Raw genomic sequence first — 72,089 nt, forward strand, 5'->3', positions numbered from 1 at the left:
ACTCAAGATCCGATTAAAATTTTATTGAGTCATATTTCACACATGAAAGAATGTCCAAGGAGGTGATTTAAAGAGACCTTTATGGGAATCTACGACATTTTTTACATGTAAGCATACGTGTAAGTTGATTACTACTGACGGAACACGAGCACGAGGTGTGGTATTTGTACATTTACGAAAACACGAGGGTTAAAAGATACCAATATATGGATGAGACATCTTGATAGATTTAAGTATTGATGTAAGCATCATATCTGTGATACACATGCTGGGTGGCTTTTCATTTGAATCAAAGCAATTACAGCATTTGCTGTATAGATTTAGGGCCAAATGTAATAGGGTGAGAGTTTAGAAAAAACATTCGGAAACTATAACAGAGATTTGAAACAAAGAAAAGGAGGGTAACAATAATACAACTTTGCAATGTATTTGAGAATTATTGAGATTTTCCAATAATTATCGGTGGAGCACAATTTTTTTTCCCCGGTCATTATGGTACATGTTGGGGTGCATCCGACCTACCAAAGTACACACTAAGCCATAAACTGCCTATAATTAGCCCGGTTCCCATCAAATTTTTCAGGTAATCGGTGGCTCAACATGGGTAACAACTGACTCTGGTCTTGCATATCCCTGAGGTTTCTGAGGAGATGCAGCCTGAATTTCATCCAGATGGGTTGGCATAGCTGCAAGCTGTGCTTGTAAGGCATGTACTGCCTGAACAGAGATCCTTAGTTCTGAACCTCTACAGTTTCCATGTTTTCTCTGGTCAGGTGATTCTGTCACAGAAATATGAGTTGATACTCAAATATAGTTTAGAAAGACCCCTGTGGTAGATGTTCAGAATTATATGATACCAATAATGAGCAACTAAAATGATAACTGAATGGAATGTTGCTCACCAGGAGATCCATAAGGTTTTGAAGCAGCAAGTAAAGGCAGAGATCAAAATCCAGTCCTAGTTCAAAGCACAGATATCCAACATGCGAAGGGTTAAAGGAGTAAACAAAGGCAGTAATCAAAGTCCAGTCTAGATTCAATGCACATGTATCTGACAGAAATTGTTTAAGAGAACAAACACAGGCAGTTGTCGAAGCCCTGTCCAAAAAGTGTCCATCAGGAGGTAATCCAAAGGGACAGGCAACGGCAAGGTCCAAAATCCAGTCCAAAAGTCAGATTAATGCAGCATCCAAGTTGAAGTAGCAAGTACTGTCAAGTGAGACACCCTTTTAAAGGAAAGGGGAGGGCACCTTCTACCGGCATTAGCTGAGCGCTTCTGAGCATGTGCCCAGCTAATGTTACATTCCTGCTACCCGGCATGGACCACACACCAAGCACCCATTGGCACCCTAGGGGGAGAGAGCGTAGCTGCAGGACTCTGAAGCAGCAATCTGGTTGTGGTGAGCAGGCTACATTATGTGACACAGGATCTGAAATCCCATTCTTTATTAAAACCTACCAGCTCTCATCCTAACTCACACCTCTGTGTAGCTCACATATTGACTCACCCCTCTGTATAACCCATATCCATCTGCCTCTCTCCTATATATTGTAAGCTTTCATGAGCAGAGCCCTCTTCCCTCATGTGCTCTTTCTTTCCTTACTTCTACCATTATCTCCTGCCCCTTGCCAACAGCAGCACTGAACTTTTTGGTTTGGCCGATGCTGCTGCCTTGTGGGTATGATAACTACTGTATATGAAGTAATGTTTATATGATTGGTATCTCCTATATTCTGCACAGTTTGGAACTGTAAGTTTTTGCACTTTATGGCTTGTTATGTTGCACTATATCACTACTGTATATGCACTTTGTAAGGCACTGCGGACCCCTTGTTATGCTCTAGAATATAATAATAATAATAATAATAATAATAATAATAATAATAATAACATTGCAGTGTATGTGGCAATTGTACATGTATACTGCAAGAGAGTGGGAACTGTACTTGCCACACATCCAAATGAAGATAATGACCAACGCCATGCCTCATATTACATATTTTTATTATCGGTGAAAAAATTTTATTCTGTAAAATATTAAGGTGCTTGCTATGTAACATAACATTTGTGACTTTTTTTGGTTAGACAAACCTAAAAACTATAAAACTTAATTCTGCTATTATAAGAAAACATAAAAAGCTAATAGTATTCAAAGTATTTATCCAAATGGAAACATTTTTACATACAGTACCTGCTTAAAAATGATACTGTAACTTACATTATCTCTATGGAATGTCATGTTCCTCTGTTTCTATGGTAACATTATTAGACTGAATTTGTCTCTGAAAAAGAAATGGGATTGGTGGCTTTTCTTATAACTTCTGGATGCAGGTTTTATAAAAGTCTTACATTTTATTATTGGGACAGATTCTGAATAGCTTCAAAAGCATATAGGTTAAAGCTTTGAAACACTTTTCTTGTGCATTTTCCTTCCAATTACCACTTTACCTTGAAACAGAATATCTTTAAATAGTTGCCTATCTATATGGAGTCATTTCCATTCAGGATAGAAGAGATGAGCTATATAATTGTTCAAATTTGTTGTCTTATTTTTTTAAATTGTAGCTTTTCCTAAACTGTCACCATTTGGAGGATTTTTTTTAATTAAATCAAATCAATTGCTGTACATAAGAATAGTAGGCTTGTCAAATGGAAGACTGTTTTTCCAAGTGTGGCAATCTAATTGTCTACAATCATAATATACAAGTTTTACAGTAAGCTACAGTGAGATGTCAATAAAATGTTATCTAGTTAACTGAACCATGTTATATTTCTGCATTATGAATAAAGAATGAGTGATATTGACATGCACTGTTCTTATTTACTGTGCTTAAGCATAATAATGGAAGACATGGATTTGGGAGTGGTACTAACTCCATCTCTGCAGAGCATGAGTCCAACTCATGCTCTACATGGACAAACTGTATACACAAATTACCTTCTCCCCACCATTCCTAAAGACTGTAGAGGGGTGCTGGTGGTTGAGGAGGTAAATGCTTTTAAATAGGAGAAGGACTTTAAATCTATATATCTCCCCACCAGGGATGAACTGGGGCTAGCAATTGGTCCCAGCATTCATTCCATGTATAAAAAAAGTGGTCGAGACTACAAGTCATGGGGCATGTCCTTGCATCACACCACATTTTTGAGCGGCTTTCTCAACATGTGGCACTCTGGAGGCAACGAACAGGTAAGTATAAAGACTAGGGCCCCCTGGACCAAGGGGCCCGTGTGCACCGCACACCCTATAGATACGCCTCTGGTTTAGTGAAACTGTTGGCAGTAGGGAGGAGAGAAGGAAAAGCATATACAAGGCAGGGGTGGCCAAAGCGTCAATCACGATTGACCGGTCAACAGTGGACACTCGCCCAGTCGATTGTGATGGAGACCCTGAAGCAGCCAATAAAAAGCATTCTGAATCTCATTGGCTACCTGTGCCAAACAGAAGCATTGGCAGTTTCTGTTGGCTGTCAATGTGACAGCAATAGCCAATAAGAATTAGGCTGATTCTTATTGGCTAACGCTATCACATGTAACAGCCTCCATTGCACTGGCTTCAGAGAGCCAGGCTAAGGGGAGGCATTGAAGCTGCTGCTGGCCTGCTAGTGCTGCCACAGCTGAGTGATGAGAGGGAGTGGAAGCTACTTTCTCTCAGATAGGTAAGGTCAGTCTTCTTTGGAGGGCTGGGGCAATTAATGTATGTTTTATTTTTTTCTGTTGGAGAGAGTGTTTTATTTTTCCCTTTGGGGGCCAATGTAAGATTTTTTTGGGCCAACCCCCACACCCATTGCAGTGTGACCACTCCCCCTTTGGCACACTCCCTTCTTTGGATGCACACAAATGTCCATGCTTTGTAGATCACAAAAGATTTCAACTTTTAGAATATATAACCATGTGCAAAATTCTGGCCAACCCTGCTGTAAGGGAATAGGGCCCTGCTTGAGAGAGCTTACAATCATTTCCCTGTTATTCCCTTCTGTATTGTAGTTCCTAAGCTCTTCACTGTAGGATAAAAATACAACCTTTATTTGCAATGTATTGGTCCATCCTGCAGACAACATATGTCCTCTAGTGATAATTGTCTAGGTGGAAAAATCAATAGGTTGAAGATGTGGTTTCTTATGAGGCTAACAATGAAATTACACAGCTAGGAAATGGAGGGAAAAGCCATCTTGTGTATGTGTAAGCTACAGAGAAAGGGAGGGAAGAGCTGGTGCCAGGTCTTTGCTGTGAGCAAACTTAAACCCACAGACCTTGCAGAGGAACATTTCCTTGAGAAAACTCCATTTCACAGGCACGGAGCAGGAGGAAAGGGGCAGCTAAAATGCAGACTACCATGCTATTGAAGTGCCTGCTCTAGTTGCTAACACCATCTGTTACCCATTGTAGTGTATGGGCTATACTTCACAAAATTTACCAGGAGAGGGATCCTTAGGACCCCTCCTCAAAAATGGCCATTGGCATATACATGGTCTAATGACTGAGCATGTGCAGTGGGATGGAAGGGTTCCGAACCCGGAAGTAAAGTGATCATATTAGTGATCACTTTACTTTTATACATCGCAGACATGGGTTCCTATGGTAGCCCTTGTCCGTGGATGTGAAGATTAGCAACTGCTGGGAATCTTTCAGTTCTTGTTGCCGCCATAAGAATTATAATTATTGGGACCAATACCCGATAATTGATAAATTTGCCCCTTAGTCTTTGTACCAACAATAGTTTTACTAAAGCAACTAATAGGTAACCTGTGCAAAGTAATTTAAAAGAGTTTTATATAATGTGATAACTTTGGGTAATTAGCTCGGTAGATTGGTGGATTGGTGCAGTGTTTAGGTGCTGAGTCACAACTCATAAAGTTCATAGCACGACTGAACACCAATGACAACAACCTCATTTTCACAGCCGATTATAGCAGAACTAAGATCAATTTCCTGGATCTTGAGATCTATATTGAAAACAATACTATACAAACTAGAACATTCAGGAAGAAGGTAGATGTCAACAGCTTCATCCTACACAATAGTTGGCATCATCCTAATTCGTTGAGAGCAGTACCCAAAAGTCAATATATTAGACTGAGAAGGAACTGCTCTAAGAAGGAAGAATTCATTAAACAAGGACAAGAACTAACAACTCAGTTCATCGAAAAAAAGTATGACAACACCACATTAGGAGAAATTTTCAGGGAAATTGAACATATAGAGAGAGACACTCTTTTGCAATACAAGGACAAGGGGGGAGCCCAATCAGACAATAAGATCCTTTTTATAACAAATTTTTCCAAACAATATAAGGATATACAGAAAATTGTCAAAAAACATTGGCCACTACTGTTAGAGGATGAAACACTAGCAGACCAATTACCGCCATATCCAACCATTATATACAGGAAAGCACCAGATCTAAGATCAAAACTGGTGCGAAATCACATTGCCCCCACCACCAAACGGCAAACTTTTATAAACAATGATAAACCTAAGAACGGATTCTTCTACTGTGGCAATTGCCCAGGATGTATGAATGGCCATAAACGGAGCACCAAACCCATAACTACTTTCAAATCACAACACACGAACACCGCATATGAAATAAAAGACAGAATCACATGCGATAGCAAGAGAGTGATATACTTACTCGAGTGTGGATGTAGGAAACAGTATATAGACCGGACTATAAGACCATTGAGAATACGTATCAGTGAACACATACGTAACATTAAAAAAGGCCTAGATGACCACAACATATCAAAACACTTTAAAGACTTCCACAACAGTGATCACAGTTCACTATCATTCATAGGAATACAGGAAATTAAACCGAATTGGAGAGGAGGTAATTTCATAAACAAAATCAATAAACAGGAACTCAAATGGATGCACGAGTTGAGGACATTTACACCAAGGGGTCTCAATAAGGATAATGAAGTCATGTCAATCATATGTAACTAGTATTGATATTATCACCTGGGTCATTGGTACTTTATCCTTGAAGCTCAGTTTAGCTACACTTATCCACTCTGGTCATTTATAATGTAACAAACAGCTTCTAACATAAATTTATCCTGCTAGGTCTGTACTATTTCATACTGATTATTGATCAACTCCTTTAGACATATAGGGGATTATCATTTCGATGGTAATCACAATGGTATTAGCTACACTTCCAAAAGGCTACATCTATGGTTAACTACCAATATACACTGTCACTGTGTCAGAATACATGATGGACAGCAGCTCACACCAACCCAGAGGGTCTATCAGTTAAACCAATCATCACAGCCGTAATTGCATACGTGAAGACCGCCCCATGACTACTTATGGAGACTTCTGCACTACAAGTATTACCTCCTTGAAAAAGGCCTAAAGGCTGAAACGCGTTGGAGATTACCCCACCACAAGTCATCTTCATTCTTTTTAACTTATTTTTTGCGACTACCCAAGATCCCAGATCAACGTGCACTTTGCAAAGACTTAAACAACTGCTATCAAATTTTCATACTGCCTGGCAATACACCATCGCTCGGAATCCTCCAGTCACGTGACCAACCCTGGAAGCAACCCCGGAAGCAAGCACCGTCGACTACTGGACGTGAGCCGGCAGGACAGGAGCGGTGCCCGCTTGGGTAGAGAGGTAAGTCCGCCAACTGCAGTGGAGAGCACCCGACACACTGCTCTTACAAGCGGTGTAGCCGTGCTGCTCCCCCCGCAGACTCCTGTGCACATCCCGGTGCGGTCCGCCGGAGGTAGCCTGTTCATTCAGGCACCATCTGGCGCCTGAACTGCTGGGAATACTTGCGCTGAAGTCAGGCAGCCTCTCCCCATCAGCACTCACCGTACTCACTGTCCAAAGAAGACTATCCCGGGCATCTACAACTTTATCCCCTCGTTCTTCACAGCCACTGACTTAGAGGGACGCCGCTCACGGAAACCAAACCCCCCCCCCCCCGCTGCATCTTGATTTTTGAAACAACATTTATTTGAACATTTATTTTTCTACTGATAACGGAAATCAGTTCCTACATTATTCATCAATACAACCTTTATCCATTTGACTTTTATACTTTGCATGTGCATGTTTTCTGGCCTACTGTGGTTTAGAGCTTAAACCAATAAATTATCCTTATTTTATTCCCTATTGTCTTTTTGACCTATTGTGATATATTCATATTCAGGACATTTTATCTATATTTACCTCCATGTTTATATATGATCAGGTTTAGGCAATTCCTGTTTATGTTTAGTGTCGACATCTATGCACTTTTGTCATTAGGGACTTATGTGATTCATTTGGCATTGTACACCACAGGGAACGAGTGATTAAGAACATTATTCCTTTTCTACTATTACAAGTAAAGGTTGAGCGCTACAACAGCCTTCTTTGATCTGGTTGGTTAATAGCCTGGCAGCTGCGTTTTGTACCATCTGCAAATAGTGCAATTCTTTTGCTGGGAGTCCATGGTAGAGGGCGTTGCAGTAGTCTAGGCGTGATTATATAAATGCATGTATGGCTTTAGGCAGATCTTCTGAGGGAATTAAGTGCTTGATTCTGGCAATGTTCCTCAGATGAAAGAATAAGGATTTGATTGTGGCTGATACCTGATGTTTAAGTGTCAAGCCACTATCCAGGATAACACCCAAGATTCCGCACATGTTCATTGTTTTGTGAAGGGGTCAAAACCCACAACATGTGTGCCAGATTGGCTTGCATCCCACTTTTAAGTGGCAAGGCATCACTCTTGCTGGGTTCTGGCTGGGACTGGGAGCAGAAGACCAGTTAGGACTAGGCACAGAGTGGTCACTGTGCTATTGTACTGCTGGCTGGGGGGAGGATCTGCAAGTGTGTCACATGACCTCCTCCCTGCACAATGAGGGGAGGTCACAGTTTTCTCAGAGTCATTGCTGCTCTACATTGAGGGGCAGCCAAGAGGAGGATAGTGTACTGTTCCACCTCTCTGCATGGGCTCCAGTTTCAAATTAAATTTTTGCATATATGGACTATGAGTGTATCTGGAGGGGTATAATGGCATGCCAGGGGCATGTGGAGAAGTGTGATGGCATATAGCGGGTATGAAGAGTATGATAGCAAATAAGAACCATGCCATTCCACTCCCTCAGCCTCATGCCCTCATGCCCTGGGTGTAAGCAGTGATTGCACTGCCCTTGATACAGGCCTGGTATTTAACGATCCATATGGCAGGATCAACCTACAGATAGATTTTTTTTCCACATCATTAGAATTGTAGTATTTATTGATATTTTAATTAATACATTTTTCCTGCCGCTGAGCATGCAAACATGCTTTTATATATTTATTATATTTCCAATATTTTGCACTCCACCCATCAGTAACTGACTAAGAGGATTTAACTGTAATTATCTCTCTAGCTAGGACATTGTGGTGCCTTCAAGTGGGGAACTACTGTCATATTGTCACAAGATTTTGCTAAATAAATAAATTGTAATTTACAGGTGTAGGCACTTCATTTATATTACTATTAATAAATTCAGCGCTGGCAAGTAAAAGCTTCCAGGTGCTTTCTAGAAGAGAAGAATCTATTGAAATGATAATGTGCTGTGCTTATATTCACTGCATATTTTATTCAAAACTTCCATAAAACATGAAAGGCATAAGTAATTCTGTACATTTGTAACATTACCTTAACAGGTGATATTTTATCTTCTTTTAGTAGCAAGAAAATAGTATTAGTGACAAATTTGTATGGAACAGATTCATTCATAAAGAAAGACTGCTCAGATATTATGAATGACTAATAGGAAGTGCGTGGGATAAAAACTAAGGGGTCTATTTACTAAGCAGTGTTAGGAGACAGAGTGAAAAGTGATACGGTGCCAGCCAATCAGCTCCCAACTGTCATTTTTCAAACACAGCCTGTGAGATGGCAGTTGGGAGCTGATTGGCTGGTACCTTATCACTTTCTTATCACTTTTCACTCTAAGGGGGGTATTTATCAAAGCTCAGAGATAAAACATTGTGATAGATTAGGGGGAATATGTACTAAGCCTTGGAGAAAGGTAAAGGGGATGGAGATAAAGTACAAACCAATCAGCTTCTAACTGTCACTCTACAAGCTGTATTTGAAAAATTACAGTTAGGAGCTGATTGGTTGGTACTTTATCTCCAACCACCAACCAATCAAGTTCTAATTTACATTTTACAGACTATGTTTAAAAAAATACAATTAAGAACTGATTGGTTAATACTTTATCTCTCACAATGTTATCTCTCTCCAAGCTTTGATAAATACCCCCTAAGGACGTACTGTACTAAAGGGGCCTATTTACCAATTAATATTTGCAGGATTTCTGGTAACAGAAACTGAGCCATATATGGTAACTAATATACAGATGTTGAACTATATATTGTGGCATCTACTCATTGACCTCCATTGCAGGTTGGTACAATCATTCATGGTTCAGTGAATATCAGAAAATACTATAACTTTAGGTCTTGACATGTGCAGGGCTGCCAAGAAAAATCTTGGGCCCCGGTACAGCAATTTCCTGGGGCCCCCACTGGAGGGGGTGTATCCACAGCATGTTGGGGGCAATGCTGATCCACATTCGGGGGAGGGGGGGGTGTCTCGCACGTGAAGCAACCACTCACAGGAGCATGATAATAATGAAATGTTGAAATCTTGACCGTATATTGATCTAAACTCGAGATTAACATTTCATATATTCTTTTCTTCTTAGAGGCCCAGTTGTCTGCAGCTTTTTCATAATAAAAGTCTGTAGGATCTGGTCCTAGTGACATCAGCATCAGTTTATTTAAGGTGTTCTGCTTCATGCGATTCCTTACACAGGTTTTAATTAGTTTTAGAGTAGAAAATCTTTAGAACGACCCAGATACTGCCAGCTTGCTTTTTGGACACAAGTACATTTTTTTTAAGAGCTGACCAGATACTGCCCCACTTGCTTTTTGCACACAGATACCCATCCACACTTGCTAACCGGACAGAGATGGTAGCACTGCCCAGATACTACCCCATTTTCTGGCTGGAATGATAGCCAGCTCAAATACTGCCCCACTTGCTCGCTACACAGAAGGCCAAGAAACACACAACACGCAGCTGCAGAAATGCAGAGTGGATGCAGGCAGTCCACTCTCTTTACTATTCACCTGTGAGTTAGTGTAGAGCGACTTTCAGCAATGGCGACTTTCAAGTGACTTTTCAGGGGGATTTAGCTGGGCGAATCGCTTCAGAAATTATGCATGTGGAGAACATGCATATACAGTACATACAGTATATCTAGAGTGGTGCACTAGGAACCCACAGTAAACTGCTGGCTGATAATGACTAACAAATTGTAATGTTCTTGTAATGTTATCATATAGTTTATATAATCACAACAAATAATGATTTCACAAAGAAATCATGACAAAAAACGATGTATGGCTAATCAGCATGTTTAATAAGGATAAATTCATAGTTTACCTATTACCAGGGGCAGATCCAGAAAATAATGATGGGGGGCACCATGGTTATGGGGAACGTGATTGCAGGGGTGTGGCCAGGCATGGGATTGGGGATGTGGCCCCAAACGTCCGCTGTGAAAACATAGGGGCATATCCAAGTAGCCGCGGGAGTTCACCCCCTTTGAGCAATTGTCGGCCAAAAGTCCAGCGACACAGGGTTAAGCTACTCAATGAAATAGCTTTGTCCCCGTGCCGTTAATTCGGGTCACGTGCGCGTGAACACACTGATGCCGCCAGACCTGCGGAATCAGTGTGTTTTTAATTCTCGTGCGAGTCAGAATAGGCCATTTTTCCACGGATATTACCTCGCTCCTCCATGAGGTGCGAGGTAAAGTCTGACAGCGGGGACTCGCATGCAGGGTCTTGGGGACTCCTGCGCGAGGAATCCCCACTAATTGAATCCCGATCAGCGTGAGAATTAGCCGCAGGACTGGATATGCCCCATAGTGTTCACCTTTGTTGTGCTAATTGTTATAGCAAATGAACATCCCACTTATATTTTGAGTAGCTCTAGAGATTGATGTTAGTAAATGGAAGTGCTGGGATGTAAATTTAAAGTAGATGGCCGCAACCATCACCCCAGCAGCAACCAGATAAAATACCCCTGCTTAACACCCCAACTGGACCTAGAGACACCGTTATCAGCCCTACCAACACTCCAGCAGCACCCAAAGTTACACTCCCACCCCTATGACCAACCCCAGCAGCACCCAGAGACACACTTATGCCCTCTACCAAGACCCCAACAGCACCCAGTTGCCCTCCCCCCATCACCAACACCCCAACACCAGCAGCAGTTACACCCCCCCCACCTAACACAAGCAGCAGTAACACACTCCCACCCCTTTACCAACACCATTTACCCCCCTCTTACCAACACCCCAGCACCAGTTACATACTGCCCCCCTTACCAAAACCCCAACACCAGCAGCACTTACAAACCTCCCCCTTACCAACACCAGCAGTACACTAGTAAAAAAAACAAACCTGATGCTGGTCTTCCAGTCCGGGTTGGCTCTGTAGGGCTAGGCCGTACTGCTCTCAGCCTCCCGCACACGTGTCACAACAAGCAGCCATGCCCAGGAACAGGAAGCTCCCATAGCAGAGCTTAAGGAAGCTGAGCTTCTCAGGCTCAGGACCTGAACATTGCTGCTGCTGCTGCTATTTATCCGGATAATCCGGCTATCTGTAACCACAGCTGCCCGGCTTCAATTCCAATTAAACAAAAAAATATGCCAGAAAATGACAGCCAGAAACCCCCCCCTCGTGTGATGATGATGATGTAATCATCTCGCGCTCACGCAGGCAATTCAGGTCCGCAGCAGCGCGGCTACAGGCTGCATTGCAAGTGAGTGGCACACACTGTGACAGACAGACTGTCACAAACAGTGTGTGTCACTCACTTGCAATGCAGGCAGTGTGGTTATAACACCCCCAACTGCCACATGCGGAGGCAAATAAAAAGAAAAAAATAGGTTGGGGGAAAAAAAACGGTGATGTGTTACAGGTGGCCCGGGCCCCCTGCCAGGTCTAGGCCCGGGTAATATATACCTGCTCCCCCCCCTCTCGGTGCCCCTGGACATGTGATATGTGTACAGTACCAAAAGTACTATATCAGATAGATTGAAGGGTAGTGCAGTCTGTTTCGGTATAATTAAACATAACATTTCATTTATTGTCAAAGTTATAAAAAAAACATTTACAGAAATAACCATCAGGGTTTTTTTAAAAAAACATTTGTATCATGAGTGGCTTGCAATACATCATGAGCAGAGTTGTAACTAGACATTTTGGTGCCCTGTTCCAGAATGAGCATTGGCGCCCCCCCTATTTTATAAATAATGAGATAACACACCCGAAAAAGGGCCATGGCCATGGGTAAGGGTCAGGGAAGAGATGGGGGAGGCCAGGATATGCTGGGGATAAAATAAGAGGAAACTATAAGTGAAAATAATAATAAACAGAAAATTGACAGGCCCAAACAGTGCCCACTGCCCTGCAGTGCCCTGTGCCATGACAGAGGTCGCACTACCCTAGTTACGGTCCTGATCATGAGTGGCTTGCAATGCCTTTACTGTGATCAGAGGGAGCTTTAAATATATTCATAAAGTTAATATTAACAAACTTTATAAGGTGCATGTTAAAAAAACGGATGAGAATCCATTTTCTATAATCCCTTCTCTATAATTCAGGCTGAAAGCAGCTCCATGACCCAGCATGTGCAATTACTTGTATTACTATTGGCTGCAAACGTGATAGGCTGCACAGCTAGAAGAAAGCAAATGCAGCATGGAAAAGGGCCATCAAGACTCTCATAAGTGCCTGTATCATAGAAAGGATCTATAATCTAAAGTCAGTCAGTATAACCCCTCCTAATACCTAATGTGTGATAACGAGTCAGATATCTTTATCCGAATAATTCCTAAGGGGGTGCAACCACGGAAATATACGTCAAACACACCATTTCCAAAGAAGGTGTAAAAAAGAAGTCTGTATTGGTGCACATACACACTGACTGAAATTAATTTAAAATAAAATCTTTATTCAAATCTGTTAAAACATGTATATGCTCAAGTAAGTGAAATAAAGTTAAAATAAAAAAAAGTGAAGAAAAACTTTAAATGAAAATTGTGAATTAAAATAAGAACCAAAGAGTCTCCTCAATTATTTGTCTGTTTATTATTTATTGTTATTTTCTTATGATTATCGTTATAAAAGAATGCTGTTTAAATCTCCACCTTATTGGTCATCCCAGTCCTGTGACTTTATTCTTTTTACTATCAAGACTATTCAACAAGTCTGAAAAAAGGCTGCTGGGATATTTAACAGCAATCCCTGTTGAAATAACAATTACAACTATGTAATAAAGTTAAAACATTGTTGCCAAATATATTGTTTTGCTGCAACAGTTATTTTTTCCTGCAGCAATTCTGTCTACAGATCACCTCACACACTGGGAGAAATGCATATGTGTCTAATATCTTGAGATCTATTCGTGTGTTTTTTTTTTTAAATATAGGTAGAAAGTTTGCAGAAAATAGATGTATACCTATTCAGCTAAAGACAATTGTTATTCTCATCTTCTCATACAAGTTTACATACCTAAAGTGTAGACACAATAAATCAAAATTCTAATTCTTAGCGCTAATATAATGTTAAAAAACAATTGGAACAAATATGGATAGATAATGGGTGACTTTTATATAGAGAGCGTCAAAAAAAATCTTTCTATTATAAGCAGCAGATTGAATCAATGTGCCTGTGGCAGCACACTAAAATACACCTGGAGACCAGGTGTACCAAACATGTACAAAATGAGCTCAATACCCGCGCTATGAAATGGTATAAATAATATGTAGAATATGAAGAATAGAGATTCCAAAAGAGATGATATGAGCAGAACACCATACAAACAAAAAATTGTAATATAAAAAATAATTTTACTATGATAAATTCGTTATGACCGGTCAAAAATAAGAAAACAAAATAGAAATGAAAATAAAAAATATATATACACATACAAAATAAGCAATTGCAATGTTAAAAGTTAATTGGCTGTTAAGTTACTATATTATCCCAAAATAACTCACAAAAATAATAATAGTAATAATCAGAAAAATCACTGGAGGAGGTGGATCCAAAAAATATTTTTAAAAACATAAATAGTAATCCATACTGTTCGCATCTATGTTAAATAGTCCTCAGTCTCACCGGAGATAATGCACTATTTGTTACAAAGTCACAGCAGCCTATGGGCCTGATTCAGAGCCACTCGCTAGCGGCAGTACGCTCGTTCCGAGCGATGTTCGCACATCTGCGCATGCGTACGGTTTTTAGTACGCATGAGCGAACCAGTCAGTGCGGCCGAAAATCGTTTGTACGCTATATAGCGAGTGCCTGCTATTTTGAGTGACAGAATGAGGCGTATGTGGGTGGTAACAGGGGAAGGTGCTTGAAAACGGGGGAGTGGAATTCGAACGCAGGCGTGCTTAAAGGTCAAAACGGGCATTTTAAGGGAGTGCATAATTAATACAGCAGCGTCATTGACCACGTCACTTGGTTTTTTTTAACTCAGAACTGCTCGCAAAATAGCGGTTGAAAAAACCAACCACAAGAATAGCGAGCAGTTCATACGCTGTACGCTGTACGATGTACTCGATTAATCTAATAAATAGCGGACATGACGTATGGTGCGAGCGGCCAGGGGGCGTTTTTAAGAAATAAAAGAGCGTATGTTTTGCTCGCTCGTTCAGACATAGAGGCGTGAACAGACCGCAAACAGCGAATGGTTCATTTGAATAGCCACCCCTTGTTTTAGAACGAACGACCGCAAATAGCGAGTGGCTCTGAATGAGGGCCTATGTCCTTACTCGTAGCATAGCAAGCTTGTCACATGTATAACTCAAAGAGTCATTGAAAAAGTCCCAGATTTGTGGAGTGAAACATGTGAGAGGACTCACTCTTTGGACCCATTTGAACTTCCTATTTGCACCTATTATCAAATACATAATTTTCTCATCGGTACATGAGACTTGCGGTCTCGCTGGACAAACAGCCAACAGCTAGGAGTCGAGGCAGGATCGAGACGCGGCCGGACAGACACTAACAGCATCTGACTTGTATGGAGCCGCTTATGACCTGTCTCTCTGGAGCCTCCTCCGCCGCTTACAGCATCATACTCGTATTTAACACGGATCAAAGGATTTGTAAGTTATACATGTGACAAGCTTGCTAAGAGTAAGGACATAGGCCCTCATTCAGAGCCGTACGCTCTGAGCAGAGCGCACGCTCTGAATGAGGGCCGCCCTCCATGAAAATGGAGCGTCCTCCTGGACGCTCGTATAGCTGTGGGTCACCACCCACAGCCTATATGAGCGTGCATTTTGATGGCCGCGATGGTCGTGACCATCGTGACCATCGAAACTGCGAGCCGGAGCCTGCGGTTGAGGTTTTCAACCGCAAGCTCCGGAGTGATTTTGGCTCTATCAGAGCCAAAATCACTCCCACTGACATCACTAGTGATGTCAGTGGGCCGGCTTCTGACGGGAGGCATTCCCGTGGGAATGCCCCCGTCAGGGAGGCACGCCCCCGACACGCCCACCAAAGGGGGCGTGCTGTCAATCAACATCGACAGCATGCCCCCTTTGATCAGACACAACGAGCGAAGGACTTTCCTTCGCTCGTCGCGTCTGGCGCATGCGCACGACGGAGCTCCCTCCGTCGTGCGCATGCTCAGTGCATAACATCGACCCACTTGCGAGCGGACAGCCGCTCGCGAGTGGGTCTGAATCAGGCCCATAGGCTGCTATGACTTTGTAACAAATAGTGCATTATCTCCGGTGAGACTGAGGACTATTTAACATAGATGCGAACAGTATGGATTACTGTTTATGTTTTTACAAATATTTTTTGGATCCACCTCCTCCAGTGATTTTTCAGATTATTACTATTATTATTTTTGTGAGTTATTTTGGGATAATATAGTAACTTAACAGCCAATTAACTTTTAACATTGCAATTGCTTATTTTGTATGTGTATATATATTTTTTATTTTCATTTCTATTTTGTTTTCTTATTTTTGACCGGTCTAACGAATTTATCATAGTAAAATTATTTTTTATATTACAATTTTTTGTTTGTATGGTGTTCTGCTCATATCATCTCTTTTGAAATCTCTATTTTTCATATTCTACATATTATTTATAGCATTTCATAGCACAGGTATTGAGCTAATTTTGTACATACATACCTAAAGTGCATTTCATCCATATTCATGATCTTATATTACAAAAGTGTTAATTAATTAATTCCAAATTTTATTGATCAGTAATAGTGATATACTGTATGGCTTATACTTAAAGTCATCCATTATAACTAAGTCACTGCCGTGGCTCAGTTTTTATGGATGCAGCAATTTTTTCTGCTACTCAATTACATCCAGGTCCAGACCCGTAACGCAATATCATAACTGTCTAATATCTGGTGTGTTTCTCATAAGTGCCTGTCAAGGTTAATGCTTATAGGAGGGGTCTCCAGTCCTGCAGTTTGCCATTTCCAACCTGTTACATTGTGCTAGATTTCAAATATTTATAAATATTCAATCACAGAAATTCTATGGCAGGAAAAGCCTACTGGTCCACCCAGACTGACCTTTTTTGTACCTTTTTCCCATTGTTCTCTATATGTCTTATGTATGTCAATCAGCCAATGATCTAGCCAATTATTATGCAGTGCATGGCTGAGCAGCAATTATCAGTCTGTTTGACATGAGAAGTTTTCCAGCATGCCCAACAGATGTGATTTTTGCTTGGATCTGACAGTGGATATATTCATCATCAGACAGACACACCACTTATCTGACAGTCAGAGGGTGACTTTGATTTCACAGAGTATAGCCAGCTTTAGTAATAGCTCTTCCAAAGATTTCTTTTACGGCATGATTCCCTTCCCTTCCATTAGATCATTGGCTGATTGACATATATAAGGCATATAGAGAACAATGGGAAAAAGGTACAAAAAAGGTCAGTCTGGGTCGACCAGTAGGCTTTTTCCTGCCATAGAATTTCTGTGATTGAATTACAGAAGCAAATTACTTTTGATATGTAGATATAAATATTTGAAATCTAGCACAATGTAACAGGTTAGAAATGGCAAACTGCAGGACTGGAGACCCCTCCTGTAAGCACTAACCATGACAGACACTTATGAGAAACACACCAGATATTAGACATCTTGAATGGACTGACCCCGCCTCTCTTCCTAACCAACAGGTAATTATTTACTGAATCTGACTACAGAGTATCCTACCTCCTGTGCCTGGCTTATTAATTATTCTAATAGGTAATTATTTACTGAATCTGACTGCAGAGTATCCTACCTCATGTGTCTGGCTTATTAATTATTCTAATAGGTAATTATTTACTGAATCTGACTGCAGAGTATCCTACCTCATGTGTCTGGCTTATTAATTATTCTAATAGGTAATTATTTACTGAATCTGACTGCAGAGTATCCTACCTCATGTGTCTGGCTTATTAATTATTCTAATAGGTAATTATTTACTGAATCTGACTGCAGAGTATCCTACCTCATGTGTCTGGCTTATTAATTATTCTAATAGGTAATTATTTACTGAAGCCATATGCTATTGTTCTAATGCCTTATTTGTAATAGTAGTTATTTTGTTATAAGGATTATGTCCAGTCTATTGACTGAAGTGAAGGCATGAATATATCTACTGCTAGAAGTTTGGTATGTGCTAACTGTTTACTTAAGCCATTTATTACTTGCATTCCCTTGGATGGCCAATGTTTTTTTTTTACTAATTAGTGCCCACACTTGCCCACATCTCTGTATAAGTATCATTATATCGGCTGGACGCCTTGGCTGGAGGGTGCAGTTTTTAAAGTGCAGGCTTTTTTAAGTGCAACACTGTAGCGTTAGACCTGCGCTAAACCGAAGATAAATAGAAGGAGGATAAATTCCATCAATCAACAAACCACTGCTATCTACATATTCAGGACTGTTACACTTGGACTCCCTGTGCAGTCATGTCAAGAAATCAACACTGCTACTGCTACTAATATTGCTGGCCTTCTGAGGTTTATATACCTCTCAATGCATACTTGTGCCCATGTCAGATTGCCTATTTCCACTTGGAAATACTGTCTTTTATCTTTTTATCTTCCTACTTCTTCCTTGACTCATTTCATTCTGGCTTCCGTTCTCTCCACTCCACTGAAACTGCTCTCACAAAAGTCAGCAATGACCTCCTTGCTGCCAAATCCAAGGGCCACTACTCTCTGCTCATTCTCCTTGACCTCTCTGCTGCATTTGACACTGTAGACCCTTTCTCACCCAGGATGCCACTAAAACCCTCATCTCACTGGTCATCTCCATATTGGACTACTGTAACCTTCTCCTAGCTGGCCTCCCAGCCTCCCACATCTCTCCACTACAATCAGTCCTTAATGCTGCTGCTTGGCTCATCTTCCTCTCCAGATGTTCTACATCTGCTTCCCCTCTCCTTCAAGCCCTACACTGACTCCTCTTCCCCATCAGATGCCAATTCAATTTTCTTACACTCGCCTACAAAGCCCTCACTAAATCCTCCCCATATACATTTCTGACCTTCTCTCTCTTCACACTCCCGCCTGTCCACTTCGCTCAACAAATGCATGCCGCCTCTCTTGCCAACTGATTACTTCCTCCCACTCCCGCCTCCAAGATTGTGCCCATGCTGCTCCCTACCTTTGGAACTCTCTCCCTCTCCCTATCAGACTCTCCACCTCACTGCATATCTTCAAACGGGCTCTCAAGACCCACTATTTCATCAAGGCCTTCCAGCTCTCATCCTAACCCACATAATACTCTTTCCTCCCTATCTTCCCCTTCTGTGTAATGCCTGTCTGTCTACCCCTCCCCTGAATGTAAGCTCTCATGAGCAGGGACCTCTTCCCTCATGTGCTTCTCCTTACACTTTCTTTTACTCCTAATCCTCATAAGGGTACCTAACACGTCTCTGCCAACTCCCTGCTGCTTATTGTGAGTGTTTAATCACTGTTGCAGCAATGTCCTTCACTGTACTGTAAGTTACTTGTTTTTTTTGTTCACTTATTAGTTCTATGTACTATGTAAGCGCTGCGGAACACTTGTGGCGCCATATAAATAAAGGATAATAATAATAATAATAATAATTATTAGATGAATTGGAATTCCTTCAGTACTTCATTGAAAACAGTTTCTTGGTGTTAACCAGATTAGCAAGATACTGTAGTAGTAGTCTGTTCCACTATTATCTTAGGTGACATATTGTATGGCTATGCAAAGCATTTGAGAAAGAACTATTCTAGATTCTAAGGGGTCTATTTACTAAGCCTTGAAAGGACATAAAATTAACTGAGATAAAGGACCTGATTCAGAGCCGGACACTCTTTGAGAGCGCTCGCTCTGAAACAGGGCGTCCCCGTTCTTTTTTAAAGACGGCCTCCTGGCCGCTCGCTAAGCTGTGGGTGACAGCTTTAGCGAGTGGCCAGGTGAGCGGTCAGGTGATGGTCGCGATGGTCATGACCATCGCGACCATCGGGGCTTGTGACGAGACCCTTGTGGTAGGTTCTCGTTCCCGCAAGCCCCAGAAAGCTTTAGGCTCTAATAGAGCCGGAAGCTCATCACTGACATCAATCGTGATGTCAGTGGGTCCGCCCCCAAATGGCAGGCGTTCCTTCAGGAACACCTCCAGTTGGCCAGCCACCCCCCCTGCCCGCCTCCAAAAAGGGGCAAGCTGTCAAACACAATCGACAGCTTCCCCGTTTTGGTGCGAGACCCGTAGCGACGGAGCGACCGTTGCTGGCCGGGTCTTGCGCATGCGCACCCCAGAACCGGCATGTGCATGCATAGTGGGGGTCCATTGACCCGTTTGAGAGCACTGTGCTCTCGCGAGTGGGTCTGAATCAGGCCCAAAGTACCAACCAATTAGCTTCTAACTGTCATTTGTTAAACACTAGTTTAAGTTAGGAGCAGTTAGGAGCTCATTGGCTGGTACTTATCTCCATTCACTTTATCTCCATCCAAGGCTTAATCACTTAAAACACAGCCCTTCTCTTATCTATTGTGTATGCTGAAATTATGTTTTCTAAGATGCATTTGACAGCCTTAATGCTTTCCATCTATACAGTATCTCCTACTTGTCCAAAATGTACTGTACCATTTGTTAGCCAGTCAGATCATTGGAAAGTTCACAGCAGCAGGAGGATTGTGTACAGATGTCGTGGGAGTCAATGACGTACCCACTGGTGTAATTGTGTCACTGATAAAAGGATTGAATATTAAATGTCACACAGAAGATGGTAAATTAGCAATTCTCCTTTAGGAGTGGTTTATTCCAAGACACCTGAGCTACAAACATAGCATGCTGGTGGTCCCTTTCTCATGCTGACAATGGGGCCATGTTCTGAAATTTTGTTTGTATCCCATGGTATAAACTACTCCTAAGACAATTAATTATGTACCTGTTTGTGTGGGATTCTTCAATTGATTATTTACAACATGGTTTCAGGATTTCTATCTGTGGAAGCAGGTTGGATAATTAATGACCCAATAAAGTAGATTAACATGTGTGCATGATTAAAGAAATCCACAAAACATGACCTGTTGGGTTATTATAGGACTGGAGTTGAGAACCACAGATCTATAGTCCTGGTCAACATTACTTTTTAAATAGGCCAAGCAAGTGAGGCTTTGGTGCTTATGTAATAGGTTGTGACTTGCAGCAGCTGCGGGAACTCATGTGAGTCTTCCTGTATCTTTAAAGAGGCAATTGTTTTAAAGGCAAAACAAAGCTGGTTTTGCCTTTAAAATGCTTGCTGTTTGAAACATACAGGAAGACTCGCAGGAGTTCCCACAGTGGCTGCAAGTCGCAACCTATTATTAAGCCCCTTTGTCTCATAGTGAGGCCACTTATTATCTTGGTGATGGAGGCCTCAACTTACATTATAAACACAGAGAAGCAGCAAAAAAGTGTTTAACCATTCAACATAGTAGATTAACATGTATTTGGCTATTGAAGCTAGAGAAAAGGTTCATGATCAAATCTATCCTGCTACATCTCAGGATGCCTAAATCTTTTGACTTCAGTGGACGTGAGTTGATAAGTGGTCCTTTCCATATACACCCCCATCTACAGCCACAATCTACACAGTTCTGCACAATTCAGGGAAACACACAAACATATAAAACTGAATGACTAGTATAAATTCTATCAGACACTTAAGGATTCCTAATTTAAACCTCTATACGCTCCTGCCTATACCTTCTAAAAACCTGCCTATACCTTCTAAAATTGACGCTATTTGCGTATGCAGTCATACAGTAAATAAATACCTTCAGACTTTGAGAAAATGTGTTCCAACGCACAAAGGTTATTATTCAAGCAAAGTACAGATAGTTACATGCTGTGATCTAAATACAATTTAGTGCAAAGAAATTATACAGACCCAAGGTACAGTTATACATACACACGCGCTCTGGGAACAAGAAACCTTCATCAACATCATCAGCATGAAGACTCCAGATTGGTGTCAGAACACACATATATATACCCTTACAGAAATAGACTATACAATAGAAAAGTTTGGCATGGTTTCATTGGTTCCCAGTGTGGGTGCATCTGTTACAGGATATTTAACAGGTTGATTCAAATGGACACAGGTCAGCCTCCGACAGCCTATTGTCTCCTCTATTCCCCCTGCATGCCAATCTAAGCTGTTAATTTTACAAAGTACATTTTAGTGTTTTAACTCTCTACTGTTCATAAGTTGAGAATGCAGGTTGCGATCTTCTCACCGATGATACTGGAAAGCTGTTGAGAAAGAGTCGATCAGTACAACATCAAACACTGTTTGCTTATCATGTACTAAACCTTAGATACCAAATAATCTTTTATTTCACAGCATTAGTAATAAATGGATAAAATTTGAATCTATACTTTGAAGCTATGGAACCCTTTTTTTTTTTTTTAAATATAGTTTTTTATTCATTTTTCTAAATATTATGTCGTACATCTTACATATGTAGAAGAAACATTACTAAAACAGTAATATGAAATAGAAAGCATTACAAGGAATAATCTTCATATTCGTACGCCAGTAACGATAATCATAATAATGCCATCTAGGGATTTAGATATCCAATAAGCAGTCATTATATCGTGACATACCTGACTAACAGCCTTAATACAGGTGTTTCTTAACATATATAAATTGTACATATAAAATATTACAAAAAAGAAGAAGAGAAAAAATACAAAAAAGAATGAAACAATATATAGTATGTACTACAATGTGGCAATGAGGGGAGGGGAATAGGGGAATGACAAGGAAGGAAAACACATAGGGGGTAAAGGGGGGGATGATCAGTAGTTTTGCGAGTAAGGTTTGAATTCATACACCATCTGAGGTGATTAGGAGTCAATACAGTATGAGATATTTCTACCTATTAGAAAATTGCGACCATGGGTATCTGTCAATCCGTAGTCAGACGTTTTATTGTTAACCAATCCGTATCTTCAAATATTTTAGAGATGTGGTTCTGAGTTGAGGTGTCTAAAGTGTTTATATATCTTTCCCATTTGTATAAAAATTTCTGCCATTTTTGTTAACATCCGGGAGTGTGGAACGCCTGTCAAAATAAGTCAACTGTAACATTTTCTGTTTGAGTTCGCACAAGGATGGGGTAGATTTTGATGTCCAATGGATCAGTATTAATTTTTTTGCTAGGGTGACCATAATTGTGAGGAGGTGTAAGATATCTTTCCCATGTGTTCCTAAATTCCAGTTTCTAAAGTTTGAACATAAGCATGCTAAAGAATCAAGATGCATGTTGAATGAAAATATGGAATTAATGAAGTTAACAACCTTGTTCCAAAATTTTTTGATTTTACCACAGTGCCACATACAATGCATAAAATTAGCTGAAAGCACTTTACACTTTAAACAGGTACCGTTTTTTTCCGGTGACATATGTGCAGGGGATATATATGCTCTGTGGATAGTGCATATGTGTACTTCCTGTAAATATGCAGATTGTAGTCTTCTAAGAGTACTATCATAGTGTGAGGTCAAATCTGAAATTGAGGTTAATTGAGGGATATCATCCTTCCATCTATCTCCCAGATGATCCCATTGTTTATGGGGTGGATGTGTTAAAAGGTGGGGATATAAGTACTTAGTTCTATAGGAATTACTTCTGAGAAATTGCAATAGGGATATTAGAAGATCTCTGTTGGTCAAGGAGGGGAGGGGCAATAGAAAGGGAGGAGATATAATGCCTAGTTTGCAAATACATATAGAAGTGTTGATTTGGGATGTGATATAATTGTTGAAGTTCGCTGAAGGAGATCAGATTGCCTCCAGGATCAAAAACCTTGAAGGCACATGTGAGACCCCTGTTTCTCCAAAGCAGAAAGTTAGAATTGGATAAGGAGGGAGTGAATGCAAGATTGCCCCAAAGCGGGACATATGGAGAGGAGAGATAATGTCTGTTAAGCTTTTTGTTAATAGATATCCAGGCTAAATAGGTGTCTTGAAATATAATGTGTTGTAGAATATGGGATGGTATGTCTGATTTTTTGGTGTGCGATTTTTTGTCCCTTGGTGAAAAAGGGACAAAAATATTTCTGTCCAAATGGCGATCTGTATATGTATTTTTTTCCAGTAGCCAGTCACCGATATACCTGAAGAAAACTGATAGTGAATAGGATGTTAGCTCTGGGGCACCTAGACCACCATTAGAACGAGTTGCTGTTAGTTTTTTCCATGCAATTCTGGGACGTTTGTTTTGCCAAACAAAGCGGGAAATAAGATTATGGAGTTTGGAAATGTCAAATTTTGTTAGTGAGATAGGCAACATTTGTATAATGTAGAAAATTTTGGGAAATATTATACTTTTGACAACCGCTAAGCAGCCCAGGAGTGATAATGTGAGGGAGCTCCAGCTATCCATCAGGTCAGATAGTTTGGTCATTAAAGGGGTAAAATTTGCCTTGTAAAGGATTGATAAATTTGAGGTTATGTTAACACCTAAATATCGGAATTGTGATTGAGTGATTTTAAAAGGGAGCATATTTAAGATAGAAGTGGAAAGATTATGAGGTCCATTTATAAAGAGGATTTCAGATTTGGTGACATTAATCCTGTATCCGGATATACAGCCAAATGATTCAATAATGTCCATGACTGCCATAAGAGAGTGCTCGGGATTAGTCAGAAACAGGAGCATATCGTCTGCAAAGAGGGATATGCGAAGATCACTATCACCAATTGAAATTCCCCTGATATTTTCTGAGGAGCGGATTGCAATTGATAATGGCTCTATCGCTATGTCAAATAAGAGAGGGGATAAGGGGCATCCCTGTCTAGTACCTCTGTATATCTGGAAAGGGGAGGAAATATATCCATTAAATGAGACTTGGGAGTGAGAGGAGGAATATAGAGTACGGAGAAGGTCAATGAAGAGAAGTGGGAATCCAAATTTTTGCAATGTTGTGAAGAGATGAGGCCATAGTATGAGATCAAAAGCCTTTTCGGTGTCTAGGGATATTATAGCACTAGGTTCAGATTCGGGGTGAGAATTTATATGTTGGATAGCCGATATTACTCTCCTGACATTTACCACTGAATGCCTACCCCGTATGAATCCTGTCTGATCAGGGTGGATAATATGTGGTAGGATAATCTTCAATCTCTCAGACAGGATTTTTGTAAATAATTTGTAATCAACGTTCAGGAGAGATATGGGTCTGTATGAGCTGGGTGTAGAGAGGTCTCTCCCTGGCTTGGGGAGAACTTTTTATTGCAGAGTTAAAATATAAAGGTAAAGTATTAGACTGCATAATATTATTGAATAAGGAAGTTAAAGGGAGGACTATTTTAGGTGCTAATAATTTGTAAAATTCTCCTCATAGGCCATCTGGGCCTGGAGCTTTAGTTGGTTTAAATTGTTGGATTGCTTTCGTGACCTCTTCTTCAGTGATTGGCATTAGCAGGAGATTTTCCAAATCAGAAGGGATTTTTGGAAGGGATATATCACTCCATGGGAAGCCTGTGTGGTGCAGTAGGGGTGTAGGGGAGCAATCTTCCTCAGTGGGAGGAGGTGGGTTAGGGGAGGGGGTGGAAGGGGTGAAAATGGAAGTATTGCTACTGGGTGAAAGTGAGTCTGTAGAGTATAGAGATTGGTAAAATGATTTCATGACATCCATGATCTGACTACTGGATTGTGTGAGAGTGTCATCTGGGAGTTTTAGGGGGTGGACCACCATTGGAGGGCGGGTACCAGTGAGAAGATTAGTGAGTATTTTGCCAGTTTTGTTACTGAATTTATGAAATTTGTAATTTATATTGTAGACATATCTATCACCTTTTGTTTTGAGAAATTAATCGAAATGAAGCTTAGCAGTTTGGTAATCGTATTTCGTAGAAGTGTTAGGGTGCATCTTAAATTGTTGTTGTAAGCTCTTGCTGGAGCTTCAGGTAGGTGTCTGAGTAGTGTTTATGTAGGGATGAGACATAAGAAATTATATTACCCCGAAGGACAGCTTTGGAAGTTTGCCAGTAGAGTGCAGAGTTAGATTCGGCAAAAGATATATTATTCATCCTGTATTCTTCCCACGAAGCCTCTAATGCTTTGCAGAATTTTAACAATTGAGCTAAGTGTGAGGGAAAGCAACATGACTTATAAGTACTCTTGTCTACTGATAAATGCAATAGAAACCAGACCAGTGCATGGTCTGAGAGGAATACAGGTTCTATATTAGAGGAGAGAACTCTAGGGAAAAGAACTTCTGAAATGAATGTGTAATCTATCCTAGATAGAGTGTGATGCGCCGCTCAGAGGCATGTATACTCTCTTCCAATTGGATTAAGTGTTCTCCATATGTCTAAAATATGAAGTTTCTTGGAGAAAAGAGAGACTCGATGTAGTTTGTGATTTATCTAGATATTGAGAAGAAATGAGATTAAGGTCCCCACAGACTATTAAAGAGGCAGGATTAAAGAGCATTAGTTTGACCAACAGAGATCTAAAAAAGCACCTTTGGTATATGTTGGGGGCATACACATTGCATAGAGTAAATTTAGTGGTTTGTAGTTTCACCTCAGCTATTACATATCTGCCGCCTAGATCTGCATCAATGGATAGGATTTCTATTTGCATGTGTTTTCTTGCCAGAATCACTACACCTCTGGATTTGTAGTTATAGGGGGCGGCCGCCACCAGAGACCAATTTAACATTTGTAATTTCTTAATCTCATCTTGGACAAGATGGGTTTCTTGTAAAAAGGCTAAATCTATACCTTGTTTGTTTAGGTACATGAGGACTTTACGTCTTATGACCTGTGAATTAATACCTCCGACATTAAACGTGCCTATTTAACCTTATCCATAAACTAAAGAGCTGTTAGACATAAAGCCTGCAATTACTGAATCTAGATTCAAAGAAATAGTGTTGGGATAGAACAAAGGGGAAGAGACAAAACAAGACAAGATTCTAAGGGGGGGACATGAGCAGAGAGCGCCAAGAATTGGCGCAACAAATAGAAGTAATATAGACTTCAGGTAAGTCAACTGAATACCTATGTGGTAAACCATAACTGTCGGTATGAGCTGATCTATCAACTGCATTCCGGCCACAAATGTTGAATTTAACTGAGAGATACCATTGGTGATGTCAAATGAAAAATCATGACCAGAGTATAGGGTAGTCTTGGCAATTCCAAGCGTGTTAACAATAGAATATAAAATACAAAAAGTAAAAAATATTTTTACATTTCTCTTTTCAAGAGAAATTATAGCATGTAACATTAACATTGGATGGGTAATACAAAACAGAACCCCATGGGTCAAACCTAAGCAGCAGGACCTATACAGGGAGGTTTTGCAGAATAGTTGTGCAGGATGAGGGCGTGAGGAGACTCTCAGGTGGTCTGATCCTGATGATCAGATATGTCATGATTTAATTCATGAAATTTCTCTTTCAAGTATGTATCTGCGGCAGCAGGATTCGTGAAATCTTGAAATGCACCATCTTCAAAAATACGGAGTTTTGCTGGGTATATAAGGGCGAACTTGAATTTGTTCTGAGATAACACTTTGCACGCTGGAGCAAATGCCTTCCGGGCTTTAGATAGTTCAGCTGAAAAGTCTTGAAAAATATAAATGCGATATCCTTCCCATATGAGAAGAATCTTATTGCGAGAAACTGACCAAATGATAGATTTGTGTATATAGTTTAAGAATATAAACAAAGTGACCCTTGGACGAGAGGATGGGTTAGAAGGTGCCTGTCCCACCCTATGCACTCTCTCTATGACCAGATCTGCGCATTCTCTTTCTATTTCCAGTAATGCAGGCAGAGTATTGCGTACAAAGTGTGCAAGGGATGAGTTTTTAACAGATTCCGGAATGCCGACAACCCTTATGTTATTGTGGCGGGACCTGTTTTCTAGGTCTTCAATTTTATTCCATAACTGGAAGTTTTCCTTTTGCTGTTTATGCACAGAGTGTTTAAGGAGAGAAATATCATGGGAATTTGCCTCAATTTTTTCCTCAGCCTCTGTTACTTTAACAGAGAGATGCTGAAGTTGGGCTGTGATGTCAGTCACTGCTTGATGTAAGAGCGGGGCCATAGCTGTTTTAATGGCCTCCACGAGGTCACCATATGTAATGGGGGAATCCAAAGCCCTTCGTACCTGAGGGGTGTCAGCGTGATCCACCAGAGAAGCTGCCGACTTCTTAGCTGCTGGGGACACAGCCGTTGTCTCAGCGTCCGGCGCCATGTTGGGATCGGCGCGTCGCTTCTCCTGTCTCTGGTGTAGCGGCACCGGGGGTTGTTTCGGGAGCTGCTGCTGTGCCAGGTACTTATCCATGCCTGTCACAAGAGGCAATGATCAATTGCCAAGTTGGTAGTGAGGCTTGGGGTGCAGCCGAGAGAAGGAATAAGCCGGTTTATCAGCAGAGATCAGCTACAGAGCTGCTCACACTGTCATACCGGAACCGGAAGTCAGCTATGGAACCTTTTACGTGAATCTGTAGTGTGTAAGTATTAGGGGTTTTGGAAAAGACACTAGTTAACTTGGGGCAGATGCGTACGTACAAAGCTAATAAACAGCATTCGCATGCGGGGTATTATACATTCGCTAATGTGCGACATGTTAACAGCGCAACTGTGCTTAATGTGCGGTTTTTATGCATGTGAGTCTATTTATGATGGATTTAATATTTATATATATACATATACACATATATATATATCATTCCTTACTAACATTTTTAAACCGCAATGCAATGTGTTATGGGCAGTGATCTTCACTCTCAAACAGGGTGGAGACCCCATGCCGATTGCTGGTGCCATCCTGTCTGACAGTGAGTTTAAAAGCTTTCTTCTTCCTAATTAGGATACCTGTGTCAGTTCCTTTCAAGCGGATATCTTACCATTGTTCATTCAGTCAAATTCAAGTGTCTGGGCCATATTACAATTGCCACAGCTACACCTGTCCACATGTGGGGTCTCTCCATCTACATGCAAAAACACCCACAGTTCCTGGTGTATTGTCTTTTCTAATTACTTTTCTCAGGAGGCTGTTTTTCTAGTTGTTTTGGTATTTTTCTATGCAAGGTTGTCCCCAGAATGGGCCTGTCATGGCTTCTAAAAGGATTACCAAAAACATTGCCATCTGTACTTAGCTCGTGAGTTGTAACTTAAAATGGCACTGGACGGCCATTCGCAAAATGGCGTCGTGCAGATTATTATTTTTAAGATGGAGTCTGGTTTCCATTGGCAAGATGGCGTCGCTCCAAGCTAATTTTACACTGATTCTGTCTCAGCCACTAAACCAGCTTCGACTCACTGACAAATCATAATTATTTATTTCATTTTTGCTAGAGTTACCTTTTTACCAGCACAAAGTAAAAGTTAACACAAATAATGTTGATTAAATTTGTAATGTAGGTGCAGGAGCTGTTCTTCATGTTCCTTTTCACATTACTTGGAACTGTACAAATACCTCAGAATTTCAGTTTATTTATATATATATTATATCTATAGATCTATAAGTTTTATTGATTGTACTGAAGATAAAGCACATGTTTTACTGATTTTATATTTTCCTGATTTCCAATCATTTGCATATCTCTCACAGTTTGAGAAACTATAACTGGATTACTAAGCTTTGTTATCAGGGATCTCTTCCAATTGCTATGTTTCAAGTTACTGTTCTGTATTGTTTATCTAAATGTAAGGGAAAGCTATCATCCTGCAGAAGCAAAGATCCATCTATTCTGCATATGTAAATGACTGTGTTTTGGCTTTCTGCATTGCATTTCTCAGCTGTAAGTTATTTTCAAGAAAGAAAATGTATTTTAGCTGCTTGTTTGGGAGAATTATTCTTGGCTTTTGTATTACTTTATGTAGTTTTGTGAACAATTACAATATCTATGATTAATGAGTGAATGCTAGTGATCCGATTGGTAGTGCTGTCACAAATACTTTGGAACTCCATGCACGTAACTGCTTGCATTGTATGTCATTTGTGTTAACATAGCAAAGGTAGTCAAAATAGACACTACATTTACCTGTTTATCCCTGATCTGAGAAGCTCACACTAACCAAAGTAGATGGATGGTAAATATAGGTGTGGCACCTGCAGTACAATGAGATTGTATAACAATTATGCTGTCTATTGGTTGAGGATTTTCATCAATTGCAATAATATCTTACACTTATAACAATAACCACTTAACTAGGGATTGCGCCGACCCCGTGTTTTGGTTTTGGATCTGTATCTCCTCATGTTTTGGATCTGGATTTGGTTTAATCAAAACTGCCCCTTGTGTGTTTTGGTTTTGGTTCTGTCTTTTTTCTAAAATAATCATAAAAAAAGCTAAAATCACATAATTTGGGCTTTTCCTTTTTCCTACAGTATTATTAACCTCAATAACCTTAATTTAGACTAATTTCCAGTCAATTTTGACGATATCACAGCTCACAATATTGTTTTCATCCGGTTTAACCACTTAATTTACAGTTTTTTTTTCCAAAACCGCACACCAAAATTGTCGTTTTTTTTTTGAGTGAATTAGGTGAGGAACATCCATTTTATCTTATCCAAAATGTTCATAAAAAAAGGGGGTCCTGCTTTGCTGACCGATCAGCAGCACAGCAGACAGAGGGGGAAAGGGTGCTGGCAAGCAGAGGGACCGGAAGGTCCCTCTGAGTGCAGCAGCTGTGGGAAGATTCTCTTCCTGCAGCCGCCCTCATGTTTATCTGTCTGGACGAAATTTTACGTCCAGTACTGATAAAGAACTGCCTGGTGTGGATAGAAAATTATGTCCATACCAGGCAAGTGGTTAAGCTCAGAATTTGCACTCAGCTATCTGGCTGACTAAGCTAAGTGGCAGCAGTGGCGGCACAAACACGTGGCAGTTTAACTTCCAACATTGCACATAAGCAAACATATGTTTTCTTTAGTCAAGAGGCCTGAGGGAGTTGGAGTATGTATGTAATTGAAGGCAGGAACAGGAAGGGTTGATTGGTAGTAAATTTAATAAAATTTTTTGATTCTGAAGCAAATTTATGAAGAAGGAGGGGAGAGCATGGGTGAACAATATGTCCCATGATTTGCCCACAAAATAAACTTGGTGGTTCAGAATATTTTTAAAATTGAATGGGCATGCAGGAGATGCTGTCTGTGGCCATAAACATTTCTGGACCATTTTGGCATTCAGCAACCGCATGTCAAAGATTTCACCAGCTGTGGCAGTTCAACTTCCAACATGGCACATCAGGAAACAGGAGTATGTATGTAGTTGAAGGCAGGGAAAAAAAGATTTGATTAGTAGTAAATTTAATTAAATTTTTTGATTCTGAAGCAAATTTATGAGGGAGGAGGGGAGGCATTTGCAAAAAATATTTAAATTATTCACATCAGTCCTCGCCCAAAAAGAATCATTGAGTGCTACAGTATGTCTGCTGCTGGGAGTGGATTTTCATCCCAGAAGGGGACCAAGAAGACTACTAGTAGTACTTTAAAAAACAATTGACTGTTAAACAATACTTTGCAAGGGGGAGCAAATATGACACCCAGTTGCATAGCGGATAACTGATACCATAACATGTATGCTGGTATTAGATGTGTGCCCAATATCCGCCACTAATGCAGTGGACTTTAGACAGTTAATTGAGGTCCTGTGTCCCTGCTACCAAATCCCATCAAGATTCCTCTTCACTACAAAAGCAATTCCCAAGCAATTTTTTTTAATGTACAGGGACATTAAAAAAACTTAATTAGTGGCCTCCAAAATGCCATTGTAACCACTGTCCACTTAACCACACATATGTGGACAAGCTGAACAGAGCAAATGCAAGATTTAAGGTTTAAGTCATACGTTGTGTCTTTCTTCCCATCGGACACAGATCTGAAGAGATGCAAAGATCTGCTGCTAAGCAAATTGTCAGCTCAAGTGGCATGTGATGCATTGATGGCTTCTCCTTCAGTTTATCCAGCAAGTGCATCTGCTGAGAAAAAACTAAACTTACCCAAAAGACAAACTTGTGATGCAGATGAGTCAACACAACTTAATGAGACCTCTACCATGACTCCATTTGATACGGTCACCATTCAAAGAATGGTTGAGGACTATTTTAAAGATAGCGTCCAATGGCAAATAGGCATATCAGACAGTCCATTTGACTACTGGCAGGAAAAAAAGGCAATTTTGAGGCCCTTGCACAAACTGGCTTTGCTTTACTTGAGCTGCCCACCCTCCAGCACAGTCAGGAACCTTGTCAGTGATCGGCGTAGGAGGCTACTTCCTCAAAGTGTGGAAAAGGATGATGTCTATAAAAAGGAACTACAAATTCTATGCCAATTACATCCAAAAATTACAGAGGCACCTGTAATGGTAGATTCCAGCAGGGACAAATTAATATTGTGTGAAGATGATGTACACATTGTTGAGGGTGAGGAATTGGATGATGATGATGATGACAACATCTTGCCTCTGTAAAGCCAGTTTGTGAATATAGAGATCATTGCCAGCAATGTCAGCTGCCAATTAGTAGCTTGTTTTTTGGGGGCCCAAACAATCCAAACCAATCGCTTCATGATTAATATTGTTGATGAAGGTGTTTGTGGTGAAGATGGCAGGTGCTTGGATCTAGTAGAGAGAAGGGAGCTAGCTGATGCTGGACTGCTTGTTGGTACTTTTTTAGCCAAAGTTTCTAAATTTTGAAAAAACTTTTTGGGTGGATGCGCTGCAGATGAAGTAACAGGGAGGAGATTCCTAGATGGTTAAGGTTCCTAATTCTACTTACTCTGGCTTTACAAAGGGTACAGATGGCTTGACAATTGTCTGGATTTGGGTAGAAATAATTCCACACATAAGAAGTGGATTTATTTGTCTTGTGCCCAGGCATAACAATGGGCTTTTCCTTATCATGAGCAACAACTGTTTCTTCTACTGATGCCTGATTTACACAAACAACATTCTCATCAACAACATCCTTATTAGCGTCAGCTACACAAATATCCTGCTCATCCTGGAGCGCTTCCACAGAAGCATTCTCAATTTCTATGTCAGCATGTTCACTTGTGCTTACATCATCATAAGAGGCAGAACCACCAGTCATAAATAAAGGCCACTTCGTGTAGTGAAAGGCATATTGCCAATTTTATTTCTTTCTGGAACTAACTTTCCCTTTGATGTTTTATCTTTACCACTGTAAAAAAAAGATTGGCGCTTGATTTTAGATGCCCTGACTTTAGTCCTGTATGCCCTTTGGCATTGGCTTTATCAGGTGATGTAGATGGACTAGTATCGTGCTGACTGGTGGCACTGGCAGCTGCTCCAGCACTGGTATGTGGTTCCTGCTCTTCTCTCAACTGATTGTTCTCCATAACAACAAACACAAATGAAGCAGGGTACAGCACACCCATAAATTTGTACCAATTTTAAATATTACTCTGTGGTATCAATGACCTACAGTGTCACAAGATTTTGTATGAATAAGAAAAGATTAACACACTACGCTACCACTTACAGTGTCACAAGATTTATTTATGAATAAGAAAATAATAACACACTGTGCTACCACTTACAGCAGTGGTCACCTGTAGCTCGCAATCTTAATTTTTGTAGCTCACCTAACTGCAATACTGCAGAGTAAACTAGGAGGAAGTGACCTCTCACGCGTGCTCCCCCATGGTGTTGACGCCATGGGTGGAGGCACAGGGAAGCACGTCAGGTGATTGCTGCAGCCTCTACAGCAATCACCTGACATGCTTCCCAGTGGTTCCACCCACAGCATCTACACTACAGCAGAGCGAGTGACTCCCCCCCCAGCCCTACTGGAAAATCACACAGCAGCCCTGCCTATACAGTATCTTTTGCTCCTCTGCTGCACGTACCTCCTTGGTGCCGGTAATTAACAAAGAAATGTGCCTGTGCTTAAATTGTAATTACAAACTACAACGATATCACTGTAATAATTAAATGCATTGTTGTTTTCTATAAAAAAAATTTTTTTTACATTTTTATTAAATAACCGTCAATTGTTCGGTTATTAGTCAGATTTTTTTTCTACAATTTTAGTATCTCTTCATGAGGTTTCATTTTACTAAAGTAGCTCACACTTCAATTAAGGTTGTCAGCAGCCACTTCATTGATAGGACAAGTGACACAGCAGCTGCAGCACCCACTGAAGACCCCCCTTATATACTGCAGCTCCAGCCCCTTTATGGACAACACAGCAGCAGCCTTCAGCCCCAGACCCTGACAGGACACATTGGACAACACACTGACACAGACAGCGACAGCAACATGTCTGTTCAGTTCACCATCCAGATCCGGAGTGAAAATGGCGCTGATCACCGGGACCTATACAGAATCCAAAACCTGCAAGAATCCGGCAGCGGGAAGATAATGTTTTACCTCACTGTAATATCCGAGTCAGATGGGAAAAGCCGAGCTAGTCTTGTATCCAACTCGGAAATTGCAATGTTCGCGTGGGTCTGGTTCTCTGAGAACTGGACCCGCTCATCTCTACACTTAACCTACAAATAAACACTGGAGACTTGTATTTGGCATACATTTTGTCACAATTTATTTAACATAAATTGGAAAAGGGGCAGAATAGTGAAAAGTTGCATCAAAAGCATCCATCCCTGCAGTAAGTGACCAACAGACACATGCTGCAGTCACAGTTAACCCCAGTACCACTACCACTTGCTAGGTACCCTTCTTGGGTTATGACACCAGCCTACCCAAGTCAGTGCTATGCAAACAATTCCTGCACCACATTTATCCACTGATAAATATGCTTTTCTACCAATGCAATTATACCACAGGCAGCCACCAAACACAAATCCACCTGGCACAAAAAGGTAGGAAAAAGTGGTACCTTAAAAAAAATGGTGGCAACCAAAGCAGACATTCGACAGCTGCATTGATAAGTGAACACAAGACACATGCCACAGCCAAAGCTAGCCCCAGTACCACTACCACTTGATAGGTCCCTCATTTTGGGTGTGACACCTGCCCATACCATTCAGTACTAAACAACCACTTCCTGCATCACATGTATCTGCTGACAATGATGCATTACTGCCCACACCTGGAACACACAAACAAACATGGACAAATTGCAAATACCAAAGAGAAGAGAAAACACATAACTACTGTACATGGACAAAATCCCACACCAGGAGAAAGAAAAACATATCTTCCATACGGATTCCACCATAGTGCCCCACTGGAAAAAAATCTCCATACCCATTTAGGCAAAATCTTCAACTAAACAAACAAAAGTAACCATATAAGTGCAAAGAACAAACCTAATGTCAAACCATTAATCCTGAAATCTACCAGCCAAAGCAGAGCCAAAGAAAAGGCATCAGATTACCCTCAATACAATGTATCACTGCCAAATAGTCCCAAAAGGTGCAGAAAAGAAAACAGACAGCCCAAGAAATACAGATCACAGAGGAAGAATCAAAATCTGGAGGAAATTACCCAGGGCCAACGAAGCACACATTATATCAAAGGGCACCATCAGAATACCAGATCATGGTAAAACCAGAAAAAAAGAGTATATGTCAATGTATCAGTAAAATAAATTTATATGGCAATGGGTAAAATATTCTGTTTTGTGGAGTAATGTGATAAAGGTTTAAACAGGTAATCATTCAATATCATACATTATAGCATCCCCATATTTAACACACAGAATCTAGCACATCACAGAGAAGATTTCAATCAATTCCTCCACCCCAGTGGGGCCTCCACCAATCTAAGAAGCCCAAGCACATAGACACACAGGCCACAATAGCCGACGCATTGAAGTCAATAAACTAACCAGTATGTGGTGGGACAGGAAGGAAACAGGACCATGCTGAGGAAAGAACAGAACAGGACTTTAGAACAGGACTTACAAACTCCACACACACAGATGTCAAGCAGAAACCTCAAGTAATCTGACACCACAGAGGCCAGGACAAGCAAATAACTAATTGAGAGTTAACCATGATCCCCACAGTGAAATTTAAGGAAGGGGAGGAAGCAAATAAGAAACAAAACCAACCTAACCCTGGAGTGGGGCTAGGGACAGCCCGGCAGTCATACCCTATGACAGGGGGGAAAAGACTGAGGAACAAAGCAGCACAGGAGGTAGAAAGGGGCTGTGCAGAGGGAGGCAAGCCATAGCTGCCACAAACAAGAGGAAGGCACAGCCACCACAGCCAGTAAAAAAATTTGATAGAGAAGTAAGAGACAAAATACATTCAGAAATATGGAACAGAAACAGAAAAAGATGGTCAAAATAAATATCACAGACCCATCCACAGCACACAGCAGTGGGGACTGAGGACAGCCAGATAATATAACATGAATAGAAGAAGAGCATGGGCAAGGATACAGACAATAAACAGACACAAAACAAGGAGAAACAAGCTGACCTTGGAACATAACCAGCACCTAGAGGTAGGGAAAGGCATCAGAAAAAGGAGGGTGTAGAGATGGCACAAAAAGCCATGAAAGGTGGAAGGGGAGGGGACAATATCCAGAAAAACGGTGGTGCAGATCTGTGGGGTGTCGCAAAGGACAAAGAACAGGGAAGATGGTGGGAGTACACATACATAAAAATGTAAGTCGCCCATACTACGAGGTGGAGGCAGAAGTTGACAAAGTAAATGGAGAGAAATAGAGCAAAATGGATAAAAAAAAGGAAAATTGGGAAAGGGTAGTAGAGGGGGAGTAGCATAAAATGGCAGACAGCCAGTGCAAGTGGGCAGGAAAAGGGAGATCTTCAGAGTGCAGCCACTGCACAGTAGGAGGAGGGTGGTTGAACACAGCAGGCAGTGTGCATGGAAGAGTAGCTAAAAAGGGAGGGGAGAAACACAAAATTAAATTCAGCCAGTGTGAGTAGTCCAAATGGGGAAGAACCTCTATACCCTGCTGCAGTATAAGATGAAGGGGAGGGGGGTAGCACCTGGCAGTTGGGAAAGGAGAACTGAGAGGTGAGGTGAGTAACACAAAATGGTGATCAGCCACTGCAAATGAACCAGGATAGAGGCAACCTTCCATTGCTGGAAGAGGGACGGAGCACCACATGGCAGGTGAGAAAGGGATGATGAATGGGGAGGGGTGAAACACAAAGTGGAGAGCATCCAGTGCAAGTGGTCTGGGAGGGACTAGAACCACTCAGTAGCAACAGTGCACATATAGAGAAGGGAAGGGAGAGATGGCACATCGCAGGCATGGGAGAAATCTCCTCAATGGAGCCACAGATGGGGACAGAAAGTGTGCAAGGAAAGTAAACCAAGCCTGGAAAGGCAAAAAGTGCAGCATGCTGGCAGGGGAGCTCAGGCAAAACCCCCTGTAGTAAAGTAACCAGAACAAGGTTGCTTGACCTTTAGTTGGCAATTGCCAGGTCTGAGACTGTAGATGTCCATATGAGTGTTAGAATATTAGTGTTACTTTTTGTCTTTCTTGAGCACCATGCATGCTGCTGGGAGTGTATTTTCATCCCAGAAGGGAAGAAGACATTGTTTCTTCTTCCCAATGGACACAGATCTGAAGAGATGTAAAGAGCTGTTGATAAGGAAATTGTCAACTCAAGTGGCACTTGGTCAGCTATGGCTTCTCCTTCAGTTTCTCCAGCAAGTGCATCTGCTGAGAAAAAACTAAACTTTCAACACAACCAAGTTTTGACATCTGGTTGGGTCAGAATTGCCAACAATTAATGACACCTCTACCGTGACTCCATCTGTTATGCTCACCATTCAAAGAATGGTTGAGGGCTGTCACGACCAGGGCTGTGTGTGCTCGGGGGCAGTGGACCTTACCTGTCCGGACGCTATGGTGGGGTCTCGCTGGTGGAAGTGCGGGCACTTGGAGATCTGCACTGCATGCCAGGGGGTTCCGGACACATACTGTCCTGAATGCTTGTGGTGAGTCTGGGTCAGGTTTGGCAGTGCTGCAGTGTGACATGGGGGCTGCCATCTTAGATTTCAGCATGTGACACATTCCAGCCAATCCAAGCAGAGCATTCAGGGAGTCCCAGCAACCAATCCTGCACTTCCTCCGGGTATTTAAGGTCTGATCTGCAGTCCTCTCATTACCAATGCAACGTTATTCCCAGCTCTTACTGGGTGCTAGTTCTCTGTGCTCTGTGCTCCTTTGCTGTGTTTCCAGTCCAGTTTGCCATTACAACTCTGCTTGCTTCAGGATCCAGCTACCATTTTTTACCTCCGTGTGCAGCAGTGCTTCTCCTGGCTCTCGCTCCCAGTTGGGATCCGTGCTAAAGTCCATGACATCAACGTCCCCTCCAGCTATCCAGTTACCTACAGTTGGTACCCACGTGCCTTTCTGGGTAAACGGCCGTCTGAGACACTCACTATCTAGCGGGTCACTCATGAGCAGTACTCCTCTCAAGCCAGCATCCTTCCAGTATCAGAAGACTGTTCTTAAACACACTCCTGATTCCACTCCGGGTCCAAGTCCACAGCCATCCATGACAAGGTCTATTTAAAAAAATTATTGATAGCATCCAAATTGGCATTTCTCAGACAGGCCGTTTCATTACTGGCAGGAAAAAAAGGTAATTTGGAGGCCCTTGCACAAACTGGCTTTGCTTTACTTGAGCTGCCCACCCTCCAGTGTGTACTTTCAGTTTTCAGTACAGCCGGCAACCTTGTCAGTGATCGGCCTATGAGACTACTTCCCCAAAATGTGGAAAAGATGATGTCCATGAAAATGAACTACAAATTCTACGAGAAAGACCTTTACCGTCAACTACATGCAAAAATTACAGAGGCATCTATAATGGTGGATTCCAGTTGGGGCAAATTAATATTGTGCGAAGAAGATGATGTATACATCACTCCAGATTATACCAGCACCCAACCCTATATTATCATCCCAACCTGTGTTGTGTATAAATTACAGCTGCGCTCCCTGTTAGATTGGGGATTCATTGTCCACTTTAGTGGATGTGAGCTCCATTTTGGTCCATATAACCACACCCCCTACACATCTTCTGACATGGGCTACAGGAGGAGCAGCTGCACTCTAGAATACGGTTGCAAAGAGTTACCCCTCTGACTTGCTGCAATTCAGGTATAGGGGCCATAGGTAGGGAGTAGGGAAAGTATAATCAGAGAATGCAGTTTTAGCTGCTTTATTCCATTTTTTAAACCATATGCTCTTTTTTCACTTTTTGAAAATATGTTTATGTGAATCTCAGCTGAGGCGTTTGTGATGTCATTATGTTTAATATATTATGCACATTATTTAGCACTTTGTTGTGGTCTTGTAGTCGGAGTGTAGACTAATCATTTATTCATGATTGAGGAAAGAAGTGAAAAGTTGCATTTTTTATTGCTAACTTTGTGTTATTAAATTGTAAAATTGTTAAGTTTCCACTTACAGTGTCACAAGATTTTTTTATGAATAAGAAAAGAATAATCCACTGCGCTACCACTAACAGTGTCACATATTTTTTATGAATACACTGCGTTTTCCACTTACAGTGTGACAATATTTTTTACGAATACACTGTGTTTTCCACTTACAGTTTGACAATATTTTTTTTACTAATGCACTGTTTCCACTAACAGTATCACAATATTTTTTACAAATACGCTGCGTTTTCCACTTTTAGGGGTATATTCAATTGGACGCGAGGTTTTGCGAGGAAAAAACCTCGCGCCCCTCGCGGCCAATTTCGAAATCCCACTGGTATGCGCGCTCCCGATACCCCCTGGATTCAATTAAAAAACAGTGAACGCAGGGTTTTCATTACTGAAAACCCTGCGCCGCGTAAATTTAAAAAAAAGAAAAGAAAAGTCACTTACCTGCCTGGGTCCCCGCGGCACCCGGCGGCCTCCTCTCTCTCTTCTTACTGGAGAGGGGGCTGCTGGGAGTCCCAGGGGCTGATGGGACGAGCAAGGGCTGCTGGGATATGTAGTTCTCCCAGCGCCAATTCCGGGGGCCACACAAGCACTGTGGGGGCACACACAAACACACACTCTCAAACACACTTACATACAACACACACACTGACATACTCACCACTGCTGCAGAAGAGCCGGCTCCCGATGCAGGATGAAGAAGAAGATGAGAAGACAGCGCTGCAGAAGGTAAGTAATTAAGGACTAATTAAGCTAAATGGTTACTTCCAATTGCTTAATTAGTCCTCAGGGGGGGGGCGCCGCGGGGGTGTCAGAGCAAGTCCCGGTGATTTCTCCTGAAATCATCGATTTCAGGAAAAATCACGCTTGCTCAGGAGGTGCGCAAAAAAAACCTCCCGGCGAGTGTTTTAAAACAAAACACGCAGCTAATAGAATAGCAAAAAACCTGCACCTGCAGGAAAAACCTCGCAGGTGCTGGTTTTTTGCTTTTCACGCAGCCTATTGAATATGCCCCATAGTGTGATAATATTTTTTACGAATACACTGCGTTTTCCACTTGTAAAAAAATATTGTGACACTGTAAGTGGAAAATGCTATGTACTCGTAAAAAATATTGTGACACTGTGTTTTCCACTTACAGTGTGACAATATTTTTTACGAATACACTGCATTTTCCACTTACAGTGTGACAGTATTTGTTATACACTGTGCTACCACTAACTTATACTATGGTCTGCCAGGCAACACCACAGTAAAAAAAAAATTATAAATATAGTACACTGGGGTACAGCACAAAAAAATATATAATATATACATTTTTCTTAATTATATTATCTATTAGCTTTTATGTTTTTATACACTGGGCACCCTTGGATGGACAGAGCACCCCTGGTTGGACACAGCTGCCCCTGCCCCTGTATGGACACAGAAGCCCCTGGATGGACACAGCAGCCCCTGCCCTAGATGAACACAACAACTCCTGAATGGACACAGCAACCTGGAATGGACACAGCAGACCCACCCTGGATAGACACAGAAGCCCCTGCCCTTGATGGACACAACAAACTCTAGATGGACACAGCAGACCCACAGCAGCCCTTGGATGGACACAACAGCCCTGGCCTGGATGGACACAGCAGCCCCTCTTGGATGAAGCACAGTCCTTACAGCCCGGTACTCAGCAAGTAAATGGTGTCAATAACCATGGGGGAGGAACTGTTATACAATCTAAAACCCGCGAGAATCAGACACAGCGGGATGATGATGTTTTGCCTTGCTCTGAGATCCGAGTCAGGCGGGAAAACCCGAGCCGGACACGGATGTCGCCTCTGATCTGCAAGTTCAGATGGCTTCGGTTCTTCTCAGGGAGATGGACCCGCTCATCTCTACATATCTCCCATTATCTTGGAAATTCCTTGGCTCCGTTAACATTCTCCAGTTACTGACCTGCAAACAGCCTATGGGGGAGATGTACTAAGTTTAGGAACGTGATACATTGGAGAGTGATAAACTACCAGCCACTGAGCTCCTAACTGTCATATTACAAGCCATGTTTGAAAAATGACAGTTAGGAGCTGATTATTTGGTAGTTTATCACTCTACAATTTATCACTTTCCAGAGCTTAGTACATTATATGTTATTGTGGAGCCCTTGATGTCATTCTAAGATCTAAATTAAGTTAGAACAGTAAATTTGCTCACTCTTGCTACTACCTGCAATAATCCCTCCATTCCAGAGCACAAAAGTTGTCAATGAAATATTTTGAGGCCTACTCCATCAATTTGTAATATTTTACTTAGACCACATGCTTATTTTTCTCTAAAGATTTGCCTTCTCATAAAAAACATATAGCTGAAGTTCTCTCCCATTTACAAGTCAACAATCTATTTTGTAAACTCGAGAAATGTGTTTTTGAACAGGGCCAGTTAGCTTTCCTTGGGTATATTGTACCAGGATCTGTCCTACACATGGATCCCGGCCCACTTGCCTGCGAAAATCACAGCTTCCGGGACCGAGATAGGTGTCAGTTCTTCTGCGTGGCGCCTATACCACTGATCTGGAATCCCCTCTACAGGAGGTGGTAATACTTATAAACACCTTACGTGGTGTAATACTTGTGCCTACTAGTTTGTGTCCTTTCTGTGGTTTCAGCGTGCTGACTCTGTGTGGCACCATATACTTCCTCTATAGTGGCTGAACCAGCTTGCTGATATCTCTTAATGATTGCTACCACCTCTTACAAACTTCCTTACAGGAAACCTAGTTAATTCTGTTGGAAGGAGTGTGCTCCTGTGCTGCCTCCCTCCAGCACTATCAATAGGATCCGCCGGGAGTCAATTATGAGAGGTTTGTCCTCTGATATGTGCTACTGTGCATGCATGGCATTTCCCCAGGTCCATAAAGACAGGTCGGACTAAAGGACTCTCACCACCAAAGAGACCTACAGTGCCTTGCTGTATGCCAGCAAGTACACTATACCATCACTGTTGTATACTAGAACACCAGTGCTAGTATCTACCAGTGTCAGAATCGCAATCATGCCCAGTGCGCTATAACACCCAGCAGTACCCTGAGCTCCAGGCTTCCACAAACAGTGTATTACATCTACCACTGTTACACCTGTGTAATTTTGTGTCACCTACTAGCTGTTGTTCTACTTTATATATAATAAATCTAAGAACTGGTTAAGCATACTACATGTGGAGTGGACTAACCGTCACTAGCACCAACTACTGCAATTACTACATTTAATCAACATCGTTCACACTCTAGCCAGTTATATTATACTCTGGCGTATCAATGAATCTGGAAAACAACTAATCCCAGGAAATGCTGCATACGCATCATTGTGACAGTTTTACACTATCACCTGATGTCACCACTATCTCTGCTAATAAAAACCACTGGTTCGCTAGCATCTGCATCCTTGATACTTGTAATGTAAATAGAGTGTGTAAGGTCAAATATAAGTGACTATAGGCCTTATTCAGCATGGATCGCAATTGCAACCATTTACCCAGATCAGCCGATCGTTGTGTATTGCACATGCATATGCACCATGCAATTACGTACGCACTGTGGAATCCATCGCAGAGTGAGTGACAGGCTGTGTTCGTTTGGGTGCCTGTCCGTTTGAACGCTGTTGCATGGGCGTGCATAAATAAGGCACTGCGATTGCCTACACAGAGTACTCACTGCGTGCATGAGAATTCTGAGACAGGTTAGAGCTGCTGTAACTGTGCGTGACGGGTGATGTTTTCCGATGATACGATGTATATACAGGACTGCAAGGTATTACGGATTTGAGAAGACAGTAGTGGGCGTCTCTATGCTGCCTGAGCGGTGGCAGACTTTAGCATATTTTCGCAGATTCATTGCGTGCAATTACGTAGCTGCGATCCATGCTGAATTAGGCCCTATGTTAATTAATCCCATATTAGTTTACAGATATTTGTAAAGGTTTGTTCCAAAAATGAAGAAAACTCAGTAATCCTATTGAAGTATTTTGTGCTTGTAGCATCACAAGGACAGTATTATACATAAATCCCTGTTTCTTAAATATGTGTCCTTTTCCTGCTAATCTCCAGTCTGGATCTGCTCCATTTTCATCAATTTCTCTTTTTGAATAAAATATATTTTCTCATTTCCTTGTTGTAGGAGGAAAGTTAGTGCTTTGATCTGATTTCATTACTAAATGTCCTTCAACATTTCTGACGAAAGGATTGCACTCTATTATGCTTCTGAGAAATCCTAAACTCTTATCACTTGTCATAATGGGAAAAATATTGAAATTCAAACTATTGTGAAGAGCAAAGTTTCAAAATACACTTTATTCAAACTAAAACCAATGAAACTAAGCAGGAGCATTTGATTAGCTACTGTATCTATAAAAGTGTTATGTGATTAAAGTGGGCCTGTCGGCTACATAAAGTTATGTATTACCAGGAACTGTGGCTGATGGCCTGATCTAGAAATTGGCACAATGCCGATGTTTATGCAGTTGCGAGATAATCGCTGATCTGAGCATGGGTCTGAGTTACACTGCGCATGCTTCAAGTTTCATTACCGTTGTCTCTCACATTGCGGACTTATTTGCAAAGTTATTGACAGTGTTTGTGGAAGGCAACATGAGGTTGGTGACCCAAACGCACACAGGCATGTGGTTACTATTTTGAGGGCATGTTTCAGCCTGCGACTGCGATCCCATATGCAGCAAAAATGGCACCAGGTTTCTCAGTTCTGAGTATCCATAGTGTTATTCAGAACTGTGTTAACCATACTTGCCTACTTTTGAAAAGTAGTTTCAGGGAGACCATATATGATAGTAGAAAGCGCCACACCGTTGAGGGGCGTGGCCAGCAACGCCCAAAAGGCATGTCTAGATCCACCTATGGGCGTATCTATTGCCAATTGGGTGTGTGATACCCCACTAGAGTAAATCCCTAAAGAAGCAGGTGAAATAGGGTTGAGGAGAACTCTAGATGCATGTAGGCAGCCTTGAATTGATGAATTTCATTGGTGTCAGTGGGCACAGAAGCAGTGGATGCAGTAGGCAGCACGTGAGTGAGAGTACTAGAACACCGTGCGCCCAGCTGCACAGCGTCCCGCGGCCCCAGCGGTAAACATCCGGGCACAGGAGCACCAGAGTTAAATAATGTGGACTGACCGTTAGTGTGGTCCGTTGGGGAGAGCCTCTGCAAGTGACTGTGCTGCCGGGGTGCTGAAAACGGAGCTGCTGGAGGGTACCGAGCAGTGTTACAGACTGAACACCGGCGGCCATTAGGTGGGTGGAGCAATGCCTGTCGACCCGCCTTCCCATCTAAGAATAACAGCCAGAGATGGAAGTAGGTGGAGCCACAGTTGTGCATCAGTGACCGGGGCGGACCGAGGGGCGTTGCCCGGTAAGAGGAGGCGGACTCCGGACTCCAGTAGAGGCGGAGGGGAGTATCTGGCTTCCAGTGAGTGACAACAGGAGCTGTCACTGCTTCTACACTGAATCCCTGCTGACTGAAAGGGAGACAATAGGCTCTGTTCTGTTAGTACTACTGGACAACTTACCTTACCCTCCTTCTGCAGCATTTGCTAGGATATACAGTATATGTCACTCAGAGACTGAGGAATAGCTACTTAGGGAAAAGCAGGCTAAAAGTTCTTAGGTAGTAATACAGACTGCTTATAATTACTTCTCTGCATACATTAACCCTGCAGTTCACAGAAAGCTTCTCCATTGAACAAAGCGACGATACTTGTGCTCAATTAGCCTCTTGTTAGCCAGAAGGCTGAAAATACTGTGAAACCTCTTCATTGCAGGAGAGAACTGTTTAGTAGCCACCCACATACAGTAATCAAAATAAATTAATTGTTTTGACTGTATCTATACAGCTTGTTAGATAGTAACTGTTAAAAGTCCAGATTCAGGGAACTGAAGGATAGAAACAGTAAATTCCCATTAATACTTCAGCCTCATTTCGTTGGAAGGATTTAGTAACATAAGTTGAGCTCAGGATTGCTAGAAACGAAATAACTTGACATTATTACTAAGCATGACATAAGTTGTCAGGAAGCTCAAGATTCAGTTAATGCTCTTCAGTTTGTCAAACTGTCCATTAACTCGAACGTGCACCACCAACAGTAATTTGGCCAATAAAGTGTAGACTTTAAGGGAAAACTAATTTAAATTTAGTCCGGACTAAGGTTTACAGTGAATGATAGGTTGAGTTAGAAATATTCATTGTTATCTCTAGTAGTAGATAGTTAGCAAGGAAAAATTGAAAGTTTGAAAATATTTATTCAGTAAGCAATGTTATTTGGAAATGAAATGTATTGTTATTATTAATTCTGTCAGATAATAACCATTCCACTCATAGCTCCAGTTCCAGAGTTCCTGTCTAATAAATCTGAATATTGTTAAGTGTTACCTTACTTGTGTGTATATTGTTCAAAATATATTCATTGTTGGTAGTGTAAATTGACATTTACTGTGTTAGGAAATTATATCCATTTAATCAAAATGCCCAGTAATCAAAAGTTACTTCTACGGAAGAGACCAGTACGATCCTCGATAGGTGACAGGTGTGTTCTGGGCCAAATTGAATTTACAATGACTTTATGAAAACACTTGGCACGTGACACTGTAAGTCACCAAAATATTCTGTATTGCTGACATGGAGGCAAATTTATGTCAGTACATTTCCATATGAGAAAGGGGCATAAGGGGGCCTTGCAAAAGGAAATGTGGACAGAGTAAGAATATGCTCCTCCACAACCATTCTAATTAAAATGTTTCAACCTTCAACTTATGATGTAATATATAGATGATCACATAGCATTTCAGATGACATTTGTTGTGATCACTGGCACAAATGATCATATAATAACACATCTTACTATACTAAAGCGAACAGATATAGGAACTGCACCAAAGCACCTAATTAACAGATAAATAAATACTTATCTTAATAGACCATATTTCTTTCAATCACTACGTGATAGATTATGGTCTAGTTCCCTCTGGATAGGTCCTTTCCAGAGGCTGATGTGGAAGGGATTCCAGATGGTTTACTGAGGCTTGACCTGGTTTTAAGAACATCACCAGTATACTATAGGCATCTTTTTTCACCTGAATCTGGTAGGAGGCCAACTTTACCTGTGAGATTGTATTGAATATTGACCAAGATGGAAGAGTAAGCCTTCTATTTTATCAAGGGGCTGCTTTTTATAATTCTTTTCATGTTATATGTCAGGGCCGCAACTATGGGGGGGGCTAGAGGTGCACCTGCACCGGGTGCTGGAATGCAGGGGGTGAAAAAGGGATGACTCACCGTGGCTTGGGGGCTGCAGAGTCAGAAAACGGCCATCCAAAAATGACCACCACCAGGGAGGAGACAGATGCTAGAGGTCCTTACTGGACCTCTAGTGTCTGTCTCCTTCTTGCCGGGGCCCTTTTTGGATGGTCATTTTTAGCAGATTTCATGTGGATTAGTCGTCCACATAGATTTTGCTGAAAACGACCATCCAAAAATGGGCGCCGCCAAGGAGGAGACAGACACTAGAGGTCCTGCTGGACCTCTAGTGTCTGTTAGGCCAGCGCAAGTGCCAGGAGAAGATGCTGAAAGCTGCATCTTCTACCGTGAAACCCCCTGGCAATGAGCATAAACCTCATGGCAACGAGCATAAACCCCATGGCAACGAGCATGTAACCCCTGGAAATGAGCATAAACCCCATAGCAATGAGCATAAGCCTCATAGCAATGAGCATGAAACCCCATGGCAACGAGCATGAAACCCCCTGGCAACGAGCATGGAACCCCCTGGCAACGAGCATGGAACCTCAGGGCAATGACCTTAAAACCCCTGACAACAAGCAGGTAATTTTAAAGTAATTAGAAGCCTTTTTGTGGGGCATAAAGTGGTGTCTGGGTTACCAAAGTGGCATTTTGGTAATAGGCATTATAGTGTGTGGCATAATATGTAATGGGCATTATTGTGTGTGGAATAATGTAAGTCACTATACCAGGGACGTCTGAGTAGTGCACTGCCTTATGGAGGAGCAAGGACAAAATCCAGGTACAGGAAGGGAGGGGGCGCAAAATTGCTACCTTGCATCGGGTAACAGATATCCTACTTTCTGCCCTGTCTATGTGACTATTATTGTGTGATCATAAAAATTTCTGTGTGTATTATCAATGTTTCACACGATTATTACCTTATTTTTGAAAGGTCATATATGTTTGACTCTCCTTTGAGTGTATGTTTACACTATTGTAGATTCAAGAAGCCAATCTATATTTGAATGATCTGCAGGAGAATGCATTTGCATTCTTTTCTCTCTTTTCATGTTGTGAGCAATTAGACCATAATCTATCACTTATTGAAGATCACGTAGTGATTGAAAGAAATACGGTCTATTAAGATAAGTATTTATTTATTTATCTATCTGCTTAGGCACTTCGGTGCATTACCTATATGTGTTTGCTTTATTATATGTTTTAGGGAAGAAAGATACCTTCCCTTTAGGATACTTGACTAAAGCAGCCTTTAGGCGCAGGTGGTTAAGCACCCCAATCAATATTTCCACATCTTACTATACACTGACACCCTAGCCTCCCACTGACATTAATATCTCTGCCCTGCAACACTGACATTAATACTAAATCTCCCCCTGCCACATTCACATTAATACTGTAGATCCCCCCCACACAAACACAGAGATTAAAATTAAAAGAACCCCCCCACCACACACACGCCTACACACACACAGAGACTGTTGTGTATAGGAAACTGTAAAGTGAATGGCCGGGGTCCGTGAGGGCAGCCTAGGCCCTATGAAAGTGTAAAATATAGTTTAGATGCTTTTTTAGCACTCCTGCCATCAGCTGAGACTACAATGTTAGGTCACGTAAAAGAAAAAAAAAAGTTCTATATCATCAGTGTAACCTCCCTGCTACTCATCATCTTCATACCCCTTGCATCTAACCAGCATCGTCCCCCTGCATCTCACCAGCTTTATCCCCATGTATCTCTCCAATGCCATCCCTCTACTGTCTCTTCAGCACCATCTTCCTGTGTTTAACAAGCATCAGTTCCCCGTATCTCACCAGCGCAATTCCCGTGTCTTCACTCTAACACCATCCCCCTGTGTCTCTCCACCTTACCCCCTTGTGCCCATCTAGCAGCTCCCTGCATCCCCCAACAGCAGCTCTCTGCACCTGTGTCCCCCACCAGCAGCTCCCTGCCCTTGTGTCTCCATTCCCACCAGCAGCTTATCCCCTCAGTGTCCCTCTAGCAGCAACTCCCTGCCTGTGTCTCCTCTCCCACCACCATCGTATTCCCCGCCCCCCGCGTCCCTCTATCAGCAGCTTACCTTCATGCCTGTGTCTTTGTGCCTGCCCTGGAACCTGCTCCTCAGTACACTATGCAGCAGCGGCGATGGCATGAGGTCACATAACACTGCCGCAAAAGGAGCCAATGAGATGCAGGCTGGCCGCACAAAATGAGTGACGGTAGGCGCAGACTGCGGGCGGAAAAGGAGGTGGAATATGGAGCCAGAAACCGAGGAGGGGTTGGCGGCCGCAACCAGACAGTGGCTCTCTGTCTGTGGGACTTCTGTGCAGGGACGTGGTGGAGTTGGAACTAGTTCCACCTACCATTATAGGTGATGAAACTCAGTTCCACCCTGTTCTAGCACACTTTAAGCTCTGATTGAGTGTACTGTAGTCATTATGTTGATATGTGTTATTTGTTGCAAAGTGCATGAATTTTCCCAATAAATCCCATTTTTTTTTTTTTTTATTTCAGCCCAATAGCATGATATAGAAATTTTAGTATTGCCAAATGCCATGTTGTAGACACGCAAACATTTTTACAAGTATAAGGTGTATAGCAGATACAAAGTTTGGGCCTTAATCAATTTAGTTCCTTTCAGCATGTAACAAGAATGTGTGTGTTCCTGTAAAGAAAGATGCTGTAATTTGATTCACACTTTGAACAATTTAATATAAACTAAGTATAAGTCACCCATTGTTTGAATCTTACATTATGCCAATTAACTCACTTAACTACTAACTAGAAATAACCACACAGACACCTATGTGGAATTAAAAGAGGACACAGCCGAAATTTATTGATCAAATTGTAATTAGAAAGATGGTCGCAGTAAGAAAGCAGTGCTCCAAGGCCACAGCCTGACAAATATATTTGACTAAATAAGAAGAGACGGATCAGCGCCCGCTTCGCAAACTGACCTGAGGCAGAACCATTCTCCCTTAACTGGCACAGCTTTGACTCCTCCTTAAGATGATGGCCCAGTTCCCTTCCTAAGGAGAATGACCAACTTGCTGCTATCAAAAGGCAAATGCTACCGAGGCACTCTTACGCTATAATAGGCCACCTAGGAGCACTGCTTTGCGCCAAAGATCAGCTCAAAGAGCAGAGCCCCACCACCCATCAGGAATTAATCGCACTTCAAAGAAGACTGCAAAGTTTCAAATAGAACACTCTAGACCTGTGCCCGTGAGGTGTACCCCATCAGGCCTATAAAAACTCCTTCCCTTGTAAGGCAATTGAAGGTACCGCATAACACGCCTGCCCATTAGTGACCAGACTGGATATTACTGCCAGACTATCCTAAGGCTGGCCAACTCTAGTAGACTATTTGCAGGTCCAGCCTAATAGCAAGTATAAGTGCAATGCATTCGCAAGTACCCAAATCATTGCCCCCCCAGATGTATGACCAACCAAATGGGGTCCCAAATCTGGCTCCAGATGTCCCTAAAACATCTAATAAAGGCCACCCCAGCGCATGCCCCAAAAACCGAACCATTGAATCTTATTAGTACCTAACAATTGCTGGGCCTGAAATGCTAAAGGATGCTTATTAGCCCAATATATACATGAATGTCCCCTGAACCACACCCAACAATTAGCATTCCTGTAAACCTGCAAAAAGGGGTTAATCACGGCCGGATAGGCTTTACAATTTATTGAAAAACAGCCTAGCCAAGGGAAGGAAAACAATAGTTGGGTGACCCATCTGAAGGTGAAAAATAGGAAACCTCTGTGAGGGCAAAATTGAAAAGCCCCTCAAACTCCATAGTGGCAGTAGGCGTAAGGCTCCTGGGTTTCCCAACAAACTCGCAAGAAACACTGCTAACTATGTAAATTAACCCCCCGCAACTACATTTTTGTATGCTGATGACAATCATTGACTAATTGTTTTAAGGTGTCAACAGAAGTACCTGCAGCTACCATGCAGGTTGCTGCCCAAATCCTGAAAAATGTGTACTCAACTAATATAGCGGCAAATCTAAAGCAATCAAACAGTTGTGAAAGACCCTTGTAAAGTGAAACATAGATAATGCTGCCTGAGTGGCGTGGAGGAACCAGTGTGTGCTGCCTGGGGGACGTAACCTATTAAAAATATGGCCAAATCCACTGGATCGATGAAAGGGTATGTGTGAGCTGGCATAGAGGTCCATCGGCCTTTAGCAAGCTGACCAGTTTTTAATCCATGTATACGAAACAATTACAGGTTATACCGAAACATCATTCTCAAACAACCAGTTGATGTCGAACTCATATTATTTGATAACAAACTGCCAATCATAAATGTCCCTAAATAAGCTAACTAAAATGCTAAACTAAAGAGTTGTGCTACTTAATTATTTGATACGATCCCCGATACTGCAACTATCAGCCTCTTTAAAATTGATAGATCAATAGCTTTTTGCAAAATCGCCAGGAATTAGGTGCACCACCCCTAACTTCTAGCCAGTGCTTCGAGCATACCTTTTACCTGCATTGTTGCATAAAGTAATAGATTCCAATCCAGTATACTTAAGAATTTGTAATTAATTAATTAATTAAATATATAGATCTAGCCCTTATCTGGGAGCACATATCCCCCAGGGTTAATGCAGCAATAACCACGATTGATGTCATTGCCAAGGCTTTATAGCTTCCATTACAGTCCTCAGGTAATACGCCCCCTGTACACCCACTGACATTATCAGATAGACATAGTTTGTTCTTGTGGTCTCTTCCTTTGGCAATCAAAAAAGAAGTAGATTCCTTTATGAGATGATCATGGTGTTCTGCATTTCTATATTTAGTCACTAAATTTCTCTAGCACAGAATTATACATAAATGGACAAGCTATTATCCCATTCTGCAGATAAACAACTTCCTTGGGAGTTGCCCTTAAAGATATCTCATCTAATTTCTCCATTTAAATGTGTACATAGCAAAATGGCTGTGCAAAGGCCATATTGAATTTCATGAACTGTATTCATTATAAACCATACAGAATATGTAAATATGGAATTATGTCAAATATAATGTTTCTTGTAAATTAGTTTTCCACAGTTCCACCCTTAGATAAGCACATTTTTGCATGTGCTATATCTCATCTCCATCTCTTGTATGTTTTCATTTTTAAAAGTAGCCATCTGAATACAGCATAGGCCAAATTTATAGAATAAAAAAAAATCTGAATTATGATCTCAAGAATAAACTTTGTCTATACATAAAAATATGTTAAAAAAACTTTTCTTAACCTGAAAATCAAAAACTAGGATATAATCATGACCATCATAAAATTTTCTGAATTTTTATCATAATGTTCTTTTTGTATAGTATTAGCCTCATTTATGTAATTGATAATAGTGGCTTATTCATCTGTAGTATCATTGGTCAAATAATTTCAACAGTGAATTCCAAGATTTGTATAAAAAGTTTAACAATATCCTCCAGTCCGTACAATTAATCAATTATGGACGGTTCTATAGTAACAGTTCATTCCGGAATCTTTTTAATAAATGTCCAACATATCTGAATGTCTTATAATATCATAAAGTCCAGTATCATTGTCAATAAATTTGTCCATAAAACTCAGCCAAATCAATAATCTCTTGTTGATTATCCAAATATCCCCAATTATCATATGTAAGGATGTTAGCAAAGGTTGTACCAACACGATGTTTCACTGAAGTATCAATCAGGGAAATATATTTTTATTCACTGGATCAATATCTCTTGTATAACATCTAGCATCCTGTAAAAGAACTTATCACAGATTATTATGAGTTATAACATAAATTTATAGTATCAGTTTGCGTAAATAGAAAATATATTCTGAATTAATTGGCAATCATTTGTACGCATACTCTCCACATATAGAATAAAGATCATCTGGTAACAAGAAAAACATCAAACTCAAATATCATGGTAGTAACTAACATTCCTAATATGTCTGAACTATATGATCAGTTTCACTATTTGGAACACTATTGGAACTAATCACTGGTAGTCTATAATCAAATTCCTCATTGTAAAAATACGTTGTACATTCAGCACTTCTAAACTTTTCCTTGCATTGTTCAGTATAGCAAGGAACATAAGATTTGTACACAGTAATGATCTTATTACAATATTCTGACTCAACATTTACTACTTGTATGGGGTGTTCTAGCATTGGAATAGTAAACATTCCTGCAGTTGTCCAAATCTGAGGTGTAATCTGCTCATTTCATAAACTATCTTATTGAAACAAAATGGAATGTGTTCACTTACATATGAAAATAACACAATTACTAGGGATTTTGTCAAGTTATAATTATCAGTAGCCTTTTTTCTTTACAACTTTTAATTACACAATCCTCACATGTTTCTATGTTAATTATCTTAGTATTTTCAGTATATTTCAACTCAACAATGGTTCTGGCACAAATTCAACTATTATTAGCATTTAATACTTTACCCATCAATGAATATTTTTGTAGAATTGCATATTCTTTTTAGTAATATCCATACACCATAGTATACACCTTTCTTTTGGTTTAGTACAGTGATCAGAAATGTACTTTTCAATAGATGATAAATCAGCTTTCTGATACCGATCCTTTTCCCTGCTTAGAAAAGAGGAAGGAAAGAACTTATTAGAATAAACTAGGGATGAGCGGGTTCGGATTTCTGAAATCCGAACCCCCCCGAGATTGCCGATCTGAGTCGCATCCGAGTCAGGCTCGACTTTTCCCACCTGACTCGGATCTGAAATTGAGGCAAAACGTCATCATCCCGCCTTTCAGATCTCGCGGGTTTTGGATTCTATAAAAGGTAACCGCATCGGCGCCATTTCTCACTCCGGCTGTAGACAGTGAAAAGGGAGGGTGGGAGCTAGGGCTGGCTGGGCTGTGTTGTGCTGCTGTTGTCCATAGGGGCTGTGACCACTCAGTCCATAGGGGCTGACTTTGCTGTGTTGTGCTGTGCTGCTGTTGTCCATAGGGGCTGGCTGGGCTGTGTTGTGCTGCTGTCATAGGGGCTGGCTGGGCTGTGTTGTGCAGTCAGTTGCAGTCATAGGGGCTGTGTCCACTCCAAAGTCTATAGGGGCTGGCTGGACTGTGTTGTGCAGTGTCCCATAAAGGCTGGAGTCCTAGAGGGGTGCTGTAGTGTGGTCCAGGGGGTGATCTGTGCATCAGGGGTGCTCCCCCAAAGTGCACTCCAAAAATTATTTTTTTCCCCGTGTTTGTGAATTGTGTGCGCAGTAGCCGCACGTGCATCAACTAAGTAATGCCAACCATGCGCCTTTGTCATAAGTAAAGGGCCAGCTGGCTTGACCGTTAAAGGGTGCTGTAACCCCCAAAGTGCACTCCAAACAAAGTAAAAAATTCTTATTTTTTTTTCTGTCTTTGTGAATTGTGTGGGCTGTAGCCGCACCTGCATCCTCAAAGCAGCAGCGACAAGCCTGCGTCTGTATGTTAAAGGGTGGTGTAACCCCCAAAGTGCACTCCAACCAAAACAAAATGATCTTTTTTTCTGTGTTTGTGTGTGAAATGTATGCGCAGTAGCTGCACCTGCATCCTCAAAGCAGCAGCGACAAGCGTGCGTCTGTCTGTTAAAGGGTGGTGTAACCCCCAAAGTGCACTCCAACCAAAACAAAATGATCTTTTTTTCTGTGTTTGTGTGTGAAATGTATGCGCAGTAGCTGCACCTGCATCCTCAAAGCAGCAGCGACAAGCGTGCGTCTGTCTGTTAAAGGGTGGTGTAACCCCCAAAGTGCGCTCCAACCAAAATAAAATAATCTTCTTTTTTTCTGTGTTTGTATGTGAAATGTATGCGCAGTAGCTGCACCTGCATCCTCAAAGCAGCAGCGACAATCGTACGTCTGTCTGTTAAAGGGTGGTGTAACCCTCAAAGTGCGCTCCACAAAAAATAAAAAATTCTTCTTCTTTTTTCTGTGTTTGTGAATTGTGTGGGCTGTAGCTGCACCTGCATCCTCAAAGCAGCAGCAACAAGCGTGCATCTGTCTGTTAAAGGGTGGTGTAACCCCCAAAGTGCGCTACAACCAAAATAAAATAATCTCTTTTTCTGTGTTTGTGTGTGAAATGTATGCACAGTAGCCGCACCTGCATCCTCAAAGCAGCAGCAACAAGCGTGCATCTGTCTGTTAAAGGGTGGTGTAACCCTCAAAATGCGCTCTATAAAAAATTAAAAATTCTTCTTTTTTTTTTCTGTCTTTGTGAATTGTGTGGGCTGTAGCCGCACCTACATCCTCAAAGCAGCAGTGACAAGCGTGTGTCTGTCTGTTTAAAGGGTGGTGTAACCCTCAAAGTGCACTCAACAAAAAATATATATTTTTTTTCTGTCTTTGTGAATTGTGTGGGCTGTAGCCGCACCTGCATCCTCAAAGCAGCAGCAACAAGCGTGCATCTGTCTGTTAAAGGATTACATCGGTGACAGCATCCAAGTAGGCATGTCAGACAGTCCGTACCTGTACTGGCAGGAAAAAGAGGCAGTTTGGAGGCTCCTGCACAAACTGGCTCTATTTTACCTGAGTTGCCCCCCCTCCAGTGTGTACTCCGAAAGAGTGTTTAGTGCAGCCAGGAACCTTGTCAGCGAAAGGCGTAGGAGGTTGCTTCCACAAAATGTGGAGAAGATGATGTTCATAAAAATGAATTATCAACTCTTCCAGGGAGACCAGCCAGCAGAACATACAGAGGGACCTGTGGTGGTGGATTCCAGCGGGGACGAATTAATACTCTGTGAGGATGAGGATGTACACAACACTGAAGAGGGTGAGGAATCGGTGGATGAGGAGGATGAGGACGACATCTTGCCTCCGTAGAGCCAGTTTGTGCAGGGACAGATTAATTGTCAACTTGTTTTGTGGGGGCCCAAACAAACCAATCATTTCAGCCATAGTCATGTGGCAGACCCTGGCGCTGAAATGATTGGATTGCTAAAGTGTGCATGTCCTGTTTATACACCATAAGGGTGGGTGGGAGGGCCCAAGGACAATTCCATCTTGCACCTCTTTTTTTTCTTTGCATTATGTACTGTTTGGGGCCTAGTTTTTCAAACTGCCGTCCTGTCTGCCACTGCAGTGTCACTCCTAGATGGGCCACGTGTTTATGCTGCCCACTTGTGTCGCTTAGCATAGTCATCAAGCTACCTCAGTGCAACCTTTTGGACATAAAAACACTATTGTGAGGTGTGAGGTGTTCAGAATAGACTGGAAATTTGTGGAAATTAAGGTTATTGAGGTTAATAATAGCATAGGAGCATAAAAATCCACAAATTCTGTGATTTTAGCTGTTTTTATGCTTTTTTTCAAAAAAATACAGATCCAAAACACAAAATCCAGAACCCAAAACACGGAAAGGTGGTTTTGGCAAAACCAATCCAGATCCAAAACACGAAGAAAGATCCAGATCCAAAACCAAAACACGAAAAGTGGCCGGTGCACACCCCTAGAATAAACCCCATCATCCACACTACTGGATGTGTACCTATACCAGGCCATGAACCCTCGCTCGCCCTCTCTCCAAAAAAAAAAAATATCTCAATGTTGTAATAAACACAATTGTTTCCATCAAGCAGCTAAGAAAAATTTAAAGTTTTCTTTGTCATCAGTCTATAGCATAGTCGATTGTAAGCAATTGTCTCCATCTTGATTGAAGAATTCTCATAAATGCTACTTAGTCTTTATATCTCCATCTTTATATCTCGGTCTTTATATCTCAGTCTCTATATCAGCACTTGAATCTGAGTCTTTAGTCACCTGTAAGCTCAGATCTTTCTCTGGCCTTTTTCAAAGTGAGCCATGGATATAGGTGAACTTCTCAGCAACCTTTATAGCTGTATCTGTTGTCAGCATTACTTTGCCATGCCAAGGACCATTCCATTGATCTGTAAGGGAACCAGAATGTAACAAAACTTCTCATCATACCATCATAGTCTCCAGACTGTATTTCATCTGCTGGACCAAATGATGGTGTTGGTTGAATATCCTGTTGAGCTTCCCCAAAAGTCTTCTTGTTGTAGCTGCTTAGACAATTGTATAAAATATCAAACAGTCAAATAATGTTGTCATTTCAAATCAGTCTTTGGATTAGTAACACATCTTGATTGTAGTCCAAAAAAACCCCACAGTTAATAAGGAGAGAGATTGAGATAAGACTCAGGTGTGATTCTAATAGTATGAAGCACCAAATTTAGGCCTTCAGACATTGCCATTCCTGTCTCCTTTGTAAGATTAACTAATCTATTTTTTATAACACCATTAAGTCTACTATGACATGTGTAACTTTGATTCTATTTCCATCATTTAACTTATTTGAAAAACTTCCCCTTGTAACATGAGTTCCCATGTTACTTTCAATAACAATACAGTAATACTGGGTAAATTATACCTTACATACAAATTCCTGCAAAATCTTTTATCTTAGCATCTTGGAGCTGTAAATTCAGTAAACTCCGCATTATCTAAAAACATGTCAACAACATACTTTAAAATATCCTGAAACCTTGACAAGAACATACTTTAATCCTTTTTAATCAACATACTTCAATCCTTTTTTCTTTGTTAACTCAATAAAATCAATTATCAATAGTACTTGGAAAATGTTTTAGTAGGTACCATTTTCTCTACATTGTTTATCAACCAAATTACATAACTTTCACATTTTCACTTTATCTCTGGCTCGAGCATACCAGTAAGATTGTACAATGCGATTCTTATTGTCTGGTCTTAAGTGTACTGACCCATGAACACTTTCTACAAATGCTGGTAATATTTTTAATTCCACTCAAATACCCATTATCATCTTCTCTTTTTTGTAATAATGCTTTAATTTCCAAACATTGACCTCATTGTGAGAAGTATTTTCCTGATATTGTCTCAATTGGTCAAATGTGATAGTCTTAAGAAAACATCAACTGAATGTCTGTATCTGGCTCATCATATGTACTTAAAATTTCCTCTCCTACTACCCTGTCACTTAAGTACTGCAACTTATTTTTGGTAAACATATTGCTTCTTTAACTATTTATGCATGTGAATTGAGAGTTCCCTAAGCTATGCGGTAACCCCTATGCTTCCAATTGCTATAATCAATGCTGTACATTACATTCAGCTAACTACGTTGAGTATGGTAGTTACTGCATATCCTGTCACCAAAAAAAACATTATGTATCTGTCTGTAACAGCTATCATCAGTAAAGAAAACCCAGTCATAATTATCTAATGAAACTTTCCTGTCAGGGTTCAGCATAGGATCGGCTATCTCTTACCTCTGTGCCGGCTTCCCCTGACTTCCTTGTGGTCAGACGCCTGGTGCAGTGAGGGGTGAGATGCTGAGTATTCTACCTTAGGTGCTTTTGCGGACTTCCATGGTTGGCTGTGTGTTTTGGAGATCGGAGTTCCCATCATGGGCATCGCCATGACAGTTCCTCTCATGTGACAGTCCTCCTAACCAATGGTAGCATGATCTCAGTCAGCTGACACTGTGATCCAATAATCTGCTACCCCTGGGTATAAATCCGCTCCCAGAACTTCAGGAAGATGCTGTTCAACTTCGTTATTCCAAGTGCCTGTGTTACTCCCACTGTTGCTCTGTGCTAAATCCTTCAGCGTGTTGCTTCAGCCTGCTCACAGTTTTTCAGTTTCCTGTATTAACTTCCATGCTAACCCTTACTCTGAGACTTTAGCTTTCTCACAGTACTTCAGTGTTTCATGTCCCTTCCCTGTGTGTCTTTGTATATGTGCTGCTAATTCTATTGCAGCTTTCCTGTGGCTATTACCCTGTGTCACTGAGGTGTCATATTACCTGCTAGTACTAATTAGCTCACAGCTGGACCTCCAGCACTCTCCTAGTAATTGCCTTTGTCCAGTACCAGCATTACTAGCTTCCCCAGTTTATTTCTGCCTTCCCTCTGTGTTTTACTGTGTTTATCAGCTCCAGAATCTGTTGCAGTTCCTGTACATTTTCCAGTGTTTCCAAGATAGTCTGCGACTGGGATTACTACATGTGCCTGTGTCCACTTCTCTCTGTGTCTTGTTTGTGCAGTCAACACCTACATTTATAGCTTTCCAGTGCATGTTGGTGTTCTTTGCTCTGTGTCTTGTCTCTGCAAATCAGCTCTAAACATATCTAGCAATTCCCAATATATGCCTCTGTTTTTCTGTGCAATCAGCACTTGGATTTCTTAGTGACTCTCAGTACACTTTCCAGTATTCCTATGCTAGCCTGTGATTAGGATCCCTAAACAGCGTTTCAATATCTAAGCATCCAGTTTACCTCCTGTGCTCTAGCATTTGCTTTGTTATATAGTTTCCGGTCTTCTGCCATTCCCAGGTACCTGTCCAGAGGGCCGTGACCTGCTCACTTGGTGCAGCGGAAAACCAAATCCCAATTGGAGGGGTCACTGGAGAAAACCACCAAGTGAGTTAGACTCCGCGCTTCTGGGCAGGTCTAGCCAAACCTGTGTTTGGCCACAACTAGGAGACCTAGTCCAGCCACTTCCCAGGTCACCCAAACCCCCCGGCTTACTGTCCTCCACAGAGGAACATTTGCATCGGATCGTGACATTTCCATTGTTGAAAAATATTTTTAGATTTCATTATTGCAAATATGTTCATTGTCTTCCCTTTTCCTCACCATTAACCATAATCAGCCATATTCCCCCCTTTTGAGGATAAAGAATATCAATGTAGCATAATTCAAAATATGACATCTGTGATTTATAAGATTGACAAAAGTCTAAAATATTATCTCCCATCAAGAAAATCTGGCTGTAGGAACTTGTTTAGGTTGAGCATTTTTAAATATCTGAACAACAGTATGTAAAACAAATAGATGCAATTCAACTTAACAATTAATGCCACCCTTTAAGAATATAAATGTATTCAACCTGCTGGAAAACAACATCCTGTATATTTAAAATTATCAGTATACAACTGGATTGTGTCCCATTAAACTTTGTAACTTGCTTCTGCAAAATAAACACAATTGTTTAGTATCTCTTTATTAAAGTTTGAAACAAATTAGAATATAACAGCAGATCACTGTCAAGGACTTGAGTCTTCTGTAAGAACTAAAAAAATTGCAGATTATTCTTGAAATATTGCAAACTGTTTGTAACATTTTTAGAATATTTCCCGTTTTTTTTTAAACACTATGTAGATACTGCGTATCTATTAAAAAGTATATTTCATAACCTTCTTTTATTAGTACTCTTGGCTGAGGTACAATTGAAACCGATGATGCAAGAAAACAAGCACAATCTCATGCTATGATAGAGCTAAAGCATCTTATCCACTTGAAACAAAACTTTATTTTTTCCCAGTGCAGCTCTTTGGATCTGGGAGTGGTATACAGAGAGAGTGGTTACAGACACTGACAGTATTCAAACAAGTAAAACAACCATTACAATTACATTTAACTGAATAAAAGTTTACAATCCTGCTCTGTATATAGGAAATATATAGGATCCTATTCCTGTCCCTAATCTATTTTTAGTTCACTTTCAACTGAATTTTTTCTTAAGTGTTTTATCTGAAGCTTCACAAGTTTTTTTTTTCTGTAAGATGTCTCACCCATGCCGTTTTAAAGTTTACAATTATGTTAAAGGATTGTTCATCCTACTCTAGGTATTAAATTGTTACTCTATTACGTAATTCCCTACCTGAACCCAGTCACATATTCTCATCATTTGACCCCACTAATGAATATGAAGTATCTACACTCTTCTCATCCTCCTACTCTACTACCTTTCCTCTTGATACTATGCCCTCACAAATCAGTAAAGCTCTGTCTCCTGTACTCATTCCACACTTAACTAAAATCTGTAATCTCTCTTTCTCTACTGGTATCTTTCCATCACTGTTCAAGCATGCAGTGATCACTCCTATTTTGAAAAAACAAAATTCTGACCCTAACTCTCTCTCAAATTACTGTTCTATCTCCCAGCTCCCATGCCCCTCAAACTACTGGAGAGACTTGCCAACACTCACCTCACCTCACTTTTTTAACACCCACAACTTATTGGACCCACTTCAGTCAGGCTTTCATTCCCAACACTCCACAGAGACAGCACTGACCATGGTAGTAAATGATCTGGTCACTGCCAAGGCAAAAGGCTATTATTCACCTCTAATTCTTCTAGATCTCTCTGCTGCCTTTGAGACTGTTGACCATCTCTTCTCATACAAACACTACAATCCCTAGTTTTTCAAGACACAGCCCTTTCTTGGTTCTCATCTTACCTATCTAATCACTCGTTCACTTTTCCGATTCTACCTCCAATTCGCTACCTCTATCACTGGGAGTACCACAAGATCAGTATTAGGTTCTCTGCTTTTCTCAACCTATACCCCCTCTCTTGGCAAACTAATCAGCTCTTTTGGAATTCAGTATCATCTGTATATGGACGATACTCAAATTTACCTATCCATCTGTGCTGGTCCGTGTCACTGACTGTCTCTCTGCCATTTCATCTTGGATGTGATGTCATCTCGCCACCTTAAACTTAATATATCTAAACCAGAATTAATTATATTTCCACCGGCCAATAGTAGTTACCAACCTGATATATCTATCACTGTTAACAACTTGACAATCCACCTTGCCCCACAAGCTCGCCACCTCGGTGACATCCTTGACTCTGAACTGTCCTTTGTTCCCCACATTAAATCTGTCTCTAAATCCTGTTACATACATCTAAAAAATATAGCCAAATTCGACCATATCTTACCAAAGACACTGCAAAAACTCTAATACATGCACTCATTTTTTTCCCCGCATTGACTATTACAATTGTCTACTTATTGGTTTTCCCAAAAACAGGCTATCACCATTACAATCCATACTGAATGCAGCTGGGCGGTTGATCTTTCTCACCAAACGTTCAGTGTCTGCTGATCCACTCTGTCAGTCCCTCCATTGGCTGCCGGTTTTCTACCGTATTCAATTTAAAATACTTATACTCACGCATAAAGCTATTAACCAAACCACATCAACATACATCTCTTCACTTAGCAACTGGTTCAACCATGTCTTACTCAGTCTGGTCTAACATAACATTAAACATTTGGTTATGGTCAGTAATATCAACACTATTTATGCCATAAATCACAGTTCTAAAAATTAGCTGTTTCAAAACTTTCTCTATAGGTTCATGTAACAATAACAATGTAAATGATAATGTAACAAATTTCTAAGTATTTACTATTATTTTGCTTATGCAAATTCTGTCTTTGGTCTGGGAACATTCTGAACTTCTAAGCACTTTTTTTCTTGGCAACAATAACATCAGCTTGCATTTTTTTTTTCTTCCTTGACCCATAAGCTACCGGGTATTTAACCATGTAAACTTTAATTCACACTGACGCAGATACTGTGATAGTATATTTACACAGGTAGTACGTATTTTATTTGTCTGATGAATAAATTCAGCATCTATAACACTATTTTAAACATTTTCAGAATGCTTTTAAACATTATAGTCACAATCATAGGAATAGCAGCAACAGTTGCAGCCTGCTGTGCTCGTCCCAACACTATGTATTTTTTTAAGAAAGTGTAGAGTTTAAGGACATGATTTACGCATGTGCGCGGGCTGATCTCTTCATTTAATTTAGATTACTCATACCAATTACTTAAACATTACAAATTCCCCCTTTACGCTGCACTTTTAAAAGAGATGTAGTTGTCATTTATCTTATTTATTACTATTTATTCTAGCCTAGTTAAACTATTTCCATCCACTGGAATACACATTTTATCATTTAACACCACTCATCATAGAACAGCAAATAGTCAGGATAAGCTTTCTATGATTGCCTGTTTTTCTCCAAGCAAATACCAGCACTTAATCCTGATTTTTAGTCTGTATTACCTCTTGGGACACATCTGTCTGACGAAAAACAGGCACAAATCCACAATTCATATATTCTTCACTACCCAAATATTAAACACATAACTTCTTCTAATTTGAGCTGTGGGTGATCAGTCCACGCTCTAAAATTTTACAGTATGTAAATACACTTAACTCTATTTTTAGCAATATTACTTTAAATGCAACAACACACACAATATAAAGTCATTTCTGAGTTCAACTTTAGCTACACCCACCGTTCACCCGTTTCCTCTCACTCTCACCTAATATCTCGGAGTACAGAAATATGCATAAATAATATACATATTTAGTTCGGATACTGACCAAGATATGAGATAGGATGTCCCAGCTGCTGGCCAGACAGCAGGTACAGCCACTCCTCTCCTCACTTGTTGAGGTAGTGAAGAAACCCACAGGTGTACAGGTAGGTGGTGTAAAGAAACAGCATTTGTCTAAAACCTCTTTAATTATGAGTTCAATACCTAGCAGAAAACACACAATCACTTACAAATACATGATTGCATGCAGTCAGTAGGCTCGAAGCCAGTGCTTCAAGCCTACCTGTTTAATCATACTTTTTACCTGCATTGTTGCATATAGTAATAGATTCCAATCCAGTATACTTAAGAATTTGTCATTTATTAATTAATTAAATAAATAGATCTAGCCCTTATCTGGGAGCACATATCCTCCAGGGATAATGCAGCAATAACCATGATTGATGTAATTACAAAGGCTTTATAGCTTCCATTACAGTCCTCAGGTAATACGCCCCCTGTACACCCACTGACATTATCAGATAGACAAAGTTTGTTCTTGTGGTCTCTTCCTTTGGCAATCAAAAAAGAAGTAGATTCCTTTATGAGATGATCATGGTGTTCTGCATTTCTATATTTGGTCACTAAATTTCTCTAGCACAGAATTATACATAAATGGACCCATTCTGCAGATAAACAACTTCCTTGGGAGTTGCCCTTAAAGATGACTCATCTAATTTCTCCATTTAAATGTGTACAAAGCAAAATGGCTGTGCAAAGGCCATATTGAATTTCATGAACTGTATTCATTATAAACCATACAGAATATGTAAATATGGAATTATGTAAAATATAATGTTTCTTGTAAATTAGTTTTCCACATACATTATCAGGAAACTTTGAGAAATAAAAAATGCTGGACAGAGCTGCCGACATGACCACTTTGGAACAACTTGTAGGCATGGAAAGGGGTACCTCCCTTGCCCTTGTAAGCTAAGAAACCTTGCAAATCATTATAAGCCATCGCCTGAATCCTCAGCGTACGTGGCACCAATGACATCAATACAAGCCGCACAAATGCCTGCGATATGAACATGACAGGGTAAATCATGTATATCAGCAAAAGAGGGAGGCCAGCACCCAAACCCAATCCCATTGACAACGAGACAAGAACATCTGCTATCCCGTTCTCAACGCTTGGAAAGTGATGTGCCCTAAAATCTATGGTCCTGTGCAAACACACAAAGGGGTGAAAAATGCCTCAACAAATCGCAAAGCCGAAGGGGACTCAGGGCCTGATGCATGCGTATGATTCGCAGTGTGCGTGCGCAAGCCATTCATTGCAATCTGATTTTGGTAGCTCATAAGCCACTATCAGGTCGCTGCTTTGAGTGACAGATAGTGCCGTTTGTGGGTGGTAACAGGGGAAGGTGTTTGTGAACGGGGGAGTGGATGTGTGAATGCAGGCGTGTCTGGCCACCAAAACGCCGTTTAAAGGGCATGCATAATTAGCAAAGTAGCGTCATTGTACACGTCACCTGTATGTATTTCAGCCAGCGCTGATCGCTGTGCTTGCAGCAGGCTAAGGCAACCCCAAGGGCTGCGAGCAGCTCCAATGGCTCACGATGGTCCCAATTAATCCTTCATTTCCCGGAGATGACGTGTGTTGCGAGTGACAAGGGGGCGTGTTCAGACATTTGCGAGTGCACTTTGCTGTAGCTCGCTAAAACATAGTGGGCGCCTTTATGCGACGCAGTGTGATCGCTTAATTTAAATATCTGGCCCCTTTTTGCCAGCTATCGATTGTATCTTGTGAGCGGGTCTGAATGAAATCCTCAAACCCATAAATTGATAGCAGGAACTACGCCTAAAATGTCTTGTCATAACACCATCCTCCTGTCGCTGAGTTCGGTAGCCCAGACCTCGACTGTAACCATGATTGGAAACAACTCGAGAAAACAGCATACTGGCAGTTAGATCTTGCTGCCTCCATGAATCCAACCAAGGTTCTGCGCACCATTCTCCCTCCGAGAACACCCTCCGAAACCTACTGAACTAGATGTGACCTGAAAGAACTGAAATTCGTAATCATCTACCGGAGCAGGTAGCCAATTCTAACCCCAATGAAACTCCCCCAAAATTACCAAACAAATGTGCAGGTAATCCCACAAGTCCTGAAATAAGCGAAAAATTGGTGAGATTTTTAATCCTGGCTGTAACGTGTTCCAAACGACTACAAAATTTCCTGCCCATGGGTATTACTCTACAATCAAAAATCGAAAGGCCTAGAAGCGATTTAATTTGTTTTAGTGACACTTCCCCAATAATGTCTCCAATTCACTAACTGTAACCAAAGGCAATCGGCAAAAACCTAGCAAAGTGTCTATATCTATCCCCATATAGTACAAACTCGTAAAAAGGGACTTGGTTTTGTCACGGAAAAATCTATAAAAGCGCCTGTAATGAAAAAAGCAAATCCCCGCAAACTAGACTGCTGGCTTGCCCCACTAACAACTAAGTCATCCAAATAGTGGGACACTTCCCTTGATGTGTACGTGGTTGCACGCACCTTGCAATAGGAACAGTAATTAGAACAACCCGTTGGAAAGCACTTATCCACAGAATAAGCCTTAGCGACTGTACTTCCCCCATAATGGAAAGATCCCAGGAAAGTGGGCTTAATTGAAAAGAAGATCCGATATCCACTTTAGCCTGGGGTGCTTGCCTGCCAAAACTTTGCCCCTCTCCAGTGCCTGCTCGAAGTATTGGTAAACTGCTCCGCAAAACTGCAGGATCGAACGCGTCGCTGAAAGATCAGCCTTTCGGGTAGAAAAGATGCTGGACCAGTCTAAACTTACCCATTTAACTTTTAGGAACATACTCCAAAGGCAAGATGCATGACCCCCTCAAAGGGATAGACAAGAAAGGGCAACACATGCGCCCCAATCTAAGCTTCCTGGTGATCGCATATGGACTGAAGATCCCTTTTGGTTACGACATATATACTGTGTGTTAAGAGCAAACACAAACACAAAATAAAACCCTCTACCAAAACAGGCCGCTTCCGCCAAAGGAGGATAGCAATCAGATGCTCCCGTGGTTGCACGCATTAATAGGCGGGGTGGCTGATTTAAAACCCCCTGCTGCTTGCTTTGTTATCCCCTCGACCCGCTCCTGCAGCCCCAAAATGGCTACATTTCTGGCTGATGGCCATTACCACAATGCATGCAGATACTCCTGTACTTACGCCCAACTCCCTGCTCCACTGGGCATTATTGAAACTCAGCCATTACCGTGCCCAGCACTTGAGATACCGGGACGGGCTGGACAGGGCTGCTTCTGGGCTGCCATGTAACCCACATTTTGGACTGCTGAGTGACGTCTAGCCCAAAAACTCTACGTCCTTGAATCCAAACTGAAACACTGCCTGACCCTCCTGCTTCCTCTGGAAATACTGCATGTATTTCAGCACATCCATGTAGTCCCTGACCGGTTTACCCAGGAAAACTCACCTTGAATATGTACAGTAAATGCCAGTTAACCAAATCAGGTATGAACGACGGGCACCATCCCCGAATGCCCAAAAAGCCCTCGCCTGATTTAAGCCTTTTAGCATTTGCTGTAATGGCGAACATGCCTACAAACTTCCTTTCCTAATCCGCTCCCTGAAATCAGAGTACATGGGAGTATATACAAACTCCATACAGTTAGAGCCAAGGTGGGGGGGGCAAAGGGAGGGGGACTTACAAAGAGGGGGTTATGGGAACTCTTACAAAGTTTAAAACTCATAATTAATTTTTATTTATATATATATATATATATATATATATATATATATGGAAAACAAAAGGGTGAGAGAACAAGCACCTTATGGTGTAGTAATTTATGGGAATTAATTGTATAGAAAGTAAGGTAATCCAATATGCATACCCCAAACGTTGTATAAACACTGGGGGCGGGGCCCGCCAGTGGAGTGGTAGATGGGGAGCCTGGGTAGGAGGGGGGGTGCGCAAACAGGCAGGGGGTACCGGGTGACTTGCGGGGCCCCTCGCGATGTAGGCGGCAAGTGTAGGGTGAGGAGATGGGCAAGGCAGTGCCGTGAGAGGAGGCAGGCGCCGTATCTCATCCCCACGATGCTGGTGGTAAGTGGAGTGTGAGGAGGCAGACAAGGCAGCACCGGGAGAGGAGGCAAGCATGGTTGGCGTGCACCGCTCCTGGGGAATCAGCGGCTGCTGTGGCAAGGGTTCCGGCCGCTTGAGTAAGCAGCGTGGTGAGGGAGACGGGCGGCAGGAACTGAGAAAGGTGAGGTGTTGACACCGGGCTTAGAAGCAGTGGGGGGGGGGGAGGTTGGGTGGGAAAAAAGGGGACTGGGGAAAAGCAACAGGTTGTAAGGACACAGGGAAAGAAGTTGGCTGGAGATGGAGGGTGAGGGGTAAAGCAGCAGCTGGAAAAAAGAGAGTGGGACAGAGAAACTGAAGATGAATTGCACTATAAACTGTGATACTAAGCCCAGCCTGGTTCCAGAACTGGAAAAGAGGAGATGGCTCCTCTTCCAGACTATTTATAATGAATAGTAGGGGCCCTGCCCTTTATTATTGCCAAAGGCTAATATTTTTAATGGACACAATCCCGGCTATGCCCCCTCCTCTCCTTTAACCCCTGGTGAATTAGCAATATTCCATCACTAAACAGGGTGCTTATCTTTCCTCAAACTTATTCAAGTATCCGGATCTATTTGTCACACACTCTAACCACCAGATATGTTGACAAACTAATTAAAATCACATTAACCTACATTTTGAGAGCTAAAAACACTTCACCAGCATTGTATGCAGAAAATGATTGTCAATTTTTTTCGCTTTTTTTCTGTTTTAGGTCTTGTTCCCCCATAAGTAGATTTGTTCAAATGTCTGATTAGATTGCATATGATTGTGTTGATAAATATTTTAAACACAAAAATAAATATTAACAAATTTAATATTTTTCTTACACTATTCAAACATTCTTTGTAGGACCATCTTTAGCTCCAATTACACCACCTCGCCGCATTTCTGTGGTTGCCAGTATACCACCTCACCACATTTCTGTGGTTGGAAGTACACCACCTAGCCACATTTCTGTGGTTGCCAGTACACCACCTTGCCACATTTCTGTGGTTGCCAGTACACCACCTTGCCACATTTCTGTTGTTGCCAGTACAACCCCTTGCAGCATTTCTGTGGTTGCCAGTACACCACCTCGCCACATTTCTATGGTTGCCAGTACACCACCTCGCCACATTTATTTGGTTGCCAGTACACCACCTCGCCACATTTCTGTGGTTAACAGTGCAACCCCTTGCAGCATTTCTGTGGTTGCCAGTACACCACCTCGCCACATTTCTATGGTTGCCAGTACACCACCTCGCCAGATTTCTGTTGTTGCCAGTACACCACCTCGCCACATTTCTGTGGTTGCCACCCAGCACAATCCTGGAGACCACTGCTTATTGGTGAGTCTGTAACACATTGGAAAATACATTTATACTTTGCAACACACCTACATAAAAAACATAGCATGACAAATGTATCCCTTAATGGGTATAAACTAGAGATGAGCAGGTCCGGTTCTCGGAGAACAAGACCCACCTGAACTTCGTATTCCGTGGTGAGATCTGAGTACAGCTTGAGTTTCCTCCTCCAGCTGTCGGATTCTCGCAGGTTTTGCATTATATAAAGGTCCCCGCGATCTGCGCCATTTTTACTCTGGCTGTGGAGAGAGAAGCTAGCAGATGTGTAGTCAGTCACTGTCAGTCACTCAGTGTGTGTGTGTGTCCAGTCAGGGTCTTGGGCTGAATTCTGCTTCTGTGTTGTCCATAAGAGGGGCTTAGGCTGCAGTATATAAAGGGGGCTTCCTTCAGTGGGTGCTGTAGCTGATGTGCAACTTGTCCTGCTGTGGCTGCTGCTGTGTTGTTGTCCTGTTCATCAGACTAGGGCTGCAGTCCATAAAGGGGTGCTCTGTCAATTAGGGGTGCTCTTCCCCAGTGTAAAAAAAAAATAAAAGTACTTTTTTCCTCTCTCTAAGTCTTTTTTTTTTGTGTGTGTGCATTAGCAACTTAGCTACGCTATTATTGTTCAGTGACACTGCCACATATTTGTGACTCTGCAGGTTGTCTGTCCGCACTTGGCATGGGTGCTTTGTTGTCCATTAAGAAGGGGTGCTGTCTGTGTTGTTCATCAAGGGGCTGCTGCCTCATTCAGTGGTGCTCTTCCCCAGTGTAAAAAAAAATAAAAGTGCTTTTTTATGTGTGCGCTTTAGCAACTTAGCTGTGCGATTATTGATTAGTGACACTGCCGGCCAGACCGCAGTTTGTTGTCCACGTATTGTGACACTATAAGTCATAGCGCAGTGTGTTATTCTTATTCATAAAAAATATTTTGACACTGTAAGTGGTAGCGTAGTGTTTTAGTCATAAAAAATCTTGTGACACTGTAAGTAGTAGCACAGTCTACAATTCAACTTTTCACTTCTTTCCTCAATCGTGAATAAATGATTAGTCTACACGCCGACTACAAGACCACAACAAAGTTCTAAATAACATGCATTATATAAAATATAATGACATCACTGTGGTAGCGCAGTGTGTTATTCTTTTCTTATTCATAAAAAATCTTGTGACACTAAGTGGTAGCGCAGTGTTTTATTCTTATTCATAAATAATATTGTGACACTGTAAGTGGCAGCACAGTGTGTAATTATTTTCTTATTCATAAATAATATTGTGACACTAAGTGGCAGTGCAGCATGCTATTTTTTTCTTATTCATAAAACATCTTGTGACATTGTAGGTCATTGATACCGCAGTGTAATATTTAAAATTGGCACAAATTGATGTGTGTGCTGTATACCACTTCATTTGTGTTTGTTGATATGGAGAACGATCAGTTGAGAGGAGAGCAGGAACCACATACTAGTGGTGGGGCTGCTGCCAGTGCCAAAAGTCATGATAATACTAGCCCATCTACATAGTCTACTAAAGCCAATGTCCAAGGGCATACAGGGATTATGTCAGGGCATCTTAAATCAAGAACCAATCTTTTACAGTGGTAAAGAAAAAAACATCAAAGGGTAAGTTAGCTGCAGAAAGACATAAAATTGGCAATATGCCTTTCACCACATGAAGTGGCTAGGAAAGGCTAAGGCCTTGTCATTTATTTATGACTGGTGTTTCTGCCTCTTATGATGATGTAAGCACAAGTGAACATGCTGACATAGAAATCGAGGATGCTTCTGAGGAAGTGCACCAGGATGAGCAGGATATTTGTGTAGCTGACGCTAATAAGGATGTTGTTGATGAGGATGTTGTTTGTGTAAATCAGGCACCAGTGGAAGAAACAGTTATTGCACATGATAAGTAAAAGGCCATTGTCATGCCTGGGCACAAGACAAAAAAATAAACTTATGTGTGGAATTATTTCTGGCCAAATCCGGACAACAATTGTCAAGTAATTTTTACCCTTTGTAAAGTCATAGTAAGTAGAGGGTAGGAACCTTAACCATCTAGGAATATCCTCCCTGTGACATAATCTGCAGCGTATCCATCCAAAAAGTTTTTGTATTTTGTGTTGACTCATCTGCATCACCAGTGGGTCTTTTGGGAAAGTTTAGTTTTTTCTTGGCAGATACATTTGCTGGAAAAACTAAAGGAGAAGCCATTGCTGCATCACGTGCCACTTGAGTTGACAATTTGCTTTGTTCAGCTTGTCCACATTTCTGTGGTTAAGTGGACAATGGGTACAACAACATTTTGGAGGCCACTAATTAAGATTTTTTTAATGTCCCTGTACAGGTTGGAAATTGCTTTTCTAGTGAAGTGGAATCTTGATGGGATTTGGTAGCGGGGACACAGGACCTCAATTAACTGTCTAAAACCCACTGCATTATTGGCAGATATTGGATGCACATCAAATACCAGCATAGATGTTATGGTGTCAGTGATCTGCTATGCAACTGGGTGACTGTTGTCATACTTGCTCCCCCTTGCAAAGGATTGTTTAACAGTCAATTGTTTTTAAAGTACTACTAGTAGTCTTCCCGGTCCCCTTCTGGGATGAAGATCCACTCCCAGCAGCAGCAGGCATAGCACTCAAGTTTATTTCTGGAGCAAGGACTGCTTTGAATGATTTCAATATTTTTTGTAATGCCTTCCCTCCTCCCCTATAAATTTTCTTTGGAATCAAAAAAATTATATAAAATTTACTACCAATCAACCCTTCCTGTCCCTACCTTAAACTACATACATACTCCAACTCCCTCAGGCCTCTTGATTAATGAAAACATATGTTTCCTTTTGTGCCATGTTGGAAGTTGAACTGCCACGTGTTTGTTCCACCCATTGCTGCCACTTTGCTTAGTCAGCCAGCTAGCTTGGTGAAAATGTGGGGCCTAAACCGGATGAAAACAATATTGCGAGCTGTGAGGAGGTCAAAATTGACTAAAAAGTAATGTTATTGAGGTTAATTATACTGTAGGAACAAAAATAAAACACAAAATATGTGATTTTAGCAATTTTTCTTAATTTAAAAAAAAAAAATACAGATCCAAAACCCAAAACCAAAACACACAAGGGGCGGTTTTGGCAAAACCAAATCCAGATCCAAAACATGAGGAGATACAGATCCAAAACCAAAACACGGGGGTCGGCGCACACATCCCCAGTATAAACTAATAAATGGTTTTGTATCTACATTTTATACAGATAGTGGTGAAACTGGATTTAGTTGTTTGAAGGTTTCAGAAAATACAAATAAAGGTTGTATTAATGCAAAAGAAGACAAAAAAATACTACAAATAAATAAAAACATATAACTGGCGTGTATATATGTTGACTTATTAAAGTGAAGCACATTGTTTGTTAGGTGGATAAAAAATTAGTACATTGCATCAGTAAAACATTCTTACAGCTACTGTTTGTACGCAGGAAGTGTGCATTTTTTTTACCATGGTCCTTAAAAATTGTAATGCTTATGGGAATGTTCAAACAAATGGTAAATTTAGAGACATATAGCAACAAACCACAATGCGCACACCACCACTGTCAATACATGTGTTGTACATTATCAAAGCATATGTTGAAAGCAATTTAAAAGTTGAACTGCATTTAATTTAATGTTAATAGGCAGATGATGTATTTTTTGGAGAACAATGTACTACTCTGCCCATTATAAATGTATTTTTTTACCAAAATATTATTGCTTCACCATTTATGGTGCATTGTTTTGTCCACAATACTTTTTTAGTGTGCTTTATAAGGGCACAGTCTTTTTTATGTCCTTTTTCATTGTTCTAAATGTACAAGTTTTAAAGTTTTAAAATTGTACAAAAATACTTACAGATGCTTTATCCCCAGTCTCACAGAAGGACATTAGCCAGGATGATGATCAGCCAGAAATGTCACAACCTAATGTGGAAGAAGAGAAATTTATCTTACACCTAACAGCTGTTAGTGAGCCTGCCACACCACCAATGCTGTGTGAAACAACAAGTATTTCGCCAACACCCCAAGCAACCCACACCACCACCATCCCCAAGAACCTCACATGACATTGCCAAGGACAGGTTTTAGGACACCTGGGGCCAACACCAAAACAAACAGCTAGGAAATCTACAAAAAAAATGTAAGCAAATAAGCACACAGACAAGACATACCTATCGTACGTATGTCCA

This window comes from Taudactylus pleione, unplaced genomic scaffold, assembly GCF_031769625.1.
Source record: "Taudactylus pleione unplaced genomic scaffold, aTauple2 ptg000539l, whole genome shotgun sequence".
NCBI classification, from domain to species: Eukaryota; Metazoa; Chordata; class Amphibia; order Anura; family Myobatrachidae; genus Taudactylus; species Taudactylus pleione.